Source organism: Pelophylax lessonae (genome assembly GCF_965119305.1).
Source record: "Pelophylax lessonae genome assembly, chromosome: 5".
In the NCBI taxonomy this organism is placed as follows: Eukaryota; Metazoa; Chordata; class Amphibia; order Anura; family Ranidae; genus Pelophylax; species Pelophylax lessonae.
The window spans coordinates 560,776,114-560,844,603 of record NC_138772.1 but is presented as its reverse complement, the minus strand read 5'-3'; the positions used below and the strand labels follow the sequence as shown (position 1 = coordinate 560,844,603).

Here is a 68,490-nt window from a genome sequence, read left to right as displayed (position 1 = left end):
AACACCTGGGATGGACCGGAGGAGAGGAGGGTCCAGCAGGGAACAGAGCAACAAACACAACACCTGGGATGGAGAGGAGGGGCAGGCAGGGAAGCAGTTGGGATCCTCTTGTAGTGTGCTGTTCCCCGCCAGCCCCTTCTCCCATCCTGTCCTTCTCAGGGGATGTCACATACAAACACCTGGGATGGAGAGGCGGGGCAGGCAGGGAAGCAGTTGGGATCCTCTCGTAAAGTGCTGTTCCCCGCCAGCCCCTTCTCCCATCCTGTCCTTTCCAGGGGATGTCACATACAGTACAAACACCTGGGATGAAGAGGAGGGTTGACTAGGGAACAGCACACCACAACAAACACCTGGGATGGAGAGGATGGGCAGGCAGGGAAGCAGTTGGGATCCTCTTGTGGTGTGTTGTTTCCCGCCAGCCCCTCCTCCCATCCTGTTCTTCCCAGGGGATGTCATATACAAACACCTGGGATGGACCGGAGGAGAGGAGGGTCCAGCAGGGAACAGAGCAACAAACACAACACCTGGGATGGAGAGGAGGGGCAGGCAGGGAAGAGGTTGGGATCCTCTTGTGGTGTGCTGTTTCTCTCCAGCCCCCTCCTCCCATCCTGTCCTTCCCAGGGGATATCACATACAAACACCTGGGATGGAGAGGAGGGTCCTACAATAAACGGCACACCACAACAAACACCTGGGATGGAGAGGAGGGACAGGCAGGGAAGTGGTGGAGATCCTTTTATGGTGTGCTGTTCCTCGCCAGCCCCTCCTCCCATCCTGTCCTTCCCAGTGGATGTCATATACAAACATCTGGGATGGAGAGGAGAGTCCAGCAGGGAACAGCACACCGTATCTAGCACTATCCCAGCTGCTTCCCTATGTCGGCAGAGGGGATGTGATCCACCCATAAGCTGCATGCCATTTCTGGGTAGATTGTGGCAGAACCCCTGGGGACCCCTCACAGAACCATGGTTGAGAGACCTTGCGCTAGATAATGGAAGCTCCAGGGTGCACGTGGAGTCATGGGGACACTGGAGACATGGCACAAGAGGGTGAAAACAGCGAACACTGACAGGTGAAGAATCATGGTGGACTGGAGATAGACAAGGAGGACACAGGTAAGGCTATCCCTACAGGTTCTACCGAGCATGCGCACATTTTAGTAACTCGTGTAGGGTAGCCAATTTGTTTCAATGGGCTGTCCTGCACGCAAGAAATGAGCTGGGGATTACTACTGAGTGTAGGATCAGCAAAGCTGGCAGTTACTACCGAGTCAGTGATCAGCAGAGCTGGGAGTTACTATTGAGTGGGGGATCAGCAGAGCCGGGGTTGCTACTGAGTGGAGGACAATGACAGATCCAGGGGCGGCAATGGGGCAACCGCCCCCAGAAAAAATATTACTAACTCTGAGGCTCCCTCCGCCACCTGACCACGGTGAAACTGAGAGGGAAGCCTGTAGGGCTGCTCTGGGATGGTGTGTCGGTTCCTGACCCGCCATTCCCGAGCATCAGTGTGAGGAAAATAGCCGCACTAGAGGAAGTACAGCCGATGCTTCCTGTATAATGGTATCAATTCCTTCATCCTCTAGGATCTGGCTGCATACTCTCACCACATGAGGCCGGGCATTGTTGTGCACTAGGAGGAACCCAGGACCCACTGCACCAGTGTAGGGTCTGACAATGGGTCCAAGGATTTCATCCCGATACCTAATGGCAGTCAGGGTGCCATTGTCTAGCCTGTAGAGGTCTGTGCGTCCCTCCATGGATTTGCCTCCCCAGACCATCACTGACCCACCACCCAACCGGTCATGCTGAACGATGTTACAGGCAGCATAACGTTCTCCTCGGCTTCTCCAGACCCTTTCACGTCTGTCACATGTGCTCAGGGTGAACCTGCTCTCATCTGTGAAAAGCACAGGGTGCCAGTGGTGGACCTCCCAATTCTGGTGTTCAATGGCAAATGCCAATTGTGCTCCACGGTGCCGGCAGTGAGCACAGGGCCCACTAGAGGAGGTTTGGCCCTCAGGCCACCCTCATGAAGTCTGTTTCTGAATGCTTTGTCAGAGACATTCACACCAGTGGCCTGCTGGAGGTTATTTTGTAGGGCTCTGGCATTGTTCATCCTGTTTCTCTTTGCAAAGGAGCAGATACCGGTCCTGCTGATGGGTTAAGGACCTTCTACGGTCCTGTCCAGCTCTCCTAGAGTAACTGCCTGTCTCCTGGAATCTCCTCCATGCTCCTGAGACTGTGCTGGGAGACACAGCAAACCTTCTGGCAATGGGACGTATTGATGTGCCATCCTGGAGGAGTTGGACTTCCTGTACAACCTCTATAGGGTCCAGGTATCTCCTCATGCTACCAGCAGTGACACTGACCCCCCTCTATAGGGTCCAGGTATGGCCTCATGCTACCAGTAGTGACACTGACCCCCCTCTATAGGGTCCAGGTATGGCCTCATGCTACCAGTAGTGACACTGACCCCCCTCTATAGGGTCCAGGTATCACCCCATGCTACCAGTAGTGACACTGACCCCCCTCTATAGGGTCCAGGTATGGCCTCATGCTACCAGTAGTGACACTGACCCCCTCTATAGGGTCCAGGTATGGCCTCATACTACCAGTAGTGACACTGACCCCCTCTATAGGGTCCAGGTATCTCCTCATGCTACCAGTAGTGACACTGACCCCCCCTCTATAGGGTCCAGGTATGGCCTCATGCTACCAGTAGTGACACTGACCCCCCTCTATAGGTTCCAGGTATGGCCTCATACTACCAGTAGTGACACTGACCCCCCTCTATAGGGTCCAGGTATGGCCTCATGCTACCAGTAGTGACACTGACCCCCTCTATAGGGTCCAGGTATCTCCTCATGCTACCAGTAGTGACACTGACCCCCCTCTATAGGGTCCAGGTATCTCCTCATGCTACCAGTAGTGACACTGACCCCCCTCTATAGGGTCCAGGTATGGCCTCATGCTAGCAGTAGTGACACTGACCCCCTCTATAGGTTCCAGGTATGGCCTCATGCTACCAGTAGTGACACTGACCCCCTCTATAGGGTCCAGGTATGGCCTCATGCTACCAGTAGTGACACTGACCCCCTCTATAGGGTCCAGGTATGGCCTCATACTACCAGTAGTGACACTGACCCCCTCTATAGGGTCCAGGTATCTCCTCATGCTACCAGTAGTGACACTGACCCTAGCCAAATGCAAAACTAGTGAAAAACAGTCAGAAAAGACGAGTGGGGGGAAAAAAATGTCAGTTGCTCTCCACCTGTAAAAGCATTCCCATTTTGGAGATCGTCTCATTGCTGCCCATCTAGTGCGCCTGTTGTTAATTTCATTAACACCAAAGCAGCTGATACTGATTAACAACCCCCTCTGCTACTTAACTGACCAGATCAACATCCCAGCCAGGAGTGTAATTGACTTGATGCCATGCTCTGATTAAAAAGTGTTCCTTTAATTTTCTTGAGCAGTTTATTATGGCCTCACTTGTAAAGAATGTAGATCTACCTGTATTAGTTGAACCCAGCTGATTAGTGGCACATGATCTTACAGGAGCCCATGGGTGAGGTACAGGAAGGAGATGGCATTAGCCGGGTAGTGAGCTTTAAGGTACCAAATGAAGTCTAAGTTTACAGTGAGCCCCTTTTATCAGAAACCCATCCCACGTGTGGCCAATCAGAAACGTCAGCCAACTTCGAGGTGACCTGTGTTTTCTAATTCCCCGCCATGTTGGGTACTAGAGGATGAGACATCACCAAGTGAGACTGACCGCTGCAGAAGAATGTCCCGGAGAAGCAGAAATCACACCCAGGTTTAAAAAATGAACATAAAAGTTTTATTTTCTTTTTACTTCGATCACAAGACTGGAGCACGTACATGGAAAGTTCCGGATCTGTAGAAGGAATCCGACACTTTCCGGAAACCAGGACTTGGCGGTATTTCCTGGCTTCTTCGTAGGACATGGCGGACAATTCCCGGCTCCTTACATTACAAATAACGCAACTTGATAATATAACATCTACATCTATAATAAACTTCAACAAAAAAACCTTCTGTAATAAATAACTTTAACACAGGAAGAACCCGAACATTTTTGGTAAAATTGGACAAAGCTGTGCTCGTTTGGTCTGTCAGTTTGTGATGGGGCTCCGCCCCTTTCGTGTCACGTGACCCTGCAGAGCCACCCATGCTTGAAGGTATAGTAGTCATAGATGGTGTAACACGCTGAGGGGAACCCTATGTATGAAAATGTTCTTGGAATCTGTTGACGATGATGATTGGCTGGTTAGGTTATTTCCACACGGAGTACCTTATTCTGAGCTGTGCCAGGCTGACCAAATCAGACAAGAAAATGGGAGTCCCGGACCAGAGACCAGCAACCTCAAGAAATGAAGTAGTTTGGGTCACTTCGGGTCCCCAACAGATGTCCCCCAAAGTGGAAGTTTAGTTTGAACTTAAACATCGGAGGCTGTATGGGAACCACTTTATCCTAAAAGGTCTTCCAGAGTCCGATAAGCCCACACCCCAAAACCACTAGGCCAGAGTTGTGGGAAAGAGGCTCTTGTCCTCATCAATATGCCCCCTCCCCCTAGTCATATTGAGGACTAATGTAAGTACCAGACCTTAAACCAATGACCTCAAGGAACATGAAATGGATTATTTTGGTTGCGTCGTGTCCCCCATTGACCCAACTGTCATTCCCCAAAGTGGAAGTTTACACCAAGAATTTAAATGTGGGAAGGTATATGGGAACCACTTTATCTTAAAAGGGCTTCCAGATTCTGATAAGCCCGCACCCCCACACCCACCAAAACTAGACCTGAGACCAATGACCTCAAGGGATGGGACCTCAGAAATTGATTAATTTGGGTCTCCTCAGGTCCCCATTGACCCAACAATCAATACCCTAAGTAGGCCAGGGTTGTGGGGAAGAGGCCCTTGTCCTCATTTTCATGCCTCCCCAGTCATATTGAGGACTAAAAACGTGAGTACCAGACCTGAGACCAATGACCTCAAGGAATGTGACCTCAGAAATGGATTAATTTGGGTCGCTTCGGGTCCCCATTGACCCAACAGTAATCGCCCCCCCAAAGTGGAAGTGCACACCAAGAATCTAAATGTGAGAGGGTATAATCTAGAAGCACTTTATCCTAAAAGGGCTTCTAGATTCCGATAAGCCCACGCTCCCACAACCACACCTGAGGCCAATGACTTCAAGGAATGTGACCTCAGAAATGGATTAATTTGGGTCGCTTCGGGTCCCCATTGACCCAACATTAGTCGCCCCCCCCCCCCCAAAGTGGAAGTGCACACCAAGAATCTAAATGTGAGAGGGTATAATCTAGAAGCACTTTATCCTAAAAGGGCTTCTAGATTCCGATAAGCCCACGCTCCCACAACCACACCTGAGGCCAATGACTTTAAGGGATGGGACCTTAGAAATTGATTAATTTGGGTCTCTTCGGGTCCCAATTGACCCGAAGAGGGTATATGGGAGCCACTTTATCTTACAAGGGATTCCAGATTCCAATAATCTCAAATCCCTAAAACCACCGGGCCAGGGTTGTGGGAAAGAGGCCCTTGTCCTCATCAACATTGCCCCCCCCCCCCCAGTCATATTGAGGACTAAAAATGTGTGTACTAGATCCGAGACCAATGACATCAATGAATAGATTAATTTTGGTCGATTCGGGTCCCCATTGACCCAACATTTATCATTCCCCAAGGTGGAAGTTCACACCAAGAATTTAGATGTGGGAAGGTATATGGGAACTACTTTATCCTAAAAGGGCTTCCAAATTCTGATAAGCCCGCACCTCAGAAACCACCAGGCAAGCGTTGTGGGAAAGAGGCCCTTGTCCTCATCAACATGGGACCCCTCTGTCATATTGAGGACTACAAATATGAGTACCAGACCTTAGACCAATGACCTCAAGGAATTTATTAATTTTGGTCACTTCGGGTCCCCATTGACCCAACAGTCGTCCCCCAAAGTGCAAGTTCACACCAAGACGTTAAATGTGGGATGGTGTATTGGAGCCACTTTATCTTTATTTTTTAAAAGGACTTTTAGATTCTGAAAAGCCCGCACCCCCACAACCACTGGGCCAGGGTTGTGGGAAAGAGGCCCTTGTCCTCGTCAATATGCCCCCCCCCCATCATATTAAGGACAAAAATTTAATTACCAGTCCCATAACCTCAAGAACCCCCACTGTGCACCCCCACTTTTAGGTTGGAACCCCCACTGTACACCTCCCACGTTTTGGTTGAACCCCCACTGTACACCCCCCCACTTTAAGGTTGGAACCCTCACTCTACATCTCCCACTTTTAAGTTGAAACCCCCACTGTACAGCCCCCACTTTTAAGTTGAAACCCCCACTGTACAGCCCCCACTTTTATGTTGGAACCCCCACAATCTTATAGATCTGAGGCAGCCAGGTGAGAGGCGTTCTCTCTATTAATTGTATCTTTGTATCCTTACTTTGTAACAAAATCCATACAGATCATATCTAGTGGGAAGGAAGTGGTGGGCGGGATGTACTAAGCTGTTACTGGCTGCTGAACCGACTGGGCGGTGCTCCCAAGAGAGAGGTGGGAGATTAGTGGGCTGGTCCGGGCACATTTTCTGCTTGGTAATTGGCAGTTTCAGCATCTGACAGACTCACCCTGGCTGGGGGGTCAGTGAACTGCAGATTTGGAGATTTTGTATCCTGGATTTCCAAGAAATGACCTGAATGGACTTCCTGATTGGTATCCAGTGTCTCCTCCATGGATTTCTATCTAGTTTTGGATGGAGAGCGGGAGGGTCAGACCCCTGTCAGGTTGATTTTTTTTATCCCTGCCCCCCTCTATCATTAATACATGTATTACACTTTTTAGCAAAATCTTTCCATTTTCGTTACACACTTTATTTTAGCCTCAGTAATGTCATCACTGGGTCTCTGTGCTTCTCTATGCAATGCGGACAGATCATTGGCTGGTGGGAGGGGTCGGCAGAGCTTCCTGAAAAATCATTGCCCTTTGCCTCAGTACTCCTCCCAAGAGCCCTCAGTCCTGATGCAAGCAGTGGGAGGAGTTATGCAAATATCAAAATTCCTTGATGGGCGGTGTCAGTCTAGAGTGGGCATTCCTAGGCATGCTGGATTTGCATAGGTAACGCCCACATGTGATGCTGAGCTTCCATGATTAAAATAAGTTAAAAATACTGATGCAAGCAGTGGGAGGAGCTATGCAAATATAAAAATTCCATATTGTGGGAGGTGACTGCCTGGAGAAGTGGGTGTTCCTAGGCATGTCTTGGTCACGCCCCCACATGTGATGAGGAGCCTCCATGATTGAAAGAATTTAAATCCAGTGAAAGAAAGGGGCGGGCCAGTGAGAATCCGGCTAGAAAATGAGGTGGGCCAGGAAATGAGGCGGGGCTCTGATTTGCTGCAGCTTCTAATGCACATTGTGAGAAGCTCACAGTGTGCAGTGAAATCAGAGGAAGCCATTTCAGTCCAGGGGAGGAGATGGTGCAACCGTGCAAGACTAGAGGGAGGACCGGAGGGAGGATTTAACCAGCATCTGAAGTGACCATACTAATCCCCAGGGTTCCTCCAGTCCGGGACACGCTTCATTTAAGAGTACCAAGCCTTGACGAAGGACCGCTTGATCTCCTGAAATGTGTTGAAACCAAGAGCCACCTGATCCCCTGAAAAACTCGTCGGAGCTAAGAGCCACCTGATCCCCTGAAACACGTTGGAGCCAAGAGCCACTGGATCCCCTGAAACTCGTTGGAGCCCAGTGCCACCTAATCCCCATGAAACTCGTTGGAGCCAGGAGCCACCTAATCCCCTGAAACACGTTGGAGCCAAGAGCCACTGGATCCCCTGAATCTCGTTGGAGCCAAGAGCCACCTAATCCCCTGAAACACGTTGGAGCCAAGAGCCACTTGATCCCCTGAAACTCATTGGTGCAAGGAGCCACTTGATCCCCTGAAACACATTGGAGCCAGGAGCCACTTGATCCCCTGAAACTCATTGGAGTCAAGAGCCACTTTATCCCCTGAAACTCGTTGGAGCCCAGAGCCACTTGATCCCCTGAAACTCATTGGAGCCAGGAGCCACTTGATCCCCTGAAACTCATTGGAGCCAAGAGCCACTTGATTCTCTGAAACTCATTGGAGCCAAGAGCCACTTGATCCCCTGAAACTCATTGGAGCCAAGAGCCACTTGATCTCCAGAAACTCGTTGGAGCCAGGAGCCACTTGATCCCCTGAAACTCGTTGGAGCCCAGAGCCACTTGATCCCCTGAAACTCATTGGAGCCAAGAGCCATTTGATTCTCTGAAACTCGTTGGAGCCAAGAGCCACTTGATTCCCTGAAACTCATTGGAGCCAAGAGCCACTTGATCTCCAGAAACTCGTTGGAGCCAGGAGCCACTTGATCCCCTGAAACTCATTAGAGCCAAGAGCCACTTGATCCCCTGAAACGTGTTGGCACCAAGAGCCACTTGATCCCCTGAAACTTATTGGAGCCAAGAGCCATCTGATCCCCTGAAACGCATTGGCACAAACAGCCGACCTTCGTCCACCCCTCCTGGGAGATCTGCCCAAGGGGAATCATTCCTTAACTGACTGGGAACATCTACTGCTTTAAAAGATCCAGCACCTCACACCTTTGTTCTACTTCCTGTGTCCCCACAGAGGAGATTCACCCTATTTGATCTGGTGTCACCGAAACAGGAAGTGATGGGAAACCCGACCCTTTGGATTGTCACCAGAACAGGAACAGAGGGGGGACCTTCCAGTGGGGACCTCTCTAGAAGGGGCTTTCCTTTACTGTGGAGAGATTTCACAATTTCTAGGACAGGAAGTGAAGCAAAATCTCCCCAATGGAAAAAAGAAAACCTGACAGGGGATCTAACTCTCCCCTCCTCCATTCAAAACATTTTTTACGTTTTTTTTTTCTTTAGACCCCCTTTATTGATTTTTGGGTGGCTGGAAGGTTGAAGCAGACCTCCGGGTGCTGCGGATGCTGGTGTAGACCGGTACCTCTGAGGCGGTGGAGGAGGCGGATGCCGGTTCGGCAGATCCAGCCGGGGACAGTGTGGTAAAGTCTGGCATTGTGGGCAGTAGCAGTGGATTGAGCGATGATAGGTTAGGCTTGGGTGACGGCGTGGGGGAGGAGGCCGGGGAAGCCATGGGGCTGACGGCTTGAGGCTGCTGTAAATTCCTCATGGCTTGCACCATGGCCCCGTAGAACTGTTTGGTGTCGCTGAGATAGTTCTGGAACATGAGATTGAAGTGGGCTTGGTTCATGTGAATCTGGCGCACGTGAGCGTTCAGCTCCCGCACCTCCGAGGCCAGGCCCTCCAGGTGCTTCACGATGCGGCTGTTGCCCTCCACCACGTGCTCCCGCAGCTTGTGCAGCTCGGTGTTGTGCGCCCGCGTCACGTGTCTCAGGTTCTGGCTGAACTCCTCCTGCAGGCGCTGGTAGTGCTGGTCGGTGAAAGCCATCTGCGGCTCGGGGGCGTGTTCACTGCTGTCCATGAGGGGGGAGGCTTTAATCTCTGCTGGTTGTTCAGGGAGCTCCGCCCTCTCACTATGGGTTTGGGGTGGCGGGATGCACGGAGATTCCACCTCTGACCATTCGCTGACAATCTGTAAGTCCAAGGGGGAGGTGGCCTCTTCTCCCTCCGAGAAAGTCTCCGCTGAGGCCGCTGGCTGCACCATGGAGGAGGCTGCAAGATACAAGGGGGGGGGGGGGAGATTTACTATTCTGGGGAAGTTGGAGGATGGAGATGACTCAGAAATGGCTTTGTGTCATTCGGAAGATTCCGTCACCGGGCCCAAGTGCTGGTCTCATATCACTGAGTGTCCCAAATCCTACATAGAGCATGGCTAGGATGTCCTGTCCTTCACCTCTGCTCCTCCCCCCAGCAATTCCCACCCTTCAAAATGAGAGGGGGGAGTCTGACACTGTGTTTCTAAACATTGTTCAGGGGTAGAGAGATAAAAAGTAACATTGTTTATAAACATTGATCAGATGGGAGTTATACTGTATGTTTATAAACAATGTTACTTTGTATCTCTTGATCTCCCATCTGATCAATGTTTATAAACAATGTTACTTTGCATCTCTCGATCTCCCGTCTGATCAATGTTTATAAACAATGTTACTTTGTATCTCTCCATCTCCCGTCTGATCAATGTTTATAAACAATGTTACTTTGTATCTCTCTATCTCCCGTCTGATCAATGTTTATAAACAATGTTACTTTGTATCTCTCTATCCCCCATCTGATCAATGTTTATAAACAATGTTACTTTGTATCTCTCTTTTTCTTGTCTGATCAATGTTTATAAACAATGTTATTTTGTATATTTCTATTTCCTATATGTATTAAGTAACATTGTTTATAAACATTGATCAGACGGGAGATGGAGAGATACAAAGTAACATTGTTTATAACCATTGCTTAGACAGGAGATAGAGATACAAAGTAACATTGTTTATAAACATTGATCAGACGGGAGATAGAGAGATACAAAGTAACATTGTTTATAAACATTGATCAGACGGGAGATAGAGAGATACAAAGTAACATTGTTTATAAACCTTGATCAGACGGGAGATAGAGAGATACAAAGTAACAATGTTTATAAACATTGCTCAGACAGGAGATAGAGAGATACAAAGTAACATTGTTTATAAACTTATAAACATTGATCAGACGGGAGATAGAGAGATACAAAGTAACAATGTTTATAAACATTGCTCAGACAGGAGATAGAGAGATACAAAGTAACATTGTTCAGGCAGAATATAAACAACGTTATAAATAATTTGGATGTATTCTACATTGGGGTGGGCAGTTGTTATTCTTGTAATTTTATCTGATCAGGATTTATAGATTAGGAGTGGATTTTGGAAGCTGGGAGGCGGAGGAAGGGCATTTGTCAGATTTTGAATGTATATTTCTCCTAAATGGTTTTCCAGCCCCCGCTAAGCGCTGTTATGAAGGTCATTTCCTCTTTACGAGCCGCTAATTAAAGCATTTCAGTGCTCTGCTTGCCAGATATCCTGCTAATGGATTTGACAACATCCAATCATCCATTCAGAAAATCCCGGAGCGGGGAATGTTTAATGGATTTATGAAAGGACTCACAGATCCGGATTATAGAGGATTGATGCCTGGAGATCTTCAATGTGACAATTGAGTCTCTGCTCTCCATTAATGGGTCACTTATTATGGATTTTGGAAAAATGAAGTATGACTTTCAGTTTGGGGATCATCAGAGCTCATTACTGTCATAGGATCAGGGGTGTATTTTGGTATTGTGCTGCCCTAGGCAAGTCCTAAATTGGGCACCCCCCTTCTAAGTAAATTTGCCCCACTCCTTCCTTTTTAAATGGATGTGACTCCCTCTAAAATTGAAGAACTAAAAGTCCCAGCATGAACCCCTGAGATCTCACAGGGGGGGGGGGCAGAGAGAGGGGGTGGGTGAGGGAGGGAGAGGGAGGGGTGATGAGAGTGAGAGAGAGGGGGGTGAGAAAGAGGGGGGTGAGAGAGAGAGAGGGGGGATAAGAGAGGCTGAGAGGGGGGATGAGAGAGAGGGGAGGAGAAGAGAGAGAGAGGGGGAGAGAAAGAGGGGGGGGTGAGAGAGGAGTGGTTGAGAGAGAGGATGAGAGAGAGAGGGGGGGGGTGAGAGAGAGAAAGGGGAGGGGTGAGAGAGGAGTGGTTGAGAGAGAGGATGAGAGAGAGAGGGGGGGGGGTGAGAGAGAGAAATGGGTGAGAGAGAGAAAGGGGGGATGAGAGAAGAGTGGTTGAGAGAGGGATGAGAGGGAGAGGGGGAGAGAGAGAGGATGAGAGAGAGAGAAGGGGGTGGTGAGAAAGAGAGAGGGGGGGTGAGCGAGGGAAAGAGAGAGGGGGGGGGGGTGACAGAGAGAGGGGGGGGTTGAAAGAGGTGGCTCTAGCAACCAGTGGCCAATAGAGTCTAAGGTAGAGGGTGGGCGGCTTTTTTGCTGCCCCCCTGCAAAGTGCTGCCCTAGGCCAAAATACAGCACTGCATAGGATGGTGTGTCATGCATGGGGGGGGGGGGGGGGTCTCACCTGCTGTGTCCACGGTGGGGGTCCAGGAGTGGCACAGGGGGGAGCCGGAGGTCTCTAGTGGGATGAGGCCTGAAAGAAAGAAGCTGATTAATGGGGAGGCACATTCAGGGGTTGTCTTTCTAGTTATCACTTATGTAATGCACACTGAAGGAAATACAGTATATCCACTTGCCAAGCACAATGCGTATATTTATATATATATCGTGGATTTGGATTGGTTTACTGGAGTATGAATATAGCCATCAGCCAGAACCCCCGTATTTATTTTTTTTCCAGCCAGCAATTCTCTTTCTCATAAAAGTGATCCAAGTGGCTAATTAGCCACTGGATGGCTTGTAGAAGCAGCAGCAGGAGGGGACGTCCCCCCTCCCCTGCTCACTGGTGTTTCTCGGGCTTGCCTGGGAAAGGATCAGACAGATCGCACGGCTGGCCATAGAGGTGAACAGAGACCAGATTGTCTCTCCCCACCTCTATGATCTTGGAGGACCAGAGCGACATCATGACGTTACTTCCGGGCTAGGGCAGAAGTAAGTTTTTTTTTTTTACAGCAAAAAGTCAATTGTTTTTTTTTAATGCAAAAAAATTTTTTTTGATGTAAAAGATCAAAAAATATTTTCTGTAAAGCAAAATATCCAATTTTTTTTTCTTTAAGCAAAAGATCACTTTTGTTTATTTTTTTTTTTTGAAAAGCAAAAAAGATAAAAACTTTTTTTTTTTTGATCTTTTGCTTTCAAAAGTAGAGGAGAGATTTGGGGTCTTATGGACCCCAGATCTCTCCATAAAGAGGACCGGTCATCCCTTATTTCTAATACAAGAGATGTTTACATTTCTTGTATTAGAAATAAAAGTGATAAATTTTTTTTTTTTTAAAAAAGGATAGTTTAAAAAAAAAAAAAAACAATTAAAAATCACCCCATCCCTCTGTGCTTGCGTGGAGGAGCAAACACTCACATATGTAAACCGTGTTCGCACCACGCATGTGAGGTATCGTCCCGAATGTTAGAGCAATAATTCTAGTGCTAGACCTTCTCTGTAACCCTAAACTGGTAACCTGTAGAGATTTTTAAAGTGTCGTCTATGGAGATATTTTAAGTACTGTAGTTCGGCACCATTCGAGGACCCATTTTATTTTACGTACACTATCTGACAAAAGTAAGTACACCCCTCACATGTTTGTAAATCTTTTATTCTAGTTTTTCATGTGACAACACTGAAGAAATTAGACTTTGCTACAATGTAAAGTAGTGAGTGTACAGCTTGTATAACAGTGTAAATTTACTGTCCCCTCAAAATAACTCAACACACAGCCATTAATGTCTAAACCACTGGCAACAAAAGTCAGTACACCCCTAAGTGACAATCTCCAAATTGGGCCCAAAGGGACAATATTTTGTGTGGCCGCCATTATTTTCCAGCACTGCCTTAACCCTCTTGGGCATGGAGTTCACCAGAGCTTCACAGGTTGTCACCGGAGTCCTCTTCCCCTCCCCCATGATGACATCACAGAGCTGGTGAATGTTGGAGACCTTGCGCTCCTCCACCTTCTGTTTGAGGATTTCCCACAGATGCTCAATAGGGTTTAGGTCTGGAGATGCTTGGCCAGTCCATCACCTTTACCCTCAGCTTCTTTAGCAAGGCAGTGGTCGTCTTGGAGGTGTTTGGGGTCGTTATGTTGGAATACTGCCCTGCCCCCCAGTCTCTGAAGGGAGGGGATCATGCTCTGCTTCAGTATGTCACAGTACATGTTGGCATTCATGGTTCCCTCAATGATCTGTAGCTCCCCAGTGCTGGCAGCACTCATGCAGCCCCAGACCATGACACTCCCACCACCATGCCTGACTGTAGGAAGACACACTTGTCTTTGTACTCCTCACCTGGTTGCCCCCACACACGCCTGACACCATCTGACACCAAATAAGTTTATCTTGGTCCCATCAGAGCACAGGAGATGGTTCCAGTAATCCATGTCCTTAGTCTGCTTGTCTTCAGCAAACTGTTTGCAGGCTTTCTTGTCCATCATCTTTAGAAGAGGCTTCCTCCTGGGATGACAGCCATGCAGACCAATTTGATGCAGTGTGCGGCGTATGGTCTGAGCACTGACAGGCTGACCCCTCCCCCACCCCTTCAACCTCTGCAGCAATGCTGGCAGCACTCATACGTCTATTTCCCAAAGACAAGTGTTCGGCCGCAGGCCGGTATTTGTGGGAGGAGCTAGCGGGCTATATAGCGCCGCCCCTCCGCTATGCCGGCCTGCTGCTGCGCTGTACGTCATTCGGCTGGTCAGGTGTGCTTTGGTGGTCACCTGACGTCGGCCGGATATCGCGGTATCGTGGACCGGACTTCCGGGCAGGACGCGAGAGTCACCGCTGCTGGCTCCGAGCCCCGCTGGTCCTGCGGCATCCCAGTTATTCCTTGCCTGTACTGGGGCAGCCTTCTCGGGCATCCGCCCCATCTTCTCTGCTTCCGGCCGCCGCCTGCTCGTCCAGCTGCCAGCCCTGCGCGGCTGCTTCTCCCCGCTGTTCAGCAGGGGATCAGGTACCTGTAGGGCATGGGGGGGGAAAGGGGGGGGGAAGTCTTCTGCACACACTGCCTGCCTCCTGTAGGCCACGGCTAATTCACAGGCTCTCTTGCACACACTGCCTGCCTCCTGTAGGCCACGGCTAATTCACAGGCTCTCTTGCACACACTGCCTGCCTCCCTGTAGGCCACGGCTGAACCACGCAGACTCTCTTGCACACACTGCCTGCCTCCCTGTAGGCCACGGCTAAACCACACAGGCTCTTTGCACACACTGCCTGCCTCCATGTAGGCCACGGCTATTCCACCTTCTGGCTCACGCACACGCTGCCTGCCTCCCTGTCAAGCCACGGCTACCCCCTTTTTAAGTATTTATGTTCTGTGCACTCACTGCCTCCTGCCAGCTTCGGTACCTCTGCCCACGTCCTCCTGCATTTTCGGTGCCCACCTTGTCACTTAGGTACCCTGCGTGGGGGGGGGGGGTTGGTGCTCGGGGGTTGGGGGGGGCCTCCTTGGCATGGCAGGGTTGTGTTGTTCCTGGTTCCATGTCATGTTCCGGTGGGGGGTATGGGTGACCCCCCCTTGACCGTTGCCTTTTCTCCTGCAGGTTCTCATCATGTCCTTCAATGCCGGCATCAGGTACTATGTCAGGTCCAGGTTCCTTTGTGTACCACACGGTTCCGGTTATCTAGTCTTCACAGACGCCGCTGGCGTCACCCATAGACACCGTTAGGCTACTTCTTCCCTTTCCTCCACTCACTTAGTCTTCGGTCTGGCTTGCGCCCGGTGGTTAGGCCCCCGCCGGTTGCTCTTCAGGCTCATTCCACTCTTCTGTGATCCACCTGGTGATGCATCGGTGCCTGGGCACCGTCACGGCTTCATCACCACTGTGCTACCGCACTTCATGTCGTTGTCCTCTTTGTTAGCACTGTCGTTGTTGCACTCCAACTGTGTTGTTCTTGTCTCGTGTTGTCCCCCCCCCCCCCCCCCTCCCCCGCAGGGCAAGTTCATACTGGCTGTCAGGGTTCAGGTGCTGGCCCCTAGCCCCCCCCTTCATAGCCGGTCCCGCGAGGCCAACTCCCCATCTCGTCGGAGATTCCCCGCCCCTCGGGCCAAATCAAAGCTAGCGCCTCGCTCCACCCTTCTCATGGGTTTATAGCTAGGGCCTCACCTGTCACGGCCACTCGTTTTGATTCTGTACTGTCACCGAGAGGCCAACGTTCCCGCCACCACGTCAGTGGCTCATGCCCCTCGGCCAGAATCATAGGTAGAGCCTCTCATCAGCCGCTTGGCATCTAGCAGGGCCTCACCTGTCACGGGGTAGTTAAGTTCTTCGCCTTTGGGCTTTAGCTAGCCAGCCAGTGATTCTTCCAGCACGTCACGGTATTAATCGGACTTGGGCTTTTTGTTCTTTGTTTTCTTCAACAGCGGGCCTCAAGGAGCCATCCTGGAAGAAGGATCTTCATCCCCCTCCACGCCAGCCAGGCCCTGCACCCCCGCCAGATCTGGTACCCCCAGGGGTCGTCGGGTTCCATCCTCGCTGGGTTCATATGGGTCTTGGACTATTCCGAGAATTTCGGCGGTGCTACGCCAGAAGGGGATCCCGTTCCCAGCCACGGCAAGGAAAGCGGAACTTTTTAGGCTGATGACGGAACATCCAGAAGATCCGGGATTGGGCACAAGCTCTCAGGGTTGTACGTTAGCTATGCAAGGGACCTTGGACTCTATCCTGTCTTCCCTGCAGTCCATCGGAGACAGGCTGACTAAGCTGGAAGACGCCAGTCCAGCTCAGAGGGGTCCTCCTCCTCCCTTGCCGGTGTTGTCCCCAGTTCCCGCCAGTGATCAGGGTAGGCCCCCAGTTTCCCTTTTCCCCTCTTCTACGGTTTCTCCTATAATCACCCCGGCCCACATGGTCCCCCCAGCTCTCCGCAAGGATATCTTGGAAGGGAAGGATGTAAACTTGGTGGCTCTCCTTATCGCCTCCCAGGATATGGTGGAGAATAAAATCTATAATTACGGGGATTTGTCCGTTGTTATGAAGGCCAGGGACCCCAGGCTCAATAAGAAACTCACGATCCCAGAGTTTGTCCTGGCCTTCGGTATCTACAGGGACGTATTGTGTTCCGTATACCCACAGCGGCGGGAGGAGTTAGATCTTTACCTGCATAAAATCGTGGATCTAGGGCACAAGTACGGAGGTTTCACCTTCTTTGACTTTCACAAGTCAGTCTCGGCCAAGGCGGCAGCGGCCTTGGCTCAATTTAACGTACGGGTCGATTGGAGTCTTTTGGACACCGAGCTGTTCTGCAGGCACTTTGCAGGCTTGGCACCTCCCTCCTGTGCCACATGCTCCTCCACTTCACACTCTGCCAGCCTGTGTCCCGTGGAGGCGGAATCCTCCCCGGCCGGGGTTCCGGGGGCGGGGGGAGCTGGCAGGTCAGAACAGCGTGGCCTTAGGGATAAGCTGGGTCGTCCTATCGTTTTCCTAGGTAAGGCCCAGGTTTGTAACAATTTTAACGGGGGTGCATGCAGCTTCAGTGCCTGCAGGCTGCTCCACGTTTGTTCCATTTGTTTTAGGGCCCACACCAAATCCATGTGCCCGTCCAGGATCAACCCTAAACAATGACTAGCCGGGGTCAAGGTTGAGGTGTTGGAATTTTACCTGCAGGCTCATCCTTCTCCTCACCTGGTGGAGTATCTGGTTCAGGGGTTCTCGGGAGGGTTCCACACGGGGCTGGTGTCTCTTCCTTCTGGGACATTGGAATGTCCCAACTTGCTGTCGGCCAGGGAGGACCCGCAGTCGGTGGACCTTTTGCTCGAGAAGGAAGTGCAGGAGGGGTTCATGTTAGGTCCCTTCCCGGCCCCCCCCTTCTCCTCCTGGCGTACCAACCCCATCGGGATCTCTACGAGCAAATATACTAATAAAAAACGTTTGATAATCGATATGTCGGCTCCTCATTCTTCCACCCACCCTAGCCTTAATTCCCTTATTCCATCAGCCGAGTTCTCTCTCCACTATACCACCGTGGACAACGCCATCCAGGCCATTCTAGGGGCAGGTAGGGCCGCTTGGCTTAGCAAGACGGATATCGCCAATGCCTTCAAGCTCCTGCCCATTCACCCCTCCTTATGGCATGTCCACGGTGTTAAGTGGAGGGAGAAATATTATTTTGCCATCAGGTTGACTTTTGGGTCCAAAAGCAGCCCGAGGATTTTCGATACATTCGCAGAGACTCTCTGCTGGCTCCTCCTGAACATATCCAGGTGCCCCACGGTGTTGCATTACTTGGACGATTTCCTATTGGTCGAGCGAAGTCAATGCACGCCGGTCAGTTTGAGGAGCACCATGGCCTTGTTTTCCACCTTGGGGGTCCCTCTGTCACCAGGCAAGACGGTCGGTCCTGTCACCAGGTTGGATTTCTTGGGGATTACCCTGGATTCCGTGTCCATGCAGTCTAGCCTCCCTCAGGACAAACTTAATCGCATTCGCGAGGTAGTTGGCAGGTTTTTGGAACTAGGGTCGTTTTCGAGGAAAGAGTTGCAGTCCTTGATCGGGTCATTGAACTTTGCCATGCGCATCATCCCCCAGGGCAGGTCCTTCATCTCCCGGTTGCTGCGGCTGTTGCCAGGTCTTCCGGAGGGCGTCATTTCCCACCTGGATCCTCCTGCCAGGGCGGACCTGGGTATGTGGGTTGAGTTCCTGGAAAGCTGGAACGGCATCTCCATGTTCATCCCGCCCATCTCCTCCCAGTCCCCCGTGTTTTGGACGGATGCGGCTGCCAATTCCGGGTTCGCGGCCATCTTTGGGGACTCATGGTTCAGGGCTAGTTGGCCGGCTGAATCACTTGCCTTACCAGCTTTCCAGGAAACCTCAGCTTTGTTTGAGTTATACCCTATTGTGGCGGCTGCTGTCACCTGGGGTAGGTGCTGGTCAGGGATGGCAGTCAAATGTTTTAGTGACAACATGGCGGCCTGTGACATTGTCAATAGGGGCCGGTCATCATCCCTGACCATCATGAGGCTGGTTCGCAGGCTGACCTTGATTGCTGCCACTCACCAGTTCTTTCTGTACTGTGAACATATCCCGGGCCACTCTAACTCAGCCGCTGATGCGCTTTCCCGGTCCAAATTGCAGGTGTTTTTCGCCCTTCACCCGACGGCCGACAGATGCCCCACGCGGACCCCAGAGTTCGAGGAACTGGTCCTGGACTAGCCCGGATCGTGGCGCATGGACGGGAGCTGGCCCGCATGGCTCTGTCAGCCAACACCAGGAAGGCCTACGACCGGGCCTGGTCAATCTTCCAAAGGTTCTTAGGGGAATTCGGGTTGGACGACCATTCGGTACAGACGATGGTCGCCTTTGCTGCCTTTTGCCACCTCCAGCTCAAATTGTCCGCCAGTACTGTCAAACTGTATCTGGCGGGTGTCCAACACTTTGTCCTAACGCACCAGCCAAACTCCTTACCTTTTCTCAGGGCATATCCCCTTAAGAGCCTCCTGAAGGGTATTGGCAAGGTGGATCGCCATACCTCGGTCAGGCGGTTGCCGATTGATGGGGAGAAATTCCGGGCTCTCTCCAACTTGCTGGACTCGGCCCCTTTTGAGCCACTTACTAATACGGTTGTGAAAGCTGCCATGTACCTAGCCTTCTACGGCTTTCTCAGGCCCGGGGAGTTTACGGTTACTTCCTCAGCAGAGGGGCGCTCTTGTCTCCACAAACGAGATCTGGTCAAGCGGGGGGATCATTATGTTTTGACGCTCCAGTGTACTAAGACCAGGCAGGTGGGCTGCCCCGTTACCATCCCGCTTTACCCATCAGGGAATCTTTGGTGTCCGGTCAAAGTGTTGGATGAGTTCATGGCCCAGTCCCGGCGCTCTCCCAGCCATGCTCCACTTTTTATGTTACTGGGCGTTCCCCTCACCACGTCCAAGTTCATTTTCTACATCCGAACTCTTTGTATCAGACTGGGTTGGGACCCTGCAGCGCACTCTGGTCACTCCTTCCGGATAGGTGCGGCTTCGGCTGCCTCCGGGAATAACACGCCAGGCCATATCATTAAAAGGCTTGGTCGGTGGGAGTCAGACGCCTTCCAGGTCTATATTCCTCACCCAGAGAAGGAGTTGAGACTGGCATTTCATAGGCTTGTGACTTAAGTTGTATTGAATAAAGTGTGTTGTTTTGCTTCCTCTTTTGCCCTCTTTATTTACAGGCTACCCCCCTTACGTCGGTTCAGGCACACCACACCGACTTTCCACACTAGGGACTCGACTTTAAGTGTTGACCACAAGTGTTCGGCCGCAGGCCGGTATTTGTGGGAGGAGCTAGCGGGCTATATAGCGCCGCCCCTCCGCTATGCCGGCCTGCTGCTGCGCTGTACGTCATCCCACCCTCCTTCACCCCTTTTTTTCTCAACCTCTTACCTTTGGGGTGCCCTCTTTATTTACAGGCTACCCCCCTTACGTCGGTTCAGGCACACCACACCGACTTTCCACACTAGGGACTCGACTTTAAGTGTTGACCACAACCTCTGGATATGACGCTGAGCACGGCACTCAACTTCTTTGGTGGACCATGGCGAGGCCTGTTCTGAGTGGATCAAAAAAAAACGAAGAGATTTCCAGTCACAACTTACCAACCAGCCAGCGACCAACCGAATTGACCTGTCTAACAGTATGCGTTAAAAACAGGGGTTTGGTTGCACACATTTGCAAATACATGCATAAGCTGCGGGCCCCAACAAGGCACCCTGTGATCTGCAGTCCCTAACTCTGGGATAGATGGAGGACAGGTGACTAGAGGGAGCCCACCCCTCCTTAAAGGCACAGGGGCACACTGAACACCCAGCACATCGCGCAATGGCGGCAAAGGTGTCAGTGCGTTGCCTGGCTCAATATAGATATCAATAATGCACAAAGTGGTCACCGCCTCCGCCTGTTCTGAGTGGAACCTGTCCTGTTAAACCACTGTATGGTCTTGGCCCCCGTGTTGCAGCTCAGTTTCAGGGTCTTGGCAATCTTCATATAGCCTAGGCCATCTTTATGTAGAGGAACAATTCTTTTTTTCAGATCCTCAGAGAGTTCTTTGCCATGAGGTGCCATGTTGAACTTCCAGTGACCAGTATGAGAGAGTGAGAGCGATAACACCAAATTAAAACACACCTGCCCCCCATTCACACCTGAGACCTTGTAACACTAACGAGTCACATGACACTGGGGAGGGAAAATGGCTAATTGGGCCCAATTTGGAGATTGTCACTTAGGGGTGTACTCACTTTTGTTGCCAGCGGTTTAGACATTAATGGCTGTGTGTTGAGTTATTTTGAGGGGACAGTAAATTTACACTGTTATACAAGCTGTACACTCACTACTTTACATTGTAGCAAAGTCTCATTTCTTCAGTGTTGTCACATGGAAAGATAGAATAAAATATTTACAGAAATGTGAGGGGTGTACTTACTTTTGTGAGATACTGTATATATATATATATATATATAATGTTTGGGGGTTCTAAGTAATTTTCAAGCAAAAAATATGGATTTTTGTGTGTAAGCAAAAAGTGCCAGAAAAGGCGGGGGCCTTAAGTGGATATACATGAGTAGATATCTACAGAGCAGAAGCGGGTATTTGCCGTAAGGATGAACAGAATTGGGTAATTACCCCACTGTATGGCCTCACATTGACACATACTGGGGGTTACTTACTGGCGAGGTCCAGCATGGTGGGCTCACACGTATCCAGAACATGCTGCCCTCCGCCTGACATCAGAGCTGAGATCTTCTGCCGCAGTTTCTCCTCCCAGCTGTTAAATCTGATCTGCTCATGAGGGTCGCCCCTGCCTAGCGCCTGCTGCTCCAGAGCCGCCATCTTGAGTTTCACCGCTCGCCTGCAGTCGCCGTATCGCTTCTTGCACACCTCAATGGTCCGGTACGTTGTCGCTACGCTATTGACATTATTCACCACCTCCTGCCAGAGCCGCCTCTTCCGCGTGGCGCTTCCCTTTATGGCGGAGTGACCGCATAATTCTCTGTAATGATTGAGGACGTTCGCCACCAGGACTTCGTTCTCCTCCTCGCTGAAGCGCTGCCCCCTCTGGCGCTCCTCCTCTATGTGCGCCATGTTGTGTTTCTTCAGTTTGCGCTGCAACTGCTGGCGATCCCGGAAGGCTAAATGGTGCCACCCCCCTCTCTTCTTCTTCCCTCCCCGCCGGTGTCCTCCGCCCCGCTCCATCTCACTCAGGGATCCATTGCACCCGAACCTGTGACCCGCTCTGACCGCGTCTTTCCTCCGTTCCTTTCCAGAGATCCCGCCTCGACTCCGACACACTGAGCTCCCTACTGTGACAGAGGAAGGAAGAATAGCACAGAAATCAAATATAAATGTATTCATTCTAACATTCACTTCAATAACGCAGTGTTTAGAAACATTGTTTAGTCAAGAGATACAAAGTAGCATTGTGTATTAGCATTGATCAGCTGGCCGCCATTTTGACACCCCTGCGCTAGGAGATACAATGATGCAAAGTAACATTGTTTATAAACATCGCTCAGACAGGAGATAGAGAGATGCAAAGTAACATTGTTTATAAACATTGCTCAGATGGGAGATAGAGAGATACAAAGTAACATTGTTGCGTGACAATCCTGGCAGAATTTCATCAAGTTTGGGGTGCCATTATAGGTTAATGCCACCTAAAGGTGCGCGTTGCATTGTGCTGAGATTGTCACAGAATTTGGAATTGTAGGTAGAATTGCAGTGATTACTTGCAATTCCAATTTGCAAAGTGTGAATGGTGCCAGAGAGATACAAAGTAACATTGTTTATAAACATTGATCAGACGGGAGATAGAGAGATACAAAGTAACATTGTTTATAAACATTGATCAGACGGGAGATAGAGAGATACAAAGTAACATTGTTTATAAACATTGATCAGACGGGAAATAGAGAGATACAAAGTAACATTGTTTATAAACATTGATCAGACGGGAGATAGAGAGATACAAAGTAACATTGTTTATAAACATTGATCAGACGGGAGATAGAGAGATACAAAGTAACATTGTTTATAAACATTGATCAGACAGGAGATGGAGAGATACAAAGTAACATTGTTTATAAACAATGTATCAATTATAACATTAACCCCAATAACACTGATCTAAATGTTTTGACAAAGATGGACTGCAGTCCTTTCAAATACAGTGTCTAGAAAAAGTATTTATACCCCTTGAAAATTTCCACATTTATTGGAATTTTATGTGATAGACCGACACAAAGTGGCCATAATTGTGAAGTGGAAGGAAAATGATAAACGATACAAATAAATCTGTGAAAAGTGTGGCTGCATTTGTATTCACCCCCCTTTACTCTGATACCCCTAACTAAAATCTAGGGGAACCAATTGCCTTCAGAAGTCACCTAATTAGTAAATAGAGTCCACCTGTGTGTAATGTAATCTCAGTATAAATACAGCTGTTCTGTGAAGCCCTCAGAGGCTTGTTAGAGAACCAGCAAAAAGCATCATGAAGGCCAAGGAACACAGCAGACAGGTCAGGGATAAAGTTGTGGAGAAGTGTAAAGCAGGGTTAGGTTATAAAAAATCTCCCAAGCTTTGACCATCTCACGGAGCGCTGATCAATCCATCATGGGAAAATGGAAAGAGTATGGCACAACTGCAACCCTACCAAGACATGGCCGTCCACCTAAACTGACCGGCCGGGCAAGGAGAGCATTCATCAGAGAAGCAGCCAAGAGGCCCATGGGAACTCTGGAGGAGCTGCAGAGATCCACAGCTCAGGTGGGAGAATCTGTCCACAGGACAACTATTAGTCGTGCGCTCCACAAATCTGCCCTTTATGGAAGAGTGAGAAGAAGAAAGCCATTGGTGGAAGAAAGCCATAAGAAGTTCTGTTTGCAGTTTGGGAGAAGCCATGTGGGGGGAGGAGCTCTGCTCAGAGGAGACCAAAATTCAACTTTTTGGCTTAAAAGCAAAACTCTATGTGTGGGGGAAAATTAACACTGCACATCACCCTGAACACACCATCCCCACTGTGAAACATGGTGGTGGCAGCTTCATGGTGTGGGGATGCTTTTCTTCAGCAGGGACAGGGAAGCTGGTCAGAGTTGATGGAAGATGGATGGAGCCAAATACAGGACAATCTTAGAAGAAAAGACTTGAGACCGGGGCGGAGGATCACCTTCCAGCAGGACAACGACCCGAAACATCCAGCCAGAGCTACAGTGGAATGGTTTACATCAAAGCATATTCATGTGTTAGAATGGCCCAGTCACAGGCCAGACCTAAATCACATTGAAATTCTGTGGTAAGACTTGAAAATTGCTGTTCACAGACGCTCTCCATCCAATCTGACAGAGATGAGATATTCTGCAAAGAAGAATGGGCAGAAATGTCCTCTCTAGATGTGCAAAGCTGGTAGAGACATCCCCAAAAAGACTTGCAGCTGTAATTGCAGGGAAAGGCGCTTCTACAAAGTATTGACTCCGGGGGGTGAATACAAATGCAGCCACACTGTTCACAGATTTATTTGTATCATTTATCATTTTCCTTCCACTTCACAATTATGGCCACTTTGTGTTGGTCTCAGAGCCGATGCTAGACTATTCTGCGCAAGACCAGCTACTTGTGCCCCCCCTCCCCAATGAAAAAAAAAAAAATTCAGAATTTCCATATTTCCATATACTCGCAGCAAACTCCATGCATTCCCCATACTTCCCCCTATACTTGCATCACTTGCAGTGCCCCCATTAATGCAGGGTGACCAGTGCCCCAATTAATGCAGGGTGACCAGTGCCCCCATCCAATGCAGAGTGACCAGTGCCCCCATCCAATGCAGAGTGACCAGTGCCCCCATTCAATTCAGAGTGACCAATGCCCCCATTAATGCAGAGTGACCAGTCCCCCCATCCAATGCAGAGTGACCGGTGCCCCCATCCAATGCAGAGTGACCAGTGCCCCCATCCAATGCAGAGTGACCAGTGCCCCCATCCAATGCAGAGTGACCAGTGCCCCCATCCAATGCAGAGTGACCAGTGCCCCCATTCAATTCAGAGTGACCAATGCCCCCATTAATGCAGAGTGACCAGTCCCCCCATCCAATGCAGAGTGACCGGTGCCCCCATCCAATGCAGAGTGACCAGTGCCCCTATCCAATGCAGAGTGACCAGTGCCCCCAACAATGCAGAGTGACCAGTGCCCCATTAATGCAGAGTGACCAGTCCCCCCATCCAATGCAGAGTGACCAGTGCCCCCATCCAATGCAGAGTGACCATTGCCCCCATTAATGCAGAGTAACCAGTGCCCCCATCCAATGCAGAGTGACCAGTGCCCCCATTAATGCAGAGTAACCAGTGCCCCCATTAATGCAGAGTGACTGGTGCCCCCATCCAATGCAGAGCGACCAGTGCCCCCATCCAATGCAGAGTGACCAGTGCCCCCAACCAATGCAGAGTGACCAGTGCTCCCATCCAATGCAGAGTGACCAGTGCCCCAATCCAATGCAGAGTGACCAGTGCCCCAATCCAATGCAGAGTGACCAGTTCCCCCATCCAATGCAGAGTGACCAGTGCCCCCATCCAATGCAGAGTAAACGGTGTCCCCATCCAATGCAGAGTGACCAGTGCCCCCATCCAATTCAGAGTTACCAGTGCCCCCAACAATGCAGAGTGACCAGTGCCCCTATGGAGTGTGAACCCTCCCCCTTCCTTAGGATACACACTGTAGGTATAGTAAGAGCCCTCCCCCTTCCATAGGATACGCACCACGAGTATAGTATGAGCCCTCCCCCTTCCATAGGATACGCACAGGGGGTATAGTATGAGCCCTCCCCTTTCGTTAGGATACGCACCGTGGGTATAGCTTGAGCCCTCCCCCTTCCATAGGATAAGTCCCAGTGCATTGTAAGGGGTGGGGTAGAGTGTGAGCCCTCCCCCATCCATAGGATACGCACCACGGGCATAGTAGGAGCCCACCACCTTCCATAGGATATGCACAGTGGGTATAGTGTGAGCCCTCCCCTTTCCATAGGATAAGAACCAGTGCATTGTGGGAGGTGGGGTAATGTGTGAGCCCTCCCCCTTCCACAGGTTATGCACCGCGGTTATAGTATGAGCCCTCCCCCTTCCATAGGATAAGCACCAGTGCATTGTGGGAGGTGGGGTAGTGTGTGAGCCCTCCCCCTTCCATAGGTTATGTACCGCGGGTATAGTATGAGCCCTCCCCCTTCCATTGGATATTCACCGTGGGTAAAGTATCAGCCCTCCCCCTTCCATAGGATATGCACCACGGGTATAGTATGAGCCCTCCCCTTTCCATAGGATACGCACCGCATGCATAGTATGAGCCCTTCCCCTTCCATAGGATACGCACTGCGGGTATAGTATGAGCCCTCCCCCTTCCATAGGATACGCACCGCATACATAGTATGAGCCCTTCCCCTTCCATAGGATACGCACTGCGGGAGTAGTATGAGCCCTCCCCCTTCTAAGGATATGCACTGCGGGAATAGTATGAGCCCTCCTCCTTCCATAGGATTCGCACCGTGGGTATAGTATGAGCCCTCCCCCTTCCATAGGATACGCACCGTGGGTATAGTATGAGCCCTCCCCCTTCCATAGGATTCGCACCATGGGTATAGTAGAAGCCATCCCCCTTCCATGGGATACGCACCGCGGGCAGTGCCATCTTAAGAACATTATAGGCCCCCGGGCAATGCAGTGCACTGGGGCCCCGCCTACACAATCACCAACAAGAATAAAAATGCAAATTATTGATTAGGCAATATTTATTGGTACAGCAGTGCCAGGCTAATGACAGCTTCTAAGTTCTGTGGCTTGGTCCGGTGAACACACACACGGACGGGAGTCAGACTGGACTGTCCTGTCCTGTGTGTGCCTGTTCCCGTGGAGGCGAAAAAGGCATTCCTGCAGTTGTTGGCTCCTACTCCATGGCCCAAGTGGCCTGACAGCAGCGCAGGGGTGACAGGCGCTTGTCACCTGCTAAGCTCTGCTGCGGGATGCACATGGGAGTCAGGACTAATGCTTGGCTGGGGCTGGGTCATTGGGCTGGTGGGGCCCCCTGGGCAGGTGGGGCCCCCGGGCAACTGCCCAGCGTGCCCATTCGGTAAGACAGCCCTGACCGCGGGTATAGTATGAGCCCTCCCCCTTCCATAGGATTCGCACCGTGGGTATAGTATGAGCCCTCTTCCTCCCATAGGATACACACCGCAGGTATAGTATGAGCCTTCCCCCTTCCATAGGATATGCACATTGGGTATAGTATGAGCCCTCTTCCTCCCATAGGATACACACCGCAGGTATAGTATGAGCCTTCCCCCTTCCATAGGATACGCACCGCGGGTATAGTATGAGCCCTCCCCCTTCCATAGGATACGCACCGCATGCATAGTATGAGCCCTTCCCCTTCCATAGGATACGCACCGCTTGCATAGTATGAGCCCTTCCCTTTCCATAGGATACGCACTGCGGGTATAGTATGAGCCCTCCCCCTTCCATAGGATTTCCACCGTGGGTAAAGTATGAGCCCTCCCCCTTCCATAGGATTTCCACCGTGGGTATAGTATGAGCCCTCCCCCTTCCATAGGATACGCACCGCATGCATAGTATGAGCCCTTCCCCTTCCATAGGATACGCACCGCTTGCATAGTATGAGCCCTTCCCTTTCCATAGGATATGCACTGCGGGACTAGTATGAGCCCTTCCCCTTCCATAGGATACGCACCGCTTGCATAGTATGAGCCCTCCCCCTTCCATAGGATATGCACTGCGGGACTAGTATGAGCCCTCCCCCTTCCATAGGATTCGCACCACGGGTATAGTATGAGCTCTCCCCCTTCAATAGGATACGCACCGCCAGCGTAGTATGAGCCCTCCTCCTTCCATAGGATTCGCACCGTGGGTATAGTATAAGCCCTCCCCCTTCCATAGGATTTGCACCGTGGGTATAGTATGAGCCCTCCCCTTTCTAGAGGATACCCACCATGGGTATAGTAGGAGCCACCCCCCTTCCATAGGATACGCACCGCTGGTATAGTATGAGCCCTCCCCCTTACATAGGATATGCACAGTGGGTATAGTAGGAGCCTTCCCCCTTCCATAGGATACACACCGCAGGTATAGTATGAGCCTTCCCCCTTCCATAGGATTTGCACCGTGGGTATAGTATGAACCCTCCCCCTCCCATAGGATACACACCGCAGGTATAGTATGAGCCTTCCCCCTTCCATAGGATACACACCACGGGTATAGTATGAGCCCTCCCCCTTCCCTAGGATACGCACCGCGGGTATAGTATGAGCCCTCCCCCTTCAATAGGATACGCACAGTGGGTATAGTAGGAGCCCTCCCCCTTCCATAGGATTTGCACCGTGGGTATAGTATGAGCCCTCCCCCTCCCATAGGATACACACCGCGGGTATAGTATGAGCCTTCCCCCTTCCATAGGATACGCACCACGGGTATAGTATGAGCCCTCCCCCTTCCCTAGGATACGCACCGCGGGTATAGTATGAGCCCTCCCCCTTCAATAGGATACGCACCACCAGCGTATTATGAGCCCTCCCCCTTCCATAGGATACGCACCGCATGTATAGTATGATCCCTCCCCCTTCCATAGGATACGCACCGCATGTATAGTATGAGCCTTCCCCCTTCCATAGTATACACACCGCTCGTATAGTATGAGCCCTCCTTCCATAGGATACGCACTGCGGGTATAGTAGGAGCCCTCCCCCTTCCATAGGATACGCACTGCGGGTATAGTAGGAGCCCTCCCCCTTCCATAGGATACACACCGCGGGTATAGTAGGACACCTCCCCCTTCCATAGGATACGCACTGCGGGTATAGTATGAGCCCTCCCCCTTCCATAGGATACACACCGCGGGTATAGTAGGACACCTCCCCCTTCCATAGGATACACACCGCGGGTATAGTAGGACACCTCCCCCTTCCATAGGATACGCACCGTGGGTATAGTATGAGCCCTCCCCCTTCCATAGGATTCGCACCATGGGTATAGTAGAAGCCATCCCCCTTCCATGGGATACGCAACGCGGGCAGTGCCATCTTAAGAACATTATAGGCCCCCGGGCAATGCAGTGCACTGGGGCCCCGCCTACACAATCACCAACAAGAATAAAAATGCAAATTATTGATTAGGCAATATTTATTGGTACAGCAGTGCCAGGCTAATGACAGCTTCTAAGTTCTGTGGCTTGGTCCGGTGAACACACACACGGACGGGAGTCAGACTGGACTGTCCTGTCCTGTGTGTGCCTGTTCCCGTGGAGGCGAAAAAGGCATTCCTGCAGTTGTTGGCTCCTACTCCATGGCCCAAGTGGCCTGACAGCAGCGCAGGGGTGACAGGCGCTTGTCACCTGCTAAGCTCTGCTGCGGGATGCACATGGGAGTCAGGACTAATGCTTGGCTGGGGCTGGGTCATTGGGCTGGTGGGGCCCCCTGGGCAGGTGGGGCCCCCGGGCAACTGCCCAGCGTGCCCATTCGGTAAGACAGCCCTGACCGCGGGTATAGTATGAGCCCTCCCCCTTCCATAGGATTCGCACCGTGGGTATAGTATGAGCCCTCTTCCTCCCATAGGATACACACCGCAGGTATAGTATGAGCCTTCCCCCTTCCATAGGATATGCACATTGGGTATAGTATGAGCCCTCTTCCTCCCATAGGATACACACCGCAGGTATAGTATGAGCCTTCCCCCTTCCATAGGATACGCACCGCGGGTATAGTATGAGCCCTCCCCCTTCCATAGGATACGCACCGCATGCATAGTATGAGCCCTTCCCCTTCCATAGGATACGCACCGCTTGCATAGTATGAGCCCTTCCCTTTCCATAGGATACGCACTGCGGGTATAGTATGAGCCCTCCCCCTTCCATAGGATTTCCACCGTGGGTAAAGTATGAGCCCTCCCCCTTCCATAGGATTTCCACCGTGGGTATAGTATGAGCCCTCCCCCTTCCATAGGATACGCACCGCATGCATAGTATGAGCCCTTCCCCTTCCATAGGATACGCACCGCTTGCATAGTATGAGCCCTTCCCTTTCCATAGGATATGCACTGCGGGACTAGTATGAGCCCTTCCCCTTCCATAGGATACGCACCGCTTGCATAGTATGAGCCCTCCCCCTTCCATAGGATATGCACTGCGGGACTAGTATGAGCCCTCCCCCTTCCATAGGATTCGCACCACGGGTATAGTATGAGCTCTCCCCCTTCAATAGGATACGCACCGCCAGCGTAGTATGAGCCCTCCTCCTTCCATAGGATTCGCACCGTGGGTATAGTATAAGCCCTCCCCCTTCCATAGGATTTGCACCGTGGGTATAGTATGAGCCCTCCCCTTTCTAGAGGATACCCACCATGGGTATAGTAGGAGCCACCCCCCTTCCATAGGATACGCACCGCTGGTATAGTATGAGCCCTCCCCCTTACATAGGATATGCACAGTGGGTATAGTAGGAGCCTTCCCCCTTCCATAGGATACACACCGCAGGTATAGTATGAGCCTTCCCCCTTCCATAGGATTTGCACCGTGGGTATAGTATGAACCCTCCCCCTCCCATAGGATACACACCGCAGGTATAGTATGAGCCTTCCCCCTTCCATAGGATACACACCACGGGTATAGTATGAGCCCTCCCCCTTCCCTAGGATACGCACCGCGGGTATAGTATGAGCCCTCCCCCTTCAATAGGATACGCACAGTGGGTATAGTAGGAGCCCTCCCCCTTCCATAGGATTTGCACCGTGGGTATAGTATGAGCCCTCCCCCTCCCATAGGATACACACCGCGGGTATAGTATGAGCCTTCCCCCTTCCATAGGATACGCACCACGGGTATAGTATGAGCCCTCCCCCTTCCCTAGGATACGCACCGCGGGTATAGTATGAGCCCTCCCCCTTCAATAGGATACGCACCACCAGCGTATTATGAGCCCTCCCCCTTCCATAGGATACGCACCGCATGTATAGTATGATCCCTCCCCCTTCCATAGGATACGCACCGCATGTATAGTATGAGCCTTCCCCCTTCCATAGTATACACACCGCAGGTATAGTATGAGCCCTCCTTCCATAGGATACGCACTGCGGGTATAGTAGGAGCCCTCCCCCTTCCATAGGATACGCACTGCGGGTATAGTAGGAGCCCTCCCCCTTCCATAGGATACACACCGCGGGTATAGTAGGACACCTCCCCCTTCCATAGGATACGCACTGCGGGTATAGTATGAGCCCTCCCCCTTCCATAGGATACACACCGCGGGTATAGTAGGACACCTCCCCCTTCCATAGGATACACACCGCGGGTATAGTAGGACACCTCCCCCTTCCATAGGATACGCACCGTGGGTATAGTATGAGCCCTCCCCCTTCCATAGGATTCGCACCATGGGTATAGTAGAAGCCATCCCCCTTCCATGGGATACGCAACGCGGGCAGTGCCATCTTAAGAACATTATAGGCCCCCGGGCAATGCAGTGCACTGGGGCCCCGCCTACACAATCACCAACAAGAATAAAAATGCAAATTATTGATTAGGCAATATTTATTGGTACAGCAGTGCCAGGCTAATGACAGCTTCTAAGTTCTGTGGCTTGGTCCGGTGAACACACACACGGACGGGAGTCAGACTGGACTGTCCTGTCCTGTGTGTGCCTGTTCCCGTGGAGGCGAAAAAGGCATTCCTGCAGTTGTTGGCTCCTACTCCATGGCCCAAGTGGCCTGACAGCAGCGCAGGGGTGACAGGCGCTTGTCACCTGCTAAGCTCTGCTGCGGGATGCACATGGGAGTCAGGACTAATGCTTGGCTGGGGCTGGGTCATTGGGCTGGTGGGGCCCCCTGGGCAGGTGGGGCCCCCGGGCAACTGCCCAGCGTGCCCATTCGGTAAGACAGCCCTGACCGCGGGTATAGTATGAGCCCTCCCCCTTCCATAGGATTCGCACCGTGGGTATAGTATGAGCCATCCCCCTTACATAGGATATGCACATTGGGTATAGTATGAGCCCTCCCCCTTCTATAGGATTTCCACCGTGGGTATAGTATGAGCCCTCTTCCTCCCATAGGATACACACCGCAGGTATAGTATGAGCCTTCCCCCTTCCATAGGATACGCACCGCGGGTATAGTATGAGCCCTCCCCCTTCCATAGGATACGCACCGCATGCATAGTATGAGCCCTTCCCCTTCCATAGGATACGCACCGCTTGCATAGTATGAGCCCTTCCCTTTCCATAGGATATGCACTGCGGGACTAGTATGAGCCCTCCCCCTTCCATAGGATTCGCACCACGGGTATAGTATGAGCTCTCCCCCTTCAATAGGATACGCACCGCCAGCGTAGTATGAGCCCTCCCCCTTCCATAGGCTATGCACCGCGGGTATAATATGAGCCCTCCTCCTTCCATAGGATTCGCACCGTGGGTATAGTATAAGCCCTCCCCCTTCCATAGGATACGCACCGCGGGTATAGTATGAGCCCTCCCCCTTCCATAGTGTTTGCACCGTGGGTATAGTATGAGCCCTCCCCTTTCTAGAGGATACCCACCATGGGTATAGTAGGAGCCACCCCCCTTCCATAGGATACGCACCGCTGGTATAGTATGAGCCCTCCCCCTTACATAGGATATGCACAGTGGGTATAGTAGGAGCCTTCCCCCTTCCATAGGATACACACCGCAGGTATAGTATGAGCCCTCCCCCTTCCATAGGATATGCACAGTGGGTATAGTAGGAGCCCTCCCCCTTCCATAGGATTTGCACCGTGGGTATAGTATGAGCCCTCCCCCTCCCATAGGATACACACCGCAGGTATAGTATGAGCCTTCCCCCTTCCATAGGATACGCACCGCGGGTATAGTATGAGCCCTCCCCCTTCAATAGGATACGCACCACCAGCGTATTATGAGCCCTCCCCCTTCCATAGGATACGCACCGCATGTATAGTATGAGCCCTCCCCCTTCCATAGGATACGCACCGCATGTATAGTATGAGCCTTCCCCCTTCCATAGTATACACACCGCAGGTATAGTATGAGCCCTCCTTCCATAGGATACGCACTGCGGGTATAGTAGGAGCCCTCCCCCTTCCATAGGATACACACCGCGGGTATAGTAGGACACCTCCCCCTTCCATAGGATACACACCGCGGGTATAGTAGGACACCTCCCCCTTCCATAGGATACGCACCGTGGGTATAGTATGAGCCATCCCCCTTCCATAGGATATGCACCGCGGGTATAGTATGAGCCCTCCCCCTTCCATAGGATACGCACCGCGGGTATAGTATGAGCCCTCCCCCTTCCATAGGATATGCACCGCGGGTATAGTATGAGCCCTCCCCCTTCCATAGGATACGCACCGCGGGTATAGTATGAGCCCTCCCCCTTCCATAGGATACGCACCGCGGGTACAGTATGAGCCCTCCCCCTTCCATAGGATACGCACTGCGGGTACAGTATGAGCCCTCCCCCTCCATAGGATACGCACCGCGGGTATAGTATGAGCCCTCCCCCTCCATAGGATACACACTACGGGTATAGTATGAGCCCTCCCCCTTCCATAGGATACGCACCGCGGGTACAGTATGAGCCCTCCCCCTTCCATAGGATACGCACCGCGGGTACAGTATGAGCCCTCCCCCTTCCATAGGATACGCACCGCGGGTATAGTATGAGCCCTCCCCCTCCATAGGATACGCACCGCGGGTACAGTATGAGCCCTCCCCCTTCCATAGGATACGCACTGCGGGTATAGTAGGAGCCCTCCCCCTTCCATAGGATACGCACTGCGGGTATAGTAGGAGCCCTCCCCCTTCCATAGGATACACACCGCGGGTATAGTAGGACACCTCCCCCTTCCATAGGATACGCACTGCGGGTATAGTATGAGCCCTCCCCCTTCCATAGGATACACACCGCGGGTATAGTAGGACACCTCCCCCTTCCATAGGATACACACCGCGGGTATAGTAGGACACCTCCCCCTTCCATAGGATACGCACCGTGGGTATAGTATGAGCCCTCCCCCTTCCATAGGATACGCACCGCGGGTATAGTATGAGCCCTCCCCCTTCCATAGGATACGCACCGCGGGTATAGTATGAGCCCTCCCCCTTCCATAGGATATGCACCGCGGGTATAGTATGAGCCCTCCCCCTTCCATAGGATACGCACTACGGGTATAGTATGAGCCCTCCCCCTTCCATAGGATACGCACCGCGGGTACAGTATGAGCCCTCCCCCTTCCATAGGATACGCACCGCGGGTACAGTATGAGCCCTCCCCCTTCCATAGGATACGCACCGCGGGTATAGTAGGACACCTCCCCATTTTGCTGCGCCTTGTTTGGCAGTTCTTCTTCCTTCGGTTCTTTTTTCTCCTCCTCTCCTGTGGGAATGAAATGAGTTATTAATGAGTACATTCATTTCTGGATCATGTCAGCTGCTCATCCCCCATCTGCCTCCATACTCATTACATTTCTATATAGACTGCCACTGATGACCCAAGCAGAAATTGCTAATTTCCTGGCTATGTGGTGCAAAGGCTTCCGCCACTGAGTAGCGATACGCTAAATGCTCGGGGTTTGGTTTTTCAAACTAAACAAATGCTGAATCTGAACCCTCCTGAATTCAATGGGAGTCAAATATTAGAAATCAGTAATGGCCATTTCCTGGGCTAATAGGCAAGAGAATGGCATGAGGGGGCGGAGCTTGATATCTGGTATAGACACTAAGAGGGAATGCAAAAAAAAAGGCGTGGGATCCCCCAATATCCATAGCAGACCCTTATCTGAACATGCAGCCGGTATGCTTCCTTCCCCCCCAAACCATACTAGGCCACATGCCCTCAACATTGAGGATACCTTGCCAGGGGGGGACCTTCCTGGTAAAGACCCCATCTCCATGTTGAAAAGGACAAGGGCCTCCTCCCCACAACCCTGGTCTGGTGTTTTGGGGGTCTCTGGTTGGGGGCCTTATTGGAATCTGGAAATCACCTTTAAAAAGAAAGAATGGAGGCCAGCAGGGCCATCTTACCGAATGGGCATGCTGGGCAGTTGCCCGGTGGCCCCACTTGCCCAGTGACCCAGCCCCAGCCCCAGCCAAGCAGTTGGCAAGCGCCTGTTGGCCCTGCGCTGCTGTCAGGCTGCTTGGGCCGGGGAGGGGGAGCCCACAACTGCAGGAATGCCTGTCCTCCTCCACACAGGACAGTCGAGTCTGACTCCCGTCCCTGTGTGTTCACCAGACCCAGCCACCAAACTTGACTTGGAAGCTGTCATTAGCCTGGCACTGCTGTACCATTAAATATCACCTTTTTGATAATTTGCATTTTTTAATCTCATGGGTGATTGTGTAGGCGGGGCCCCAGTGCACTGCATTCCCCGGGGCGCTATAATGATCTTAAGATGGCACTGGAGGCCAGGTGATATCGCTGGTTGCTAAGGACACGGCTGTTGCTGGAACCCACAGCTTCCTTAACAACTACTGGAAGTGGAAGAAGGAAGCGGTCATATTCAGAAAGAAAACCCGCTATATATGGCATTCCGCTCCCAATAAACTGACTAAAAACATTGGCATTCAGATATCACTCACCTTACCTGGAACAAGTATAGGGGTCAGGGGTTATGACTTGTATGTGTGACAAGGAGCAGAAGCCAGGAAACCAGCATTTCTGAGCGTGGCCCACAATGGCAGCCCCTATTCCACTCATGACAGGTGCTCTTTGGGTCACTTGTCCATATTGTGAGGGTGGGGGAAGGGTTTTGTATTTATTTGTTCAATGACATCACAGACTGACTTTCCTGGCCCACCGGTGTCTCCTCCCAAAATCATCAAACTGCAGACGAGAATTTATTCTAGCCAGAACGTTACAATGTATGATCCCGGGATGTCTGGGAATGTTGGGAAGCTACAATGTATGATCCCGGGATGTCTGGGAATGTTGGGAAGCTACAATGGATGATGCTGGGATGTCTTGCAATGATGGGAAGTTACATTATAACAATGTTTCACTTTTTTCTTGAGCAGTTATTTGTGAAGCCGCCATAAATGAACATTTAATGATCCCTCATTAGCTCAAAATTCTGATAACCGTATGAAGGAACTCACCATCCGTATTGATGGAAGGTGTTGGGTCATCCTCTATCTTTATCTGGATCCTTTCTAGTACGACCTCCGGAAATCCTGCATTATCCAAAACATGGAGAGGTTTATTAGGTTTTGATAACTTGCAACATTTACAAATGCAAACTCAAGACCTGACTGATCAATTCCCATCCTGACTTCCCCAGAGTCCTCCTCAATCCATCCCCAGAGTCCTCCTCATTCCATCCCCAGAGTCCTCCTCATTCCATCCCCAGAGTCCTCCTCATTCCATCCCCAGAGTCCTCCTCATTCCATCCCCAGAGTCCTCCTCAATCCATCCCCAGAGTCCTCCTCAATCCATCCCCAGAGTCCTCCTCATTCCATCCCCAGAGTCCTCCTCATTCCATCCCCAGAGTCCTCCTCATTCCATCCCCAGAGTCCTCCTCAATCCATCCCCAGAGTCCTCCTCATTCCATCCCCAGAGTCCTCCTCATTCCATCCCCAGAGTCCTCCTCAATCCATCCCCAGAGTCCTCCTCATTCCATCCCCATAGTCCTCCTCATTCCATCCCCAGAGTCCTCCTCAATCCATCCCAGAGTCCTCCTCATTCCATCCCCAGAGTCCTCCTCATTCCATCCCCAGAGTCCTCCTCAATCCATCCCCAGAGTCCTCCTCATTCCATCCCCAGAGTCCTCCTCATTCCATCCCCAGAGTCCTCCTCAATCCATCCCCAGAGTCCTCCTCATTCCATCCCCAGAGTCCTCCTCATTCCATCCACAGAGTCCTCCTCATTCCATCCCTAGAGTCCTCCTCATTCCATCCCCAGAGTCCTCCTCAATCCATCCCCAAAGTCCTCCTCATTCCATCCCCAGAGTCCTCCTCAATCCATCCCCAGAGTCCTCCTCATTCCATCCCCAGAGTCCTCCTCATTCCATCCCTAGAGTCCTCCTCATTCCATCCCCAGAGTCCTCCTCAATCCATCCCCAAAGTCCTCCTCATTCCATCCCCAGAGTCCTCCTCAATCCATCCCCAGAGTCCTCCTCATTCCATCCCCAGAGTCCTCCTCATTCCATCATGCTGAGTCTGTTTTCCCAATATCCCCCTCATTGTAGATTTCTGGAGTTCTGCTATTTTAGAGGTCCAAACACTGGGAGAGTTGAGGTGCGTACATAGAACTGGATGTACACTATATGTCCAAAAGTCTGTAGAACCCCCCCCTAAATGATGGAGTTCAGGTGTCTCCTGTGAAGGGTCCTGGTAATCCTCCATCATACAAAGACATTGTAGACAATTGAGCTCTTCCAACCTTTGTGGTAAAAGTTTGGTGAAGATTATTTTCTGTTCCACCATGACTGTGCCCCCCTGTGTACAAAGCCAGCTCTGCAAAGACATGGGGTGTCCACCTTTGTGTGGAGGAAAATAAGGGTCCTGCACAGAGCCCTGACCTCTGCCCTACTGAAAACCTTTGGGATGGATTGGCATGCTCATGGTAAACCAGATCTTCTCATCCAACATCAGTACCTGACCTTACCAATGGGCACAAATTCCAACAGACATCTTACAAAATATTGAGCCTTCTCAGATGAGTGGGGGCTATCTTATCCACAAAGGGGGACAACGCCATAATAATGGCCATGGTGGAAGGGACGGCTACTCCATATTAATGGCCATGGATGAGGGGCAACTTTATAATAATGGCCATGGAGAGAAGGGACGGCTACACCATATTAATGGCCATGGGTGGGGGGCAACTTTATAATAATGGCCATGGTGGAAGGGACGGCTACACCATATTAATGGCCATGGGTGGGGGGTTACTCCATAATAATAGCCACGCGTGGGGGGGGAACTCTATATTTTTGGCCATGGGGGAAGAGCAACTGTAAATTAATGGCCATGGAAGGAACGGGGGCTACTCCATATTAACAGCCATGGGTAGTGCCGGGACAAGGTGATCTAGAGCACAGGGCGGACATGCCAAATTGCACCCCCCTCCCTCAAGATGTATAAGCATTTTTTGCTCAGCCCCCCCAAAAAAATCCCCACTTACTAGCACAAATCCTCTACCCCTCAATCTTCCCCTCCGGGCACAAATCCTTCCCCTCCCCCACTCCAAAACATCCCTCAATGCACAAATTCCCCTCCCCCAATCCCCCATCCTAACACAAATCCTCCCCTTCTCCCCAATTTCCCTTCCTAGGACAAATGCCCCCTAATCCTCCCTACTAGCACAAATACTCCTGCAACAAAAAGATTTCCTAGCACAAATCCCCCCCCCCCACTATACTACCTTTCTAGCACAAACCCCTCAAATCCCCCATCCTAGCACAAATCCTCTTCCCCTATCTCCCTCTCAACACAAATCACCTCTTCTAACACACCTCCAAAATTTCCTTTCCTATAACAGATCTTATCTTCTGCCACCCCCCCTCTCTTCCAGCCCAAATCACCTCCCCCCAATTTCCTTGTGGTGCCCCCAAACCTCATGATACCACAGTGATCAGGGCAGCCGTCCCACCTGCCCACCCCTTGTCCTGGCCCTGACCATGGGAGGAGGGCTACTCCATATTAATTGCCATCAGTGGGGGTGGGCAACTCCATATTAATCGCCATGGGGGAAGAGCAACTTCATATTAATGACCATGGGGGAAGAGCAACTTCATATTATTGGCCATGGAGGGAGGGGAGCTACTCCATATTAATGGCCATCGCAGGGGGAACAACTCCAAATGAATGGCCATGCAAGGAACGGGGGCTACTCCATATTAAAGGCCATGGGGGGAGGAGGACAACTTCATATTAAATGGCCGGATGCTCACAGACACACTCTTAAGAATTAGGGAAAGGAAGTGGAGGCTGTTATAGCCACAAAGAGGGATCAACTATATAATAACGGCCATGGAGAAGAGCACCTCCAGAATATTGGCCATGGGGGGAGTGCACCTCCATTATATTGGGCATGGAGGGGATCACCTCCATAAAATTGGCCATGGGGGGGGGGGCACCTCCATAATATTGGCCATGGGGGGAGTGCACCTCTATAATATTGGCCATGGGCGGAGAGCACCTCCATAATATTGGCCATGGGCAGAGAGCACACCCATAATATTGGCCATGGGCGGAGAGCACCTCCATAATATTGGCCATGGGCAGAGAGCACACCCATAATATTGGCCATGGGCGGAGAGCACCTCCATAATATTGGCCATGGACGGAGAGCACCTCCATAATATTGGCCATGGCCGGAGAGCACCTCCATAATATTGGCCATGGGGAGAGAGCACCTCCATAATATTGGCCATGGGGGGAATGCACCTCCATAATGTTGGCCATGGGCAGAGAGCACCTCCATAATATTGGCGATGGGCAGAGAGCACCTCCATAATATTGGCCATGGACGGAGAGCACCTCCATAATATTGGCCATGGCCGGAGAGCACACCCATAATATTGGCCATGGGGGGAATGCACCTCTATAATATTGGCCACGGGGGGAGATAGCCTCCATAATATTAGCCATGATGTTGGATTTGGGAATTTGGACTCAGTAGGTAGGTGTGATGGTCAAGGGTCCACATATAGCCATAGTTGGCGTTACATCCTCCTAGTCGTAGTCCACTCCCATCCATCTTTATACACAGCCCTATGTCAGTCCACCATCTACTTACGTAGCAGGTTGGGGTCCATGCTGATGAAGGCCTGAGCTCCTTTGATGCTGCTGAGATACTTGGCGTCCAACAACGACATTCTCCACCGATTGGACGTTCTGCTGAGAGAGAGAGAAGATGACACGTTCCTGAAGCAGTGGTGGAGTTTTCTACCCTGATATCCATTGATTAATGCAGAACCTTTGAGGTTTAAGGGATACTACTGGCTAAGTTATGGCTGCAATAGGGAGGCAGGGATGGAGCGTTGTCACCCTATAACAGGAAGTGGCTACATGAAGACCCCCATAGGGCAGGATCACCAGATTAGTTTAGGATTGAAATACCATGTGAAAGCTTCTATGAGATTTTAGTGATTGGGTTTACATAGTCTGAGGGTCCATTCACAGTTAAGGGTGTCATTATGAAACATTATCGCACACGCATTAACATGCGTTATAAGAGGAATTGATGTTGCATGGGATGCCGATGTACAACATTGGATGATAAAATGTGCATGACCCTTTTTTATCAGCAATGCATGGTGTATGCGTTGCGGTGTGCTGCTGTGCGTTGGGGACTACTGTGCAGTATGTTGGGGGTTCATTCATAGTGCAAGGCACCTCGACATATAGGAGATCCTCTGACTGACCAAGCTTTGGTTCGTCCTTCTCTGTGTCTTTTGGGGGTCCCGGTGGTAATCAGTTCAGGTCAGGATGAACAGATCTTACCATTCATGGTTTTTGGTGAGGAATCTGCTTGACTCTGACAATCCATACAATATACAGTACATGTGGGTACCGGAACAGAGAGTTCGGGAGCTGGGGGGGGGGGGGGGGGGAGAGGTGATCACCGGAAGTTGCTTCTTTTAGTCCAGGGGTCTCCAAACTTTCTAAACCAAGGGCCAGTTTACTGTCCTTCAGACTTTAGGGGGGGCCAGATTGTGGCCATTGGGAGTAGAAAATGTCCTGGCATCAGTTCAAGTAAACAATGCCCCATCTTTGGTATCAGTAAAATAAATTGTGCCCTATAATTTTTCATTGGGAGGGACAGTGCCCTATTCTTGGTGTCACTGTGAGGAATAGTGCCCCATCATTGGGAAGAATTGTGCCCCACCATTGGTGTCAGTGGGAGGAATAGTGCCCCATCATTGGTGTCAGTGGGAGGAATAGTGCCCCATCATTGATGTCAGTGGGAGGAATAGTGCCCCATCATTGGTGTCAGTGGGAGGAATAGTGCCCCATCATTGGTATCAGTGGGAGGAATAGTGCCCCATCATTGGTGTCAGTGGAAGGAATAGTGCCCCATCATTGGTATCAGTGGGAGGAATAGTGTCCCATCATTGGTGTCAGTGGGAGGAATAGTTTCCCATCATTGGTGTCAGTGGGAGGAATAGTGCCCCATCATTGGTGTCAGTGGGAGGAATAGTGCCTCATCATTGGTGTCAGTGGAAGGAATAGTGCCCCATCATTGGTGTCAGTGGGAGGAATGGTGCCCCATCATTGGTGTCAGTGGGAGGAATAGCGTCCCATCATTGGTGTCAGTGGGAGGAATAGTGCCCCATCATTGGTGTCAGTGGGAGGAATAGTGTCCCATCATTGGTGTCAGTGGGAGGAATGGTGCCCCATCATTGGTGTCAGTGGGAGGAATAATCCCTCAAGGGCCAGATAAGCAAGCAAAGGGCTGCGCCTGGCCCTCAGGCGGCAGTTTGGGGACCCCTGTGTTAGTATATTCCTGGGTTAGTAGATAAATACAATTACTGATATTACTGACTATAATACGCAACAACAACGTATTCCAAGTCATGCAATCATCATTCCCTGTCCCAGGAGCTGACAATCCAATTACCCGGCTCTGGCAGTTGGACACCGCATGGTGAATAACGAGATGTTGATGTCCGCAGACGGTCCAGGTTACGTATCTGAAGATGAAGCACGTGGTGAATCGTGTCTATGGGTGAGCACAGATACCCCCCTGCCCCCCATTATACACTGCCCCCCATTATACCCTGCCCCGCCATTATACATTGCCCCCCCCATTATACACTGCCCCCCTATTATACACTGCCCCTCATTATACACTGCCCCCATTATACACTGCCCCCATTATACACTGCCCCGCCATTATACATTGCCCCCCCCATTATACACTGCCCCCCTATTATACACTGCCCCTCATCATACACTGCCCCCATCATACACTGCCCCCATTATACACTGCCCCGCCATTATACATTGCCCCCCCATTATACACTGCCCCCCATTATACACTGCCCCCCTATTATACACTTCCCCCCATTATACACTGCCCCCCATCATACACTGTCCCCATTATACACTCCCCCCCCATTATACACTGCCCCCCATCATACACTGCCCCTCCATCATACACTGCCCCCCATTATACACTGCCCCTCATTATACACTGCCCCTCATTATACACTGCCCCCCATCATACACTGCCCCTCATTATACACTGCCCCCCATTATACACTGCCCTCCATTATACCCTGCCCCGCCATTATACACTGCCCCCCATTATACGCTGCCCCCCTATTATACACTGCCCCTCATTATACACTGCCCCCCCCATCATACACTGCCCCCCATCATACACTGCCCCCCCATTATACACTGCCCCCCTATTATACACTGCCCACCCCATTAAACACTGCCCCCAGTATATAGGAACATAAGGTGGGGTACCAATACATGATGGAAGGGGGGTTATTTTCCACTCACCCAATAACACAGAGGGAAGGGGGCCTTCAAGGAATGGACCATGGGAGGAGGGCAGAGCGGATAGACGTAGATCCTGGCCTGTACTGTGGCCCTTCACTCTCCTCTGGGGCCCCTGGAGGAGGAGATTCCAGGATTCTCTGTATTCAAAATACTGAGAGCTGAGCTTCCTGATGAGAGAGAGAGGAAATACGCAAAACAGGGGGGAGGGGGGCGAGCTGGAGGGGGGAGGGGGGCGAGCAAGATGGGAGGAGGGGACTTCCTCTATTCTAACCACCAGTGAGCTCTGGCCATATTGTAACACATTGTATCCACCAGAGAGCCCGGCATTGCTACATTGTAACTAGTGATCGACCGATATCGTTTTTTGTTGCCGATACTGATACCATTGCATATCGGTATCGGCCGATATTTTTATACATTTAAAATTTTGCAAAATAAACACAAATTTCGACACAAATCTGTTGCTGAACATGTAAAACTTCATTTATTAACATTTTTAACATTAACCTCCCTGGTGGTATGATTCTGTCAGGAATTCTGTTCCAAAAGCGGTACAATTCTTTTCATGGAAATTTGGCGTTATGTATTATAGGCCTACAATTCTTAGTAATTACTGACTTAAACCTGACCAAAACAAGAGTCTAGTAGACATCCCAGATGTGATAAATTTGAAACACAAACAAGTGAATTATAATCGAATCAATAATATTATTTTATTATTTAATATATAATATATATAATAAAATTATATTATTGATTAGATTATAATTCATGCGTTATATATTATATATATATGTGTGTATATAGAGATATATATATATATATATATATATATATATATATATGTGTGTGTGTGTATATATATATATATATATGTGTGTGTGTGTATATAGGTATATATATATATATATATATATATATATATGTATACATATATACATATATATATATATATATATTTGCATATATATATATATATATATATATATATATGCATATATATATATATATATATATATATATATATATATATATATATGCATATATATATATATATGCATATATATATATATATATATATATATATATATATATATATATATATATATATGCATATATATATATATATATATATATATATGCATATATACATATATATGCATATATATATATATATATATATGCATATATATAATATAAAATGTGTTTTGTGTTTTGTGCAACGCTTTTTTTTTTTTTTTTTGAATTTCCCTCCCTAGTTCAGCTCCCATGCAGCATTGCTGCTGCAGGGAACGGAACTAGGAAGTCCTCCTACCGACAGACGAGCGGCGGAGATCTCACTGGCGGTCACAGCAATGAGAGCTCATCGCTGGATCGCCAGGATAAGGTAAGAGAAGCTCCGCTGCGCTGTCTGCACGCTCTGCCCATTGACCCCGAGCGTGACTCGGGGATACCGCTAATAGCAGAAAATTCCTACCCCGAGTCACGCTCGGGGATACCGCTAAGGCGGTTAACCACTTAAGCCCCGGAGGATTTGGCTGCTCAAAGACCAGGGCCTATTTTGCGATTCGGCACTGTGTGACTTTAATGGACAATTGCGCGGTCGTGCGATGCTGCACCCAAATGAAATTGACGTCCTTTTTTTCCCACAAACAGAGCTTTCTTTTGGTGGTATTTGATCACCTGTGCGATTTTTATTTTTTGCGCTATAAACAAAAAAAGAGCAACAATTTTGAAAAAATAACAATATTTTTCACATTTTATATATGAAATTCCCCCCCAAAAAATGTACAAATCAAAACTTTTTAACATTTTAGGCCAATTTGTTTTCTGCTACATATTTTTGGTAAAAAAAAAATCGCAATAAGCGTATTTTGATTGATTTGCGCAAAAGTTACTGCGTTTACTAACTACGTGAAAGATTTATGTAATTTTTATTGTTTTTTTTTTAACTGGTAATGGCGGTGATCTGCGATTTTTTTTGCGGTACTGCGACATTGCGGCGGACAGATCGGACCCTTGACTGACATTTTTTAAACTTTTAGGGGTACCAGTGACATTACTACAGTAATCAGTGCTATACATATGCACTGTTACTGTAAAAATGACACTGGCAAGGAAGGGGTTAACTTTATTGGTAAACAGTGGGTTAAATGTATCCCTAGGGGCGTGATTCTAACTGTGGGGGGGCGTGGCTTGTGATGTAACCACAGAGACATACGATCCTACATAGCAGGATCGTATGATCTCTGCAGTTACATCAGGGAGAATGACAGGCGGCTTTGTTTACATCAGCCGTCTGCCTTTCTCCCTCTCCTGCGGGAGATCGCGAGTGACCGGCGGACATCGGAGCCGCCGGTCACTTGCGCAGGGATGTAAGTAAACGAGTCACTTTGCCCAGGAGGGGCTGACTGCCGCAGTAAATATACTGACGGCGGTTGGCAAGTGGTTAAGGGCTCATTCTTCACACCTTAACTGCATGAGAACTGATAGGAAAACCTAAATTGCCGGGACATTTCACATCATCTGATTGTGCATTAATGCACAATTAATAATCACTTCTGCAGTGCACTCAGTGCAAAACTGCTAGGAAAAAATCTAGTCAACAGCTAGACAGTGGATTGGAGTTGGACTGGAGTAAGTGGACTACTGCTGCATTAGGGCACTCACTGCAATGATTTACTGCAGTCAGTGCAAAACTGCTAGAAAAAAAGCTAGGCAACAGCAAGACAGTGGATTGGAGTGGAGGAGTGGAGTGGAGGAGTGGAGTAGACACTTCTCTTTTCAATACTCCCAGTTAAGTAGAACAATATTATACTGCAGAAAGCAGAACATCTCAGCATGTCCATGGTCACCTGTTAAAGGTCTTCTGTTTTGTTCATACAATGCTGCCACTTCATAAACATGCTCAGGAGGAGAGGAGGACAGAGGAGCAGAGAGAGAGAGAGAGGTATGTTCTAGCATGAGAAGAAAGTCTTTTGTAGCGTGCCTCATTTTCTTTCCACCACTGAAGAGGATCACAACTTCTTCTGTCAATTACGGCTTCTTTCAAATAGAGATGAAGTTCATCATCCAGGCTCATAGTTTCAGATTCAGAAGAAATATAATCCTGTGCATGAGACCCCAATAAAACACTGAAAATGTCCTGATAAATTCGACCACGATGAAGAAGATTCTCTTCTGTTCGTTGATGTATTTTTGGAAATATTTCTGTTTTTGCAGCATTCTGCTTTTCGTAAAAATAGTGTTCTGGACTTGTCTTTTCGGCAGGAACCTCCTGCACCTCCTGTTGAATATCTTCTGTCAGCCATTGTTTTGCCTTTGCCAATACATCATCAGAAGAGAAAGCATGGTTCTTGTATCAAGGATTCAAAAGACTTGCCAGCACAACATGTTTAATCTGTTCATGCTTCTCAAAGCATATATCAATCAAAGCTCTTTGGCTTGACAGACCATCATTTGGAAGTTGGAGGGTGCTGTGTGCCATGACACAGAGGTCTGACATATCAGCAAGCCTCATTCCTTTCCGCAGGTTTGCTCCGCTGTCTCGAAGTAGCACAAGCATCACTCTGTCTTTGTTGATTCCCCAGTCTTCTAGAATGCCTAGAAACATTTCTCTACTGTACTCAGTGTGGCATCCTTGCATCACTTTTGTATTTAACACCAAATGCCTTTTTGTCCATCCGCTGTCATTCTCTGGTTGCAGCATAGTCTTTACTTTCTCAATGACCTTTTGGTGAATCTTTCCCAGCATTTCTGTTCGATAATACTTCTCACTCCTCAGTTTGTAGCTTGGCTCAACTATGGACATCAACCGCTGAAATCCAGAGTCAGACACCATTGTAAATGGCTGGTTATCAGTGACCATCATCTCTGTGATTACTCTGTCCAGCAGTTGGGATCTTCCATCTGAATCTAGACAGTGACATCTGCTTTTTCTCAGAAACATATCTCTTATTGTTGCCTGGGATTGTGGAGGAATTTCCAAATCACATTGATATTCATTTTGTTTTTTTCTGTGCTGCATGATACAATTCAATATGATGAACTCTTAGATTGGCCCAAAGATTTGAGGTATTTTTGTTTTTTGCAGTTACTGATCCCACGCTTATGTTGTTTGTACATGTGTTGCACACGGCTGCTTTTCCTGGAGAAGGTTGAGACGAGAAATAGTCCCAGACCACACTTTTACTTTTTCTCTCCTCATCCATCTCCATTGCAATTTCAATTTGAAAGAGACAAAAAAGTTAAAAAAATGGCTGGCTGGCTGCTGGCACCCTGTTGTGAGTCGGTGGCTGACATATGGCAGTGTGGGTGGCTTGCTGAGTTGCTGGCACCCTTGTGGGTCAGTGGCTGATGCCTGGCAGTGTGAGTTGCTTGCTGGAACCCTGTTGTGGGTTGGTGGCTGATGCCTGGAAGTGTGGGTGGCTTGCTTGCTGGCACCCTGTTGTGGGGTGGCTGGCTGCTGTCACCCTGTTGTGGGTCGATGGCTGACACCTGGCAGTGTGGGTGACTTGCTGAGTGTCTGGCACCCATGTTACTTCGGTGGCTGACGCCTGGCAGTGTGGGTGGCTGGCTGGCACCCTGTTGTGGGTTGGTGGCTGACGCCTGACAGTGTGGGTTGCTTGCTGGCACCCTGTTGTGGGTCGGTGTCTGACGCCTGGCAGTGTGGGTTGCAGGAACACTAAAAACCTCCATCAAAGGTATTGAGCTGGGGGGGTCACCACCACAAATTATGTCTATTCGCTGATGATGTGTTTGTATTTCTCTCCTCTCCACACATTCCTGCACCCAATCTTATTAACACTCTTAACCACTTTAGGACCAGAGGATTTTCCTGCTTTACGTCCAGGCCACTTTTTGCAACTTGGCACTGTGCGACTTTAACTGACAATTGCACGGTCGTGCAACGCCGTACCCAAACTAAATTTAGGTCCTTTTTTTTCCACAAACAGAGCTTTCTTTTGGTGGTATTTGATCACCTCTGCACTTTTCATTTTTTGCGATATTAAAAAAAAAAATAGCGACAATTTTGAAAAAATAACAATATTTTTCACATTTTTTTATATGAAATTCCCCCCCAAAAAATGTAAAAATCAAAATGTTTTAACATTTTAGGTCAATTTGTTTTCTGCTACCTATGTTTGGTAAAAAAATCGCAATAAGCGTATTTTGATTGGTTTGCGCAAAAGTTATCGCAGCTACTAACTACGGGAAAGATTTATGTAATTTTTATTGTTTTTGTTTTGTTTTTTAACGAGTAATGGCTGCGATCTGTGATTTTTTTTTTGCTGGACTGCGACATTGCGGCGGACAGATCGGACCCTTGACTGACATTTTTGACACTTTTGGGGGGACCAGTGACATTACTACAGTGATCACTGTTACTGTAATAAAGACACTGGCAGGGAAGGGGTTAACTTTATTGGTGATCAAGGGGTTAATGTATGCCTGGTGCTTACTGACGTGTGTGGGGGGAGGTGACTGAGTGACACAGACACAGATCGCAGGTTCAGCTATGCTATCCTGTAATCTGTGACTGTCTGTCACATAGGAAATCCGCCCGCTTTGTTTACACAAGCGGGCGGATTTCCTCACTCGATCCCCGACGATCGGGGAAGAGCGGCGGTGATCACCGCCTCTCCTCCCCTGGCCCAACTCCCGCTGTGTCTGAATACAGCGGGAGGGAGCCTCCGGCGGCGCACGCGCGCTGCCCACGAGGGGAGGAGTCCAGCAACGTAAAAAGTGCCGCCCCCCCATATGCTCTCCCACCCCCCCCATCCCAAGTTGCTAAAAAAGCAAAAACCAATGGCGGCTGGTGCTCCATTGGTCAGGGGGGTGGCAGACGCACCTGGCCATGGACCCCCCCATCACTCCAGAGACCAGTCCACACCATATCCCCCTGTCACTCCAGAGTCCAGTCCACCCCATATCCCCCCCCCCCGTCACTCCAGAGACCAGTCCACAACATATCCCCCCGTCACTCCAGAGACCAGTCCACACCATATCCCCCCCCCGTCACTCCAGAGTCCAGTCCACACCATATCCTCCCCCACCTCCCATAGTACACAAACACTGGCTAGGCACACAGTTAACAGCTGTATGATCCTGTAATATTGGGGGTTGGTTTGCAGCGATTGTTGTTGCAAGGTTCTGTTACCTTGTTTGTGTCCCTGTAGTCAGAATGAATTTTCCCCCAAATGAACTGAGGTCTGAGGTTGGGGGGTTGTCCAAGGGCCAGCGTTAGGGGCTGTTAGGCTCGGTTCACACCTATACAGTTTGCTTTTGATCTGTTTCTGCAGTGCTTTTTGTGGTCCATTTTGCATTTTTCCAACCAAACAATAAAAAGTGCGCTATCCTTGTGCTAGGTATAAGTTAATAAATCATAAGAGACACAATAAAAGTGTACTAAACATATGATGAAGCCATCCTAAATTGACATATCTGTGCAAATAAAGTCCATATAAAATGTGAAAATAGCCAATTATGTTTGGGAACCTCAGGGGATTTTACCCCTGTAGGAGGTGTAATATCTGTAGAAACACTTCTACTATATATACACCCAGTCCTTTATATCAGAGCTTACACAAAAAACTACACAATTAAATACTTTATAAGTTGTTTGACCAAATGTGTACTATATCTCCTTTGCTGTCCATGTGGTCTACAATATGTTGGTATTAATAATTGTCTACCCCACTGGAGGGGAAGAAATACTAAGAGAATTATTTCCCAGAAGGAAACAAAGTGGATTTATCATTTGAAACCTTATTCCCCGGGAGGATTGAATGTGCATTGGGAAATAAATTGTTACATTATTAATAGTTGAATTCCTTTCTTCACATCCTTTATATATTTTTTCCTATCTGTCTTATAAATTCTTCTCATATTATTTTTCTTATATTATTTTCAGATTATATATATATATATTGTTGTAGTTGTATATATTTTTGGCTATTTCCTCCCCTAAGAACATTTGGTAATATTTATTCATCAACATGCATTTAGCAGCTCTCTTTCTCATTAATAGTAAAGTTTATATTATAATTTTTTATAGAGATTTGTAATGTTTTTATATATATATATATATATATATATATATATATATATATATATATATATATATATATATATGTGTGTGTGTATATACACACAGAGCATCCGGAAAGTATTCACAGCGCTTCACTTTTTCCACATTTTGTTATGTTACAGCCTTATTCCAAAATGGATTAAATTCATTATTTTCCTCAAAATTCTACAAATAATCCCCCATAATGACAACGTGAGAGAAGTTTGTTTTAAATCTTTGCAAATGTATTAAAAATAAAAATGGGTAAAATCTCCCATGTACATAAGTATTCACACCCTTTACTTTGGTGAAGCTCCTTTGGCACCAATTACAGCCTCCAGTATCTGAGTATTATGCTACAAGCTTGGCACTACTATTTTTGGGCAGTTTCTCCCATTCTTCTTTGCAGGACCTCTCAAGCTCCATCAGGTTGGATGGGGGAGGGTCGTGCACAGCCATTTTCAGATCTCTCCAGAGATTTCCAATCGGGTTCAAGTCTGGGCTCAGGCTGGGTCACTCAAGGACATTCACAGAGTTGTCCCGTAGCCACTCCTTTGTTATCTTGGCTGTGTGCTTAGGGTCGTTGTCCTGCTGGAAGATGAACCCCCCAGTCTGAGGTCCAGAGCGCTCTGGAGAAGGTTTTCATCAAGGATTTCTTTGTACCAGTGGCGGCCGGCCCATAGGGGGCACAGGGGCGCCGCCCCCCCCCAAAAAAAGAAAAAGAAAAAAAAAAAGATTAAAAAAAAATTTTTGCCCACAAGGGGCGCCCGCCTCATTGGTGCCTATGGGGGGTGGGGTTTTCCACCCGCAGAGGCGCCGAGAGGTGGCCTTCTGGGGCGTAACTGTAGCGCAGAGCACGGCGCTACACCACCCCCCTTTTGTGATGTCTTGGATCATGATTGGTCCAGACTCCAGCCTGGACCAATCATGATTAAGGACATCCATGCTGACCTCGTTGGGGGCGGTGCCGGTGCGTGCATCAGTCACTCACCGTCACCGCCCGGTCAGCTTCCCGCCGCCGCAGAAGAGGAGTCGCGAGGAGGGCAGAAGCCGCCGCCGGGAGCCGAGCAGAAGAGGACGGACGTCGGAGTCGCGAGGAGGGGGAGAAGCCGCCGCCGGGAGCCGAGCCGTCGCCAGGTAAGTGTCTCAGCCAGGGAAGTGCTGACTCGTCACCTGTGCCATGCCTATTCCATCACCTGTGCCATGCCTGTACCATCTGTGCCATGCCTATTCCATCACCTGTGCCATGCATATACCATCATCTGTGCCATGCCTATTCCATCACCTGTGCCATGCATATACCATCACCTGTGCCATGCCTATTCTATCACCTGTGCCATGCCTGTACCATCTGTGCCATGCCTATTCCATCACCTGTGCCATGCATATACCATCACCTGTGCCATGCCTATTCCATCACCTGTGCCATGACCTTACCATCACCTGTGCCATGCCTATTCCATCACCTGTGCCATGCCTGTACCATCTGTGCCATGCATATTCCATCACCTGTGCCATGCCTATACCACCTGTGCCATGCCTATTCCATCACCTGTGCCATGCCTGTACCATCTGTGCACTGTCTATACCATCACCTGTGCCATGCCTGTATCATCTGTGCCATGCCTATTCCATCACCTGTGCCATGCCTATACCATCATCTGTGCCATGCCTATTCTATCACCTGTGCCATGCCTATACCATCTGTGCCATGCCTATTCCATCACCTGTGCCATGACCTTACCATCACCTGTGCCATGCCTATTCCATCACCTGTGCCATGCTTGTACCATCTGTGCCGTGCCTATTCCATCACCTGTGCCATGCCTATACCATCTGTGCCATGCCTATACCATCACCTGTGCCATGCCTATACCATCACCTGTGCCATGCCTATTCCATCACCTGTGCCATGCCTGTACCATCTGTGCCATGCCTATTCCATCACCTGTGCCATGCCTATACCATCTGTGCCATGCCTATTCCATCACCTGTGCCATGCCTGTACCATCACCTGTGCCATGCCTGTACCATCACCTGTGCAATGCCTGTACCATCACCTGTGCCATGCCTGTACCATCACCTGTGCCATGCCTATACCATCATCTGTGCCATGCCTATTCCATCACTTGTGCCATGCCTATTCCATCACCTGTGCCATGCCTGTACCATCACCTGTGCAATGCCTGTACCATCACCTGTGCCATGCCTGTACCATCACCTGTGCCATGCCTATACCATCATCTGTGCCATGCCTATTCCATCACTTGTGCCATGCCTATTCCATCACCTGTGCCATGCCTATACCATCACCTGTGCCATGCCTATACCATCACCTGTGCCATGCCTGTACCATCACCTGTGCCATGCCTATACCATCACCTGTGCCATGCCTATACCATCACCTGTGCCATGCCTATTCCATCACTTGTGCCATGCCTATACCATCACCTGTGCCATGCCTATACCATCACCTGTGCCATGCCTATACCATCACCTGTGCCATGCCTATTCCATAACTTGTGCCATGCCTATACCATCACCTGTGCCATGCCTATACCATCATCTGTGCCATGCCTGTGCCATGCCTGTACCATCACCTGTGCCATGCCTATACCATCTGTGCCATGCCTGTACCATGACCTCAAAGTCACGCAATTTTTTACCGCGTTTTTTGCCGCAAAGCAATACCTATTACATTTTTCTTTTTGCGCCCACCCAAAAATTTTGAGTACCAGCCGCCACTGCTTTGTACATTGCTGCATTCATCTTTCCCTCCATCCTGACTAGTCTCCCAGTTGCTGCCACTGAAAAACATCCCCACAGCATGATGCTGCCACCACCATGCTTCACAGTAGGGATGGTATTGGCCAGGTGATGAGCGCAGGGCCGGCCCTACCATGGGTCCCGGTGGGACCATGGGACCCAGGCGGCACTTAGAGAGGGGCGGCCCCCGGCCGCCTCTTCTCTTCGGCTATTGCTAAAAAAAAAAAAAAAAAGGTCCGCGGCTGGCCTGACATGCACACTGCGCATGTGCCGCCGGCCACCGCCGCTCGGAAAAGCCCGTAAAAGTTCGGCTATTTCCGGGAATAGCCGAACATGTACGGACTTCACCGAGCGGCGGCGGCGGGCGGCACATGCGCAGTGTGCATGTCAGGCCAGCCGCGGACCTTGTGCCGACGTTCGTTTCCCCAGGCACTCGGCTCTGATCGGAACTCCGCCTCCCCAGCACACATGGATTCCGCCCCTCCAGCTTCCTCCAGCCTTCTGAACTCCAGCTCCGCCTCCCCAGCCATTTTTAAAACCTAAGGCGCCCTTTAGGAACAGGTAAGTGAGACTGCTCCATACACAGCCACACTACCTGCCATTATGTGGGGCTGCATGCATGCTACAGAAGATGCAGTGCTGCGGGCATGGTACATGCCCACAGCACTGCATCTCCTGTAGTATGCCCGCAGACCCGCATTCTCCTGCACCATGCCCGCACCCTGCATTCTCTTGTACCATGCCCGCACCCTGCATTCTCCTGCACCATGCCCGCAGCCCCGCATTCTCCTGCACCATGCCTGCAGCCCCGCATTCTCTTGTACCATGCCCGCAGCCCCGCATTCTCCTGCACCATGCCCGCACCCTGCATTCTCCTGCACCATGCCCGCACCCTGCATTCTCTTGTACCATGCCCGCACCCTGCATTCTCCTGCACCATGCCCGCAGCCCCGCATTCTCCTGCACCATGCCTGCAGCCCCGCATTCTCTTGTACCATGCCCGCAGCCCCGCATTCTCCTGCACCATGCCCGCAGCCCTGCATTCTCCTGCACCATGCCCGCAGCCCCGCATTTTCCTGTACCATGCCCGCAGCCCCGCATTCTCCTGCACCATGTCCGCAGCCCCGCATTCTCCTGCACCATGCCCGCACCCTGCATTCTCCTGCACCATGCCCGCACCCTGCATTCTCTTGTACCATGCCCGCACCCTGCATTCTCCTGCACCATGCCCGCAGCCCCGCATTCTCCTGCACCATGCCTGCAGCCCCGCATTCTCTTGTACCATGCCCGCAGCCCCGCATTCTCCTGCACCATGCCCGCAGCCCTGCATTCTCCTGCACCATGCCCGCAGCCCCGCATTTTCCTGTACCATGCCCGCAGCCCCGCATTCTCCTGCACCATGTCCGCAGCCCCGCATTCTCCTGCACCATGCCCGCAGCCCCACATTCTCCTGCACCATGCCCGCAGCCCCGCATTCTCCTGTACCATGCCCGCAGCCCCGCATTCTCCTGCACCATGCCCGCAGCCCCACATTCTCCTGTACCATGCCCGCAGCCCTGCATTCTCCTGTACCATGCCCGCAGCCCCGCATTCTCCTGTACCATGCCCGCAGCCCCGCATTCTCCTGTACCATGCCCGCAGCCCCGCATTCTCCTGCACCATGCCCGCAGCCCCGCATTCTCCTGTACCATGCCCGCAGCCCCGCATTCTCCTGCACCATGCCTGCAGCCCCGCATTCTCTTGTACCATGCCCGCAGCCCCGCATTCTCCTGCACCATGCCCGCAGCCCCGCATTCTCCTGCACCATGCCCGCAGCCCTGCATTCTCCTGCACCATGCCCGCAGCCCTGCATTCTCCTGCACCATGCCCGCAGCCCCGCATTTTCCTGTACCATGCCCGCAGCCCCGCATTCTCCTGCACCATGTCCGCAGCCCCGCATTCTCCTGCACCATGCCCGCAGCCCCACATTCTCCTGCACCATGCCCGCAGCCCCGCATTCTCCTGCACCATGCCCGCAGCCCTGCATTCTCCTGCACCATGCCCGCAGCCCCACATTCTCCTGTACCATGCCCGCAGCCCTGCATTCTCCTGTACCATGCCCGCAGCCCCGCATTCTCCTGTACCATGCCCGCAGCCCTGCATTCTCCTGTGCCATGTCCGCCACCCTGCGTTCTTCTGTACCATGCCCGCAGCCCTGCATTCTCCTGTACCATGCCCACACCCCTGTTTTCTCCTGTACCATGCCTAGAGCCCTGCATTCTCCTGTACCATGCCCGCAGCACTGCATTCTCCTGTACCATGCCCGCAGCACTGCATTCTCCTGTTCCATGCCCTCAGCCCTGCATTCTCCTGTACCATGCCCGCAGCTCTGCATTCTCCTGCACCATGCCCGCAGCACTGCATTCTCCTGTACCATGCCTGCAGCTCTGCATTCTCCTGTACCATGTCCGCAGCACTGCATTCTCCTGTACCATGCCCGCAGCACTGCATTCTCCTGTACCATGCCCTCAGCCCTGCATTCTCCTGTACCATGCCCGCAGCACTGCATTCTCCTGTACCGTGCCCTCAGTCCTGCATTCTCCTGAACCATGCCCGCAGCACTGCATTCTCCTGTACCATGCCCTCAGCCCTGCATTCTCCTGTACCATGCCCGCAGCCCTGCATTCTCCTGTACCATGTCCTAGGCCCTGCATTCTCCTGTACCATTCCTGCAGCCCTGCATTCTCCTGTACCATGCCTGCAGCACTGCATTCTCCTGTACCATGCCCTCAGCCCTGCATTCTCCTGTACCATGCCCGCAGCACTGCATTCTCCTGTACCGTGCCCTCAGCCCTGCATTCTCCTGTACCATGCCCTCAGCCCTGCATTCTCCTGTACCATGCCCTCAGCCCTGCATTCTCCTGTACCATGCCCGCAGCCCTGCATTCTCCTGTACCATGTCCTAGGCCCTGCATTCTCCTGTACCATTCCTGCAGCCCTGCATTCTCCTGTACCATGCCCGCAGCACTGCATTCTCCTGTATCATGCCCTCAGCCCTGCATCCTCCTGTACCATGCCCGCAGCACTGCATTCTCCTGTACCATGCCCGCAGCCCCGCATTCTCCTGTACCATGCCCGCAGCCCCGCATTCTCCTGTACCATTCCCGCAGCCCTGCATTCTCCTGTACCATTCCCGCAGCCCTGCAGGGCACTGTGGCATTATAGACAGTAGAAAGCCTGGTGCGCTCATCTGCCCAGTGTCAACTGCTCTGTCCTGCTCTTGCTGTCACTCCGTACACACTCACACCCCTCTGACTGCTTTCATAGTCCTATAGAATGTGGGGGCCTTTTGGAGGGCGTGAATTTTTTTTTTTTGGGGGGGGCAGCATTTCATTCTCGGACCCAGGCAGCACAATGTCTTGGGCCAGCCCTGGATGAGCGGCACCTGGTTTCCTCCAGACATGACGCTTGCCATTCAGGCCAAAGAGTTCAATCTTTGTTTCCTCAGAGCAGAGAATTTTGTTTCTCATGGTCTGAGAGTCCTTCAGGTGCCTTTTGGCAAACTCCAGGCGGGCTGTCATGTGACTTTTACTGAGGAGTGGCTTCCATCTGGCCACACCCATACAGTCCTTATTGGCAGGGCAAGACTGGGAATAAAATTCAGCCCTGGAAATAATTTCATACCAGCCCCATAGCATTATTATACCGACCCAACAGCATAACGCCATTATTTTCTTGTTCATAAAAGGGAAAGCAAATTCCGGTTAAAAGTGGTGTAAAAGTGCGGACATGGTACAGGAGGTCGTCATAGGCTGTGTGGGCATGGTGCAGGAGATGTAGGGGCTGTGACCATGGTGCAGGAGATGTAGGGGCTGCGGACATGGTACAGGCAACCCCTGAATGGTTGCCAGCCAATCATGAGAGCTGTCACCCCCCCCCCCCAATCACCGAGTTTAAAAGCCGCTCTAAAAAGTGAAGTGCTGTGAATACATTCCAGATGCAATATACAGTATATATATATTATGTAATGTGTTAGATACATTGGTAAAATGAATATTAATATCTGTAGAAGTGATTTGTGTATTCTGCTCTGAGTAGCCCTGAGATGATAGATTGGGTGCGGGGCATACAATGCATATATGTATGCTAACAATTCTGCCACCACTAGATGGTGCTGTTTAAACAGAAATGGTTTCCTTTTGTAAGTCATTTTAACCAGTTCTGGACCAGAAGATGATTCAGCACTGCATTGCCTTAATGGACATTTGCGCAGTCGTGCGACGCTGTACCCAAATTAAATTTACATCCTTTTTTCCCACAAACAGAGCTTTCTTTTGGTGGTATTTGATCACCTGTGCGATTTTTATTTTTTGCACCATAAACAAAAAAAGAGCGACAATTCTGAAAAAAAAAAAAAAAAACTATATTTTTCACATTCTGCTAAATATCACTCTCAAAAAAAAAAACAAGTAAAAAATCTAGAAATTTTTAACATTTTAGGCCAATTTGTTTTCTGCTACATATTTTTGGTAAACAAAAAAAAAAAAAATCACAATAAGCGTATTTTGATTGGTTTGTGCAAAAGTTATCGCGTCTACAAACTACGGGAAAGATTTATGTCATTTTTATTTATTTTTTTACTAGTAATGGCGGCGATCTGTGATTTTTAGTGGAACTGCGACATTGCGACGGACAGATCGGACCCCTGACTGACATTTTTGACACTTTTGGGGGGGACCAGTGACATTACTACAGTAATCAGTACTATAAATATGCACTGTCACTGTACTAATGACACTGGCAGGGAAGGGGTTAACTCTATTGGTGATCAATGGGTTAAATGTGTACCTAGGGGAGTGATTCTAACTGCAGGGGGGCGTGCCTTGTTAAATGACCATAGAGACATGTGATCCTATATAGAAGGCGCTCTGTGATCATTCCAGGGAGAAGAACGGTCAGCTGTGTTTACAACATCCGACCTGCCCACTGCATCGGTGGGGCGGGAGCGCACCACTGGACTCCACCCCTGTGGAACCTGAGCATGCAGGATTGGGGGGGGGCACCAAACTTTACCTGTGTAGACAAAACACCTTGCACCAGCCCTGCTGGTACTGATATAACCCCTGCCTGACTTGGGCTCCCCCCCTCCCCCATCATCCCCCAGTGCTGCCAGTCTGTTCATCCATCGGGGTCCCTAGCATGAGCCATTTACTTTCAGAGCTCTCCTCCTCTTGCACCACCGCGGCTCATATTTCTGAAGTTGGCGATGGGTATGCTGGTTCTTGCACCACCGCGGCTCATATTCCTGAAGTTGGTGATGGGTATGCTGGTTCTTGCACCACCGCGGCTCATATTCCTGAGGTGGACGATGGGTATGCTGGTCCTTGCACCACCGCGGCTCATATTTTTGAGGTTGGCAATGGATAAGCTGGTTCTTGCACCACCGCAGCTCATATTCCTGAGGTCAGCGATGGGTATGCTGATTCTTGCACCACCACGGCCCATATTTCTTAGGTCGGCGATGGGTATGCTGGTTCTTACACCACTGCGGCTCATATTCCTGAGGATGGCGATGGGTATGCTGGTTCATGCACTACTGCGGCTCATTCCTGAGGTCAGCGATGGGTATGCTGGTTCTTGCACCACCATGGCTCATATTCCTGAGGATGGCGATGGGTATGCTGGTTGTTGCACCACCGCGGCTCATATTCCTGAGGTCGGCGATGGGTATGCTGGTCCTTGCACCACTGTGGCTCATATTCCTGAGGTGGACGATGGGTATGCTGGTTCCTGCACCACCACGGCTCATATTCCTGAGATCGGCGATGGATATGCTGGTTCTTGCACCATAGCGGCTCATATTCCAGAGGATGGCGATGGGTATGCTGGTCCTTGCACCACTGTGGCTCATATTCCTGAGGTTGGCGATGGGTATGCTGGTTCTTGCACCACCACGGCTCATATTCCTGAGATCGGCGATGGATATGCTGGTTCTTGCACCATAGTGGCTCATATTCCAGAGGATGGCAATGGGTATGCAGGTTTTGCACCACCGCGGCTCATATTCCTGAATAGTGATGAGCCGAACACCCCCAGATCGGTTCGCACCAGAACATCGCGAACAGAGGAAAAGTTTGTTTGAACAAACAAACCCCATTGAAGTCTATGGAACTCGACCCTCGAAAATCAAATGGCCTCATTTTGAAGGCTTAAATGCAAGTTATTGCCCCAAAAAAGTCTATGGGGGTCCGGGTCCTGACCTAGGGAACATGTAGCACTGAAAAAAAGGTTTTTAAAAACTATAGTTTTTAAAGGAGCACTGATATACTGATTTTAATGAGGCTTAAAGTGAAACTATAAAAATAAAAAATTCCTTCAAATATCATGCCTGGGGGGTCCCCTGAATGTGCCTGTAAAGTAGTGCATCTCTACGATGTATGTAGCCTGCTGCAGCAATACTGACATTTCTAAAGCAGAAAATGTCATATACAATTATACATACAAATTTCAAATTGCATGTACTTGTCATACGGGTGCAGAAAAATTGGGCCTTGCTTGTTGATGGTGCCTGAACACCGTAACCCCTCACAGTTACTCTTGCTTGGTGCAGGAACGGGACCTGCTGGTAAGAATTCGATGCAAATTTGAAATTGCATGTACTACACAGGTGCCAAAAAATGGGCCTTTGGTGTTGGTGGTGCCTGAACACCGTAACCCCTCACAGTGAGCAGTGCACAGGGACATGGTATCTGTTAAAAGTGACATACGACATTTCAATTGTATGCACCTGTCATACAAGTGCAGAAAAATTAGGCCTTGGGGGTTGGTAGTGACCTAAACCAAAAACATAGTTGGAAGCTAGCAGAATCAAGGTAGAGGAATAGGATAGGCAGCATATGCAGTCTTCAAGGGATGGCAGACCCCTAGCTAATTCAATCAGTTACATCAGCATCAGGGCCATGATAGCTCTTGTTGATCCAGGACTGGTTCATTTTGATGAAAGTCAGCTGATCAACAGAGTCTGTGGACAGACACACTCTTTTGTCCATCACAAAACCTCCAGCAGCACTGAACCTCAGTTCGGGAAGCACACTGGAAGCAGGACAGGCCAGTAGCTCCATTGCATATTGAGTAAGTTCTGGCCAGTGGTCCATCCTCAAGACCCAGTAAGCCAGTGGATGCGCAGCTGGAAAGGTCTCCAAGTCTGCTCTTGTGCCTAGATATTCATGCACCATATGATGGAGACACTGCCGATGGTTGCTTGAACCTAACAGCCCTGGGTGCTTCTGAGGACAGAAGAACTGTTTAAAGGCATCGGTCAGCTGGCCGCCTTTTCCACTGCTCCTCCTTTGGCAGAACGATGCCTCAGAAACCCGTACGGAGAATGTTGACCTCCTAGTGTCTGGAAAGGTTGTACACAATTTTTTTTTCAAGGCCTCCTCAAGATGTTTCATCCTCTGCTCCCTCTGCGAAGGCAGAATGAGCTCTGCAACTTTACCATTGTAACGTGGATCAAGAAGGGTTGTAACCAGTAATTAACCCTCTCCTTGATAGCACGAATCCTCGGGTCCTTTCGCAGGCTTTGCAGAATCAGGGAGCCCATGCAACGCAAGTTGGAGGAGGCATGAGATTCTGAGTCCTCTGGGTCACTAATGATGACATTGTCAGGAGCAACCTCTCTCCAACCACGTACAACTCCTGTGGTTTCTGGGGAATCAAAACCATCCCTTGAAGACTGCTGTATGCTCTCCTCTTCCTCTACATCCATGCTGCTGAAATCCTCATCCTCCTCCTCCTCTTCCTCCTGTGTGTTTTGTGGCCCTGCAGGAATGATATCTGCACAAAGGAGGCCTTGTGAGGAAAGGAAGTCCTCCTCTTCCTGCCGCTGTTCTGCCTCAAGTGCCCTGTCCATGATTCCACGCATGTGCTCCAGCAGGTACACTAGCGGGATAGTGTCACTGATGACTGCATCGTCCCAGCTCACCATCCTTGTGGCCTCTTCAAACGGTGACAGGATGATGCATGCATCCTTAATCAAAAGCCACTGGCGTGGCGAAAAAAAGTCAAGCTCCCCTGACCCTGTCCTTGTGCCATACTCACACAGGTACTCATTGATGGCCCTCTTCTGCGTGTGCAGCCACTGCAGCATTGCCAACGTTGAGTTCCACCTGGTGGGCATGTTACAAATGAGGCGGTTGGTGGGCAGGTTGAATTCCCCTTGAATGACAGATAAGCGAGCACTGGCATTGAACGAACAGCGGAAATGGCAACAGACTTTTCTGGATCTTGGAAGCCTGGGTATCTGGTCAAGAAACGCTGCACAACCAGATTCAGAACATGTGCCAAGCATGGAACATGTGTCAAGTGTCCCTGTCGGAGGGCGGACAGAAGGTTGGTGCCATTGTCACATACAACCATTCCTGACTCAAGCTGTCCTGGCGTCAACCATCTCTGAGCCTGCAGAGCTGACAGAATCTCTGTACTGGTGTGACTCCTATCCCCTAGACAGACCAACTGAAGCACAGCATGGCATCTTTTAGCCTGACTGCTTGCGTAGCCCCTTGAACGCTTAGGGAGCACTGCTGCTGCAGGGGAGAATTGAGCAGAAGAGGACATGGAGATGGAGGAGGTAGTGGAGTAGCCAGATGTGGCAGAACCAGCACCAGCTTTTTGGAGGCGTGGTGGCAAAACAAGCTGCAACACCGAACCCTGTCTTGCATTCTTCCCAGCTGCCAGCAGAGTTACCCAGTGTGCCGTGAAACAAATGTAACGTCCCTGTCCATGTCTGCTGGACCAAGAGTCAGCAGTAATGTGCACCTTCCTGCTGACCACTTTGTCCAACGAGGCCAAAACACTACCTTCCACATGACGGTAGAGAGCCGGAATGGCCTTACGCAAAAAGAAATGCCTTTTTGGGACCTGCCACTGTGGTGCAGCACATTCCACAAATTTGCGAAAGGGAGCCAAGTCTACCAGCTGAAAAGGCAGCAACTGTAATGCTAGCAATTTGGCCAAGCTAGCATTAAGACGCTGAGCATGTGGATGGCTGGGACAGTATTTCTTTCTACGGTTCAGCAAATGGGGTAGTGAAATGTGCCTGCTGCTCAAATTAGGCGGTGGTGTACTGCTAGCAGATTGGGTGCAAGTCTCAGTGGCACTCATTGCTATTGCTCTGTGGCACCTCATCCCTCTCAATGCTGGTATTTGAGAAGGCCTGAGGTATAGTAGGGTTAGGGATCGCAGAAAGGAGCGAGGTGATGTATGCTTGTTTTGATCTGGTGCCTATTTTAAGTCCTGTTGCCAACGGACTGCATGGCAGGTCGTCATATGCCTTGTCAAGCATGTGGTGCCCAAGCGGCTGGTGTTCTGGCCACGCTTTATCCGCTTTAGACAGATGTTGCAAACAGCAATGCTGCAAACTACTGCACAGATGCTAAAAAAAGCCCACACTAATGAACTTTTTGGAGTCCGCAGGGATTTTGCAGCACCCTGCACCTGTGGAGCTGTGTGCTGTGACGCAAAAGGTTGGCTACTCCTATGGCGGCCCCTGGAGCACATCCTGCCTCGTTGGAGTTGTGCGTCCTCCTCATCCTCCCCCTCCTCCTCCTCCTCTATCCTGTAAGGCACCCAAGTACAGTCAGTGACCTCATCATCCCCTCCCTCCTCGACACTGGAGCAAACTTGGTAATATGCTTCAGCTGTGGCAACATGACTGCTGGTCTCTTGTCCGTCATTGTCACCCCCTCTCTCTAGGCTCACATTATTCCCTTCATCAACCTGGCAAACAACATCACAGCTTTCAAATTGCTGCGCATCCTCCAGGAGCATGTCACTGACACTATGATCGAATAGTTCAGGTGAGTCCTCCGTGCATGATGGTGGGGCGACTGAAGGAGTAGCTGTGGAGAAGGAGCCTGTGGAATGGGCCGCTTTGGCAGCTGCGATGGAATGCAAACTACTGGGAGCGTGGGTGTCAGAGGAAGAGGAGGATGAGGATGGCTTATTGATCCACTCCACCAACTCTTCCACATGTTGTGGATGAATAGCACGGACAGCACCGTAAATAAAGGACAGGCGTGCCCCGCCTGCAGAGGATGCACTATGTCGATTGTGACCACCACTTTTCACAATGGACACAGAGGCTGCTTGCCCTCTTTTCATGGCCTGTGAGCGTCGGCCTCTCCTTGTCAGCCTTTCGGACATGATGTTGATACAGATCAATATAGGGTATACGCAACTGACCAATAGATACTCAATGACCTGATATGATGTAATTGATAGCCCTATAGATGAGCTTTGGTGGTTATAGATGTATGCAAGTGACCAATTATCAATCCTCTCACTGATATCTGATGTAATGTATAATCCTATAGATGGATGATCTGTGATGCCTATAGAATGTTCCACAACTGAGCAATGATTACTCTGGCTGATATCTTAAGTGATCTCTATTCCTATAGGTCTGTGAATATTATAGACAGGGCCGTCTTTAAGGAGGGGCAAATGGGGAAACTGCCCTTGGTCCTGTCATTATTGTGGGGCCCAACATCCAAACAATTGCTCCCTGTCACATAGTGCAGCTTTAGCTGAAGGGAAAGGGAAGCAGTGATCGGAGGTGTCCATGCCTGACAGCAGAGCTGGCCGAGTGGAAAGACACATTGACAAGTAGTGGCAGAGAAGGAGTGAGGGAGGATCGCATAGAGGAGACAATGACATTCCTAAGGCAGGAAAGATAAGAAAAGTGGTGGGAAATTTACAATCTGAAACAGAACATTTGCTTGCTGGAACTGACGTTTGCTTGCTATTAACATAACTGGGAATGCCTGTATGTTCACACACTGGTCGGCATGGATGAGTAGTCAGCTGCTATGTTCTGTGATTAGCAAGTTGAACTTTCATTGCTTTAGCTGCTAAAGTCCCTTATATTTGCCTCTCTGCTTGCTATGCTCATTGACAGTACCGTTTAGAATGTAATCCTGGTTGACTTCATTAACCTCATCTTTTCTGCCACATGGTAAATTCTGCTGCAGTGGAAGACAACACTTCTTGTCTGACAAGGGGACTGCTGTGGGAGTTTGTAGCATAATCCATCTAGCAATCAATCAGTGAGCAGTAATTTTGTGTAGTAACCTGTAGCAATCAATCAGTTAACAGTAATGATGTGTGGTAATCTCCAGCAATCTCCAGCAACCAATTAGAGAGCAATAATGATGTGTAATAACCTCTAGCAACCAGTGAGTGGTAATTATGTGTAGTAACCTCTGGCAACCAATCCATGAGTGGTAATAATGAGCAGTAACCTCTAGCAACCAGTGAGCAGTAGTATGTACTGTAACTTCTAGGAACCTAGCAGTAATGATGTGCACTAACATCTAGCAACCAATATGTGAGCCGTAATTATGTGCAGTAACCTGTAGCAACCAATCAGTGAGCGGTATTGATGTGCAGTAACCTCTAGCAACCAAACAGTGAGCAGGAGCAGTAAGGTTTTGCCATAACCTCTAGCAACCAATGGGTGAGCAATAATGATGTGCTGTAACCACTAGTAACCAATCAGGGAGCTGAAATGATCTGCAGTAACCTCTAGCAACCAATAGGTTAGCAGTAATGATGTGAATTAACGTCTAGGAACCAATCAATGAGCAGTAATTGTGTGCAGTAACCTCTAGCAAACAATCAGTGAGTGGGAGCAGTAAGGTTTTGCACTAAACTCTAGCAAACAATAGCTGAGCAATAATGATGTGCAGTAACCTCTAGCAACCAATCAGCATGTGGTAATGATGGGCAGTAACCTCTAGCAACCAATCAGTGAGAGGGAGCGATAAAGATGTGCAGTAACCTTTAGCAACCAATGGGTGAGCAGTAATGATGTGCAATATTCTCTAGCAACCAATCAGTCAGCAGTAAGGATGTTCATAACTTCTAGCAACCAATGGGTGAGCGTTAATGATGTGCAGTAACCTCTAGCAATTAATAGGTGAGTAGTAAGGATGTGCATTAACCTTTAGCAACCAGCCAGCGAGCAGAAATGTTGTGCGGTAATCTCTAGCAACTAATCAATGAGCCGTGTGTATGCTGTAACCTCTGAAACCAATCGCAACTGCTGCCTGATCTGCTGCAGCAAACTGATTGAGTCTAGCTGACATTTACTGTATGCCTCAGACCAGACGGACAGCGAAATTGCATTCTGGGGACTCGGGGGGGGGGGGGGGGTGGTCAGGCAGTTGGCGCTGGGCTGGGGTGAGGCCCAAGAAAATGTTTGCCCAGGGTCCAATTAATATTAAAGATGGCCTTGATTATAAAATGTTGCAGAAACTGACCGATGAACAATACTGTGACTGGTATCTGATGTAAAGAAAGACAGCTCTCCCTACCTCACACAGAAACCTCGCCCTCCCTACACTGCTAGGAATGTCTCTTTGCACTGTCTGACGCCAAAAAAAAAACGACTCTCTCCCTGCCTGAATCGCGTGCCTGTCCCTGTCTCATCGCCTGCACAATGACACTACATGCTGCGGCTGCTGCGACTGTGTGACATGTACTTGGCCCCTGAGCCATGATTGGCTAAAGGCAGCCTGCCTTTAGTCCAATCATGGAAGAGATCATTTGATTGGTCAAAGCATGAGGTCAGCGTGCATGCCTTGGTCAATCACATAACGCGCTGCACAAGCGGCGCGCGTGCAGTGCATTATGGGAAACTGGAATTTTCTGCGAAGAAGCACATTTGTTCGTCATTCGACGAACGATCAAATTGGCGATGATCGAGTCGAACTTACGTTCGGCTCGAACTCGAAACTCATCCCTATTCCTGAGGTCGGCGATGAGTATGCTAGTCAGTGGCGGCAGAAAAATTTAATAGGCATTGCTTTGCGGCAAAAAATTGCGTTACTTTGAGGTCACAAAAGTGTGAAAGGGGCCTTCAGTAATCAAAGTATAGTGTGCCCCCTTCAATGCAGAGTGACCACAGCGTGCCCCCTTCAATGCAGAGTGACCCCAGTGTGCCCCCTTCAATGCAGAGTGACCACAGCGTGCCCCCTTCAATGCAGAGTGACCACAGCGTGCCCCCTTCAATGCAGAGTGACCACAGCGTGCCCCCTTCAATGCAGAGTGACCCCAGCGTGCCCCCTTCAATGCAGAGTGACCACAGCGTGACCAAAGCGTGCCCCCATCAATGCAGTACGACCACAGCGTGCCCCCATCAATGTAGAGTGACCACAGCGTGCCCCCATCAATGTAGCCCTATAGATGAGCTGTAGTGGTTATAGATGTACGCAAGTGACCGATTATCAATACTCTCACTGATATCTGATGTAATCTATAATCCTATAGATGGATGATCTGTGATCCCTATAGAAAGATCCACAACTGAGCAAAGGTTACCGTGGCTATCTGCAGTGATCTCTATTCCTACAGGTCTGAGACCCCTAGAGAAAGATCCACAACTGAGCAAAGGTTACTGTGGCTGATATCAGCAGTGATCTCTATTCCTACAGGTCTGTGAATATTTTAGAAGAGGGTACAGCGTGCCCCCTTCAATGCAGAGTGACCACAGCGTGCCCCCACAATGCAGAGTGACCACAGCGTGCCCCCATCAATGTAGAGTGACCACAGCGTGCCTCCATCAATGTAGAGTGACCACAGCATGCCCCCATCAATGTAGAGTGAACACAGTGTGCCCCCATCAATGTAGAGTGAACACAGTGTGCCCCCATCAATGTTGAGTGCCCACAGCATGCCCCCATCAATGTAGAGTGACCACAGCGTGCCCTCTTCAATGTAGAGTGACCACAGCGTGCCCCCTTCAATGTAGAGTGACCACAGCATGCCCCCTTCAATGTAGAGTGACCACAGCGTGCCCCCATCAATGTAGAGTGACCACAGCATGCCCTCTTCAATGTAGAGTGACCACAGCGTGCCCCCTTCAATGTAGAGTGACCACAGCATGCCCCCTTCAATGTAGAGTGACCACAGTGTGCCCCCTTCAATGTAGAGTGACCACAGCGTGCCCCCTTCAATGCAGAGTGACTACAGCGTGCAGAAGGACCTGTGCACTTACCTGATGCAGCGGCGGCTTCTCCTCAGTCCTCCACGTATCCCGAGTCCTCCTCCTCCTTCTTGGCCAATGGCAAATGTTCGCCTTTTGGCCAATCAGGAAACGGGTCTCGGACCCGCTTCCTGATTGGCCAGGAGGAGGATCCGTGTGTCACACAATGGGTGGGCTCGGGGCGCACTGCTCTGCGCCCCAGGTCCACCCTTTTCTGAAGCCTATCAGAAGCTTCAGAAGAAAAAAAAAACCCATTGAACTCCATACGTCCGGCGCCCCGCATGTAGATTAGGGGGCCAGACGCATGGATAGGGGGGGCGGCGCCCCCAACGCACCGGCCGTCACTGATGCTGGTTCTTGCACCACCACAGCTCATATTCCTGAGGTCGGCGATGGGTATGCTGGTTCCTGGAGCACCGTGGCTCATATTCCTGAGGTCGGCGATGGGTATGCTGGTTCTTCCACCACCGCGGCTCATATTCCTGAGGTCAGAGATGGGAATGCTGGTTCCTGCACCATCGCGGCTCATATTCCTGAGGTCAGGGATGGGAATGCTGGTTCCTGCACCACCGCGGCTCATATTCCTGAGGTCAGCTATGGGTATGCTGGTTCCTGCAGCACCGTGGCTCATATTCCTGAGGTCGGTGATGGGAATGCTGGTTCCTGCACCACCGCGGCTCATATTCCTGAGGTCGGCGATGAGTATGCTGGTTCCTGCAGCACCATGGCTCATATTCTTGAGGTCGGTGATGGGTATGGTGGTTCTTGCACCATAGCGGCTCATAGCGGGGTCACAAAGGTTGCACTTGCAACTGGACCCTGGCATTCTACCACTGTGGGGGGCCCTAAGATGGCAGGAAAGGGGTCGCTGTGGTACCGTAATGAAGTGTAAAGGGCCCTGGCCTGGAAGGAGGGGCCCCCCAGGGACCAGAGGTGGCCCTTCATGGTTTCTGGCACCGGGGGCCCTGAAGGTTGTAGTGACACCTCTGTTCCCACCCCATGTCCCGGCCCTGATTAGAAGACTTCTTTCTGCATTTCATCCTCTGTTATGATTGGTTGCAGCTCTTTGAGAGGCACGGTGACTCAGCACTTTTAATGTATCGCACAGCTCAGCCATGGTGCGGTGAGTGCATTGATGTGGCTATTGTCACCTTAAGCCCTAATAGGGCCAAATACCAGTTATAGGACTGACACCGCCCACCACTTATCAAAGGTGTCATTCCTGGCAGGTATATGACTTTCCCTGGCTGGGTGTGCACAGGCCACGGTTATAAAGAACGATCGATGACTGATACCTTCTCATCAATAAGCCATGAGCCCCATCCCATCTAATCTGTGACTTTGCACATTGATAAGATATCAGAAATCAATAACTGTGACGGAGTGTCAGCGCTGCGCTCCTGATTACCTGCGAGGATTTTTAACGCTTTACCTCCCGGATGTCTCCACACATTAATCAGAATACAGGACTTACTCCCGGGGTCACTCTCCTATCCAATATTTACCATCCACATTTCTATCATTCGTCTCTGCACAGCCGCCATCTTTTACCGCCCCATAATAGCCAGAGCCCATTCACATTTCCTACTGGTAGTAGTGCTGGTGGTGGCAGTAGTAGTAATAGTGGTGGTGGTAGAAGTAGGTATAGGAGTAGTAGTTGTGGTGTTGGTGGTAATTATGGTGGTGGTAGTAGTAATAGTGGTGGTGCTAGAAGAAGTTATAAGAGTGGTGGAAATAGTAGAAGATTTGAAAAGAATTAAAACATTTTCAATTTGCACAAGAAGATTGTATTTCATTTTCACAATTGGGAGATTTCCTGCAGTAGTTTGTGTCTCTGCTCCTCCCACAATAGAGACATTTCCTGCAGTAGTTTGTGTCTCTGCCCCTCCCACAAGAGGGAGATTTCCTGCAGTAGTTTGTGTCTCTGCTCCTCCCACAATGGGGACATTTCCTGCAGTAGTTTGTGTCTCTGCCCCTCCCACAATGAGGAGATTTCCTGCAGTAGTTTGTGTCTCTGCCCCTCCCACAATAGGGAGAATTCCTGCAGTAGTTTGTGTCTCTGCTCCTCCCACCATGGGGAGAGTTCCTGCAGTAGTTTGTGTCTCTGCCCCTCCCACAATGGGGACATTTCCTGCAGTAGTTTGTGTCTCTGCCCCTCCCACCATGGGGAGATTTCCTGCAGTAGTTTGTGTCTCTGCCCCTCCCACAATGGGGAGGATTTCCCTGCAGTAGTTTGTGTCTCTGCCCCTCCCACAATGGGGAGCTCTCCTGCAGTAATTTGTGTCTCTGCCCCTCCCACAATGGGGACATTTCCTGCTGTAGTTTGTGTCTCTGCTCCTTCCACAATGGGGAGATTTCCTTGCAGTAGTTTGTGTCTCTGCCCCTCCCACAATGGGGAGATTTCCTGCAGTAGTTTGTGTCTCTGCCCCTCCCACAATGGGGAGATTTCCTGCAGTAGTTTGTGTCTCTGCCCCTCCCACAATGGGGAG

General features: G+C 50.1%; 1 protein-coding gene across 2 annotated transcripts; it reads right to left on the bottom strand.

Moving 5' to 3' along the window:
• Nucleotides 1-8,897: 8,897 nt before the first annotated feature.
• On the bottom strand, nt 8,898-39,522 carry LOC309555479 (uncharacterized protein). 2 transcript variants are annotated; one of them, XM_082257507.1, is made up of 6 exons: nt 39,427-39,522; nt 35,784-35,858; nt 33,982-34,065; nt 21,325-21,957; nt 12,107-12,175; nt 8,898-9,733 (listed from the first exon to the last, which is right to left on the bottom strand). In XM_082257507.1, the coding sequence occupies exons 1-6, from the start codon at nt 39,503-39,505 to the stop codon at nt 8,973-8,975; spliced, it is 1,701 nt and encodes a 566-aa protein (XP_082113633.1). In that variant the 5' UTR covers nt 39,506-39,522; the 3' UTR covers nt 8,898-8,972. The 2 variants fall into 2 exon arrangements, with proteins under 2 accessions (XP_082113633.1, XP_082113634.1); XM_082257508.1 differs by having other exon boundaries at nt 21,325-21,954.
• Between the last annotated feature and the right edge of the window lie 28,968 nt (nt 39,523-68,490).

Bases quoted from the DNA above. Each gene is read 5' to 3' on its own strand.
- LOC309555479 (XM_082257507.1), bottom strand. From the start codon at position 39,505: ATGTCGTTGTTGGACGCCAAGTATCTCAGCAGCATCAAAGGAGCTCAG. The intron at 34,066-35,783 runs GTGAGTTCCTTC...TCATTCCCACAG, and splicing joins ACCTTCCATCAATACGGATG to GAGAGGAGGAGAAAAAAGAA. The intron at 12,176-21,324 runs GTAAGTAACCCC...TCTTTCTTTCAG, and splicing joins CACCATGCTGGACCTCGCCA to GCCTCATCCCACTAGAGACC.